Source organism: Athene cunicularia (genome assembly GCF_003259725.1).
Source record: "Athene cunicularia isolate RWA chromosome 20 unlocalized genomic scaffold, athCun1 chr20_part1, whole genome shotgun sequence".
Taxonomy (NCBI): domain Eukaryota; kingdom Metazoa; phylum Chordata; class Aves; order Strigiformes; family Strigidae; genus Athene; species Athene cunicularia.
In genome coordinates this window covers 11,401,640-11,473,728 of record NW_020799125.1, presented here as the reverse complement: position 1 = coordinate 11,473,728, position 72,089 = coordinate 11,401,640, and the positions used below count along the sequence as shown (strand labels likewise).

At 43.8% G+C, this 72,089-nt stretch overlaps 1 protein-coding gene across 1 annotated transcript; it reads right to left on the bottom strand.

The window, feature by feature from the left end:
* Positions 1-35,065: 35,065 nt before the first annotated feature.
* ARHGAP40 (Rho GTPase activating protein 40) lies at positions 35,066-64,325 on the bottom strand. The gene is made up of 15 exons (XM_026862251.1): positions 64,053-64,325; positions 54,616-54,818; positions 50,114-50,334; positions 46,915-46,990; positions 46,171-46,322; positions 45,393-45,558; positions 44,952-45,043; positions 44,743-44,820; positions 44,325-44,484; positions 43,473-43,555; positions 42,119-42,325; positions 41,723-41,863; positions 39,958-40,118; positions 38,888-38,943; positions 35,066-37,670 (listed from the first exon to the last, which is right to left on the bottom strand). The coding sequence occupies exons 1-15, from the start codon at positions 64,319-64,321 to the stop codon at positions 37,564-37,566; spliced, it is 2,172 nt and encodes a 723-aa protein (XP_026718052.1). The 5' UTR covers positions 64,322-64,325; the 3' UTR covers positions 35,066-37,563.
* Between the last annotated feature and the right edge of the window lie 7,764 nt (positions 64,326-72,089).

Sequence of the window (72,089 nt, the reverse complement as noted above, 5' to 3'; positions counted from 1 at the left end):
TCAATTAGTTTGCGTTTTTTTTTTGCCAGAGGCCAAAAATAAAAGCCATGTAAAGGATTCAGTCAAAAATCTGAGCCAAGAAAAACACCATGGGAAGCTGTGTTGTGAGGAAAACCAAAGGGCAAAGTGAGGTACGTTATTGCTTGTACCAAAGGGAAAGACAGCTCAGCCCACAGCAATACTTGCAGTGCCGCTGTGTCTGCTGCCGGAGAGGATGAGTTTGATGGTTTGACTCGCAAACTCTCACCCTGTGCTGGTGTTTGCGAGTCCTCCGCATGCCCACTGCTAGGTACTGAGATACTGGTGCTGGGGGGTGAGGGCTGGATGCTGCACTTGACTCGGCTTCCTTTGCTCTGCAGTGTGGGCAGAGTCCTGCTCTGAAAAACTAAAGCAAAGAAAAAAAAAGGAAAAAGCCTCTTTTTGTAGAAAGGCTCCAAAGACATTGTTCTCTCTCATCCCCCACACACCAGGGTGAGCACCACAATGCACAGCACTGGGAAAACACTCCACAGCCCAAGGAGGGGAGAGCACTGGGCTTCCTGCAGCCACAGCGGGACTCAGCGCCGGGCAGAACCAGCCTCCCTGGGACTAACGGTGTGACTGAGGGTAAATGCAAGGAAACACGGTTACCTACGTCTACTGCAAGCAGTAGAGAACCTGCTTATATCTTACACGGCTCAAAGAGATCAGCCAATCTGAGGGTCTTCATTGGCTGTTGCATCCTGTCTGCCAAGTGTCTAATCCTGATACAACGGAGCAGCAGATCACCCCGTGCTGCAGACAGCTCCTCTGTGCCGACTCCAGATCCAGGCACGGCGACAGCACATTGTCATTCCTGTCTAAATGGAGCATTTCTATACAGTTTATCAAATACCCTGACCTGGAAGGCTTTCCTGTCAGCGCTTCAGGTTAGGAAATCTGGGATGGGGTAGTATTCATTGTCCTAACGAGCAGGCGAGCAGTGAGCCACGCTGGGGAGCAGCTCCCTGCCCAGGGACACCAAAGGAGTCCAGCCAGCCCTGGGGGGGTCTCAGCACCAACCTCATGCAGGGAAGACCAGGCCATTGCAGAGCAACTTTTATTCTTTCATCTAGTGCGACGTACAGAAAGAAAACAGATATTGGGACATGACTGAAATTATCCCTTGCCAGAAGACAATAAGAAGGGAACAAGCATTGAGCTGAAAATCCCAGCTGTAGCAGAGGATGTATTTTTGTGACTTGCAGCTCACATTTGACCCACAGCAAATACTTCAGCAAAACAGAAATTCCCCTGTTACTGCTGCCGAAACCCTTACGGGAGGTTCACTCCAGGCTCCCTGGAGAGCTGCTCTGCACCAGGGAGAGGCCGACACGGGCCCGGGAGCAGGCGAGGTGCAGCCAGGCTGGTGCAGGCTGGGTGCTCCTCACCCAGGGGTCTGCTCGGCTGCTGCCAGGAGACCCCGGGTGTCTGATTAATGGGGGTTACAGGGACAAATTTTATGTCTTTCCATGAATTTAGCTTAAGCCTTTGAATTAAGAGGAAAAGGCAAATGGGATTTAAAAAATAGTTACAAATAATAGTGGTTGGCAACTTTCCCCTGTGTAAAAAAATACCATGTATACATATATATTAAAAAATATGCATACAGCAACATATATGTTCTCATCATGGCATGTATCTCCTAGCACCTGCAAAACTGAGCAAAACCTCTCCTATTACCATTGAGAAAGCTGAGAAACCAAGAACTCACCCCCAGGGGATGATGAATCCAGCTCCCTGGCCCCTGCCCCTTGCTCGCGCTGCCCAGAGGTGTTTTTACAGCCACCACCCCAGCAGTGCTCGGTCTTGTCACCGGGACGGCTGCATCGTGCTCCTGGCACTGCCGCATGGGTGGAAGCACCATTATTCTGCCTTTCAGACACGATAAATGGAGGCATGAAGAGACAGGTACAATGGGTACGTACACATCAAACTCCCACATCATCCCCTGCAGAAAACTGCAGTTAAGCACTTCATTAACAATATACACTTTGGCCTAAATTACTACTGGAACCAGAGAATTATTTTCTTGATGTCAGACCTCACACTAATAATGTCTGAATCCCAAGCCTGTGCCTTTGTCACGGGCGCATCCACTTTTTGCTTTAACCATTGGCTCTGATGCCTTTTAAAATGCCCTGCTCTTCCAGCCTGAAAAACCTTATTTTTTAAAAAATAATATTTGGTTTGGATTTTTTTGCATTTTCTCTTTATTGCATAGCCCCTATTTCATCTTTAAAAGCTCATCACAGCAAACAGCTCACCAAAGCAGTGTCTGCACAGTACCCTGGAGTACTTTCCATGCACTGAGGCAGCATTTCTGCTCACCCTCTCCACCCCTGCTAGCAATCAGAGGGCGGCAGCATGGGGCAGCTGCCTGAGGCTCAGAGATGCTCCTGGTGCCAGCAACGCCACTTCCACCCCTCCGCTGCACACGCCGGGAGCCCAGCCCAGTGTGGCGCATCTGTTGGGGACTCAAGTGTTGGGGAATCTTGCTGTGCTGATCTGCTGTTCCCCCGCACTGCTTTCTTCTTGGGGTAGCTCCTAACAGAAAAAGGGGGACACGCTGCTTCCAGAAGCGCATCATTGAGTCCCATGAAAAGGTCCATGAATGCACCAGCCTGGCTCACTGTGTGGCTCAGGAGCTTTCCAGAACCTGCTGGGACCACAACCTTGTGGATGTCCATGTGACTGGCAAACCCATTTAGGACGGACTATGGCTGCCTGGCTTCTTTACACTGATAGAGGCTCGAAGCAGCAGGCTCCTAGCCTCTCAGTGACCACAGAGCTTGAATGCTGAGTGGGGCCCAGTCACTCAAAGAGTGTATTCTACAGGACCATAGGGTCCATCGTCCTGAACTGATTTGAATGCTGCTGATGCTCAGGTGACCAGACTGGCGCGCGTCCTTGCCACAGGCCCTGGAGGACGAAACAATTATCCAGGCACTTTGAGTCTCCAGTTCTGCTGGAAACCCTGAAGGGAAGAAGGGGTAAAAATGTATTGACTGCTCCATCTCTCTGGCATCTTAAATGACGTCTCCATCATAAAACAGAATGAAGGGCAGAGATCCCAAAGCACCGAAGCCCCCAGACTGTAAGTTCTAAAACCAGTGCTTTGACTCACCGGCATGTGCTGTTGTGGTCAAACCATGTCAAACCACCTGAGAACCACGTCTGGTTGTGGGCTAACACTGAAACCCTGCTGTGTAAACGCCTAAATTAAAGCTGCATCTGATTTGATCTGAACTGTTAATTGTCCTGGCAATGGATGCCCACCAAGACTCCAGGTACCACTCCTACTCTGCACAGGGATCCAAGGGTCTTCAGCAAATACAGAAACCAATGTTTTAGCCACCTTTATAACTTTTCATCCATTTGTACCTCTCCTTAGACCTCTGTAAATGCATACCAAAATATTCATTTCACAGGGGAGCCTTAAGCATGCTCAAAGCCTTTAAACTTTGAAGAGAAGATAGCAGCCCGTAAACTCAAAGTATTACTATTAAACAGACAGTTCTCATAATAAACCTTTTGGCTTCATAACACTATCTTCTTTTAATGGAAAAGTACTTCTTAAGCAATTTAGTTAATTTGGTTTATGACAAAAAGAAATTTGGAGAGTGTATAAGATCAGGAAAAGAACAGCAGGGAAGGCAGCTTTGTGATTACCTCCCCCTGCACACATGTAAACTGTGGCTGAGATAAATTAATACTGAGACTTAAAGTTACTATTTCTCCACAGAGCATGTCAGAAAACTGAGTAAAAGAAGAGTGCAAGCCTGGGAAAGGAGCGAGTTGTGAAGTCAGACAACAGGACCGTGATTCAGGAACACTTTCCAATAATAAAACACCTAATCTTAGTATTAACTTATCAAATAAACATGTTTTGGTGATTGCAGTGGCTAGAAGATCCTCAGGACTTGTTCCTCAAGACTTGTAAAAGTCATTGAACTTACCAAGCTGAGCACAGCACCCACCCAGTCTTTCCAGGAGGAGCTGACATCCTTCTTGCTGTGTCAGAGGATTTTGGCTGACAAAGCTGGAGGTTTAGTTTTGCCAAAAACTCCTTTACGTGGTACAAACCCCTAATGGGGAGGGATGAACCTGAGATCCCAGACTCTACCAGCTTGTGCAGGAAAGTAGAGATTAAACTTTCTTGTTCCCATTTCAGTCACTGAAGCTTTGTCGCTGTAGATAAATTGCTTGAGCCTGGTTTGGCACATGACAGAAGTGCCTGGAGGCAAAGTTAAACTAGAGGGTCTCACTCTCTATGGTCTCTCTAGTTTTAACTTTTTCTACAAACCAGGATGTTCTGGTCATCTGACACCAAACTTCCCTCTGATACTCCCTCTGACACCTCGCCGGCTGCCATCCCAATAGAGCACTCCGCAGGGATCCCTTCCGCACCCCATGGCCCTGCCTTCCCATGGCTCTGCCTGGCCCAGCTGCTAGCCATGCTGGAGGCTTGTGCACATCCCAGTTCATCCTCCCCACTTCCACTGTCACTTCTTTTCTTCCCCAGGTGTCATCACTCATGATGTCCCCCCCTCATAACCCATGCGAGGTGACCTGAGTGATGCTGCTAAACTAGAGGGGCTGAAGGTAACGTTGACTTGCTCTCACTAATGAGTAATTACTGAGGGGTATGAAGCTGTCAGATCTGATAAATTAACATTAAAATATTCCTTATCTCCTTCCATTTTTCCACTTTCACTCAGAACAAGGCTTTGCTCACTGAGTCCCAGGCAGGGAAGGCTGAGAGTGACCTTACAAGTCCCCGTCTCACAGACAAACTTCTCGAAGTAGCACCTCTTCTTGCTTTGAGTCAAAACTAGTATCTGTTCAGATCTTCACCCATGGGTTCTCAGTTGTGTTTGTACCCATCAGTCAAATCTTTCTGAGGAAATTCAACCTTTAAAATTATTTTCCCATTAATCTTCACCATAGAAAGCCACCTGAAAGAGCAGTGAAACAGTCACCTTTGAAACCAGCTCTCAGAGCAACCAAACAGCTGCCTATGTGGCTCTGGGACAATGTGAGGGGTAGGGCAGCCAAAAACTGACCATTACGGAAAGAAGCTTCTTGAAAGCACAGTTCCAAAGCAGAGAGGAGTTCACCCCATGTCCTGCGGAGCTCAGGTGGTGGCTCACAAGGAGACAAAGGTGACTGCAGAACCATCACTAGAGCTGAAAGCAGGGAAATAAGTCAATAATTGTGTAATCAGTAGCATCTTACTTTTTTTAAATGAACCTGTAGGATGAGGATTTCCCTCCAGCGCCCTCCCTCTCCTCTTTTCCCAGAGATCATCTTTCACTTTGTCATGCAATTCCCAGCTGGCCAGCTGCAGCCTGTCTTGCTCCCTTTTCCATTACACACTTGACTGAGCTGAGGCCGAAAGGGCCCCTGGATTCCAGTGAGAAGGTAATTAATTGACTTTCTGCTCTCGTTGCTATGCGGCAAAGGTGGAGGCCGCAGCAGCTACAGTTCATTTTTAATTCTGGAAGATTAGTCACAAATGGCATCATTATGGAGATGATCAGCTGCCCACAATAAAGACACTGGCTCAACTAAGGGGTGCTCTCAGGACAAGAAGGGCTGTGATGAAGAGACCAGGAGCCGTGAGTAACGCACACCTCATTAACCCATCAGCCAGGTATTAGTATTTGTGGGTCTTCTCCTGGGTAGTCTTTCTCCTTTTAATCTTACACCTGTCCTAACCTCCAGGTCAGGCAGAAATCACAGCCACAGAGCCACCACTGCTTTGGTGGCTGGTGCCGCTCCCCAGCCACTCACTCCAGGTAGAAGCAAAAAAGGAATAATCACTTTTCAGAGCTGTAGGTAGAATAAGTGGCTGATTCCGCACCATACCCAGCTCAGGGGAGCGCCTTTTGCCGGTGTGACAGCAGTGCCATGCCCTTGGATGCACAGCCATCGCCAAGATCAGCTTCTTAGTGTGCTGGAACAATGAATTATACCAAAATTTGCTAGAAGATCATTTTTCAGCTCAACATACTAAAAACTAACTTGTAGCCTAGACAGGACCACTCACACCCAGAAAATTACACATATGCTGAAAATATGTTGGAATTTCAACTCTAGAGTCACAATGACAATGATCTCCTCTCCTCGGCAGCAATGAGTAACTGCAAAAATAAACCCATTTTGCTACTGGAAGAAAGACTATTAACCCAGGGGGATGCTTCCATGCTAAGCTTTATAATGTTTATAGCAAATCTGAGTAAGTGCAATTGTTTTCTTGATTGTGCAAAAGAGCTTCTTATTCTTCAAGAGTTATGTACTTGCCTGATGATTTTCAACTAAGCTGCTCTCCCCTATCTGCTAAGTCACTGTTTAAGCACTTCCTCAATAATTTTGTTCCAGATTTAAAGCAATTTGATAAGGAAAAGCTGCCCCTGGGGGCAGGGGTTTCAGGGGCACTTGTGTATCATGTGGCTGCCTAAACCCACTCCTGATGGTGTCTGGAACCTGTGCTGGCACCCTCCCCTCCCGCCGCCAACACCAGCTGGGGAAAGGTGGGGCTTCTTTGGACAGACCTTACTCTCAAAATCCAAGTGGGTCATTTGGGCACATTCATCCAGATAAGGGCTTCTCACTGCGCTGGAATTTGGGGAATTCATCATGGTTCCCCTGAGTAATCAGCTGCTTCTCTACAGCCCTCTCTTGCTTTCAATGATTTCTCACTTCCCCGCAGCGTGATGCCTCCAAGCCCCGCAGGGCCTGGAGCGCTATTTGCCTGAGAAGGTCAGCAGCAGAACAAATATTTGCCCTTCCTGTGTCTCATTCAGGGCTTTATAAGAATTAAAGTTTTATTTTATGATCAAAATCTGTATCTCTCTTTTTTTTTTTTTTTTTTTTTTTTTTTTTTTTTTTCCTCCTGGTTCCTTGTAACTCTGTCTCTGTTCCCTTTGACTTCCAGTTAGCACCAATGCCATTTTGCCAGCACACGCGCACACACACACATAAAACCTTGCCAGGTTCTAAATCTATGTCTTAGTAATAGCACAGAAAAGTGTTGTTTTAACCTAGTATTTCTGGGTGTCAGCATCAGCCTAAGATTTGAGCCCTATACACAGCTTTTATGGCCTGAAATAGAAACAAACCTGCTTAAGCAGCAGCATTTCCGTAGGTGCCCCATGGTGCATGAGTACAAGCCAAGACAAAGGCAACATTATGAACAAGGGGTGTTGGGTCAGACGGAAGCAGTCATCATGCTGTGGGCAGACGATTATAGTAAGTGGGTTACTACAGCAGAGTAAGTTACCACGCATCACCCAAATCTCAGCAGTCAGCTGTGTAGATATCCCCAGCCTCTTCCAGTTGTGCAACAAAACTTGTTGGCTTCAAACACCACCGCTGGAGTCTTGATGGTTCAAAAGCACCTGCAGGTGGGCTTTTTCCCACTTGTGTCCCTTGCCTGCCACACTGAGCTCTGATTTTTCCACTCACTGGTGTCCTGAGACAGACTGACCTGCAGATGAGGGCTGATTTCAGGTCAGCTGCCACAGCACTGCATGAGGAGGGCGCAGGGGCTCGCTGTGAAATGTGCCGAAGAAGGATGGAGGGAGGGTTTACCAGGCACAAGGTGAAGTCTGCCACTGGAAACAAGGCAGATGTTTGCTTCTCTTTGTTACCTCTCTTGTTTCTGCTCAGGGCTATCATCAAATTTACAACGCCTGTAAAAGCGCAAGGCTCGCTCCCCTGCCAGCATGCTCAGGAGAGCCACCTCATTTCGCCGAGGTGGCAACTGCTCTCCCACATGGACTGGAGCACAGACATCACAGACAGGGAGCGGTGGAGGGGTCTCAGCTGCAGCAACACCAGGAGTAAAAGCACATTGTTAAAGGTGTCAGTTTACAGCATACAGCTGGGTCGAGGTAGAGATTCATTTTCACCTTTCTGAAATCATTGCAAAGCTTAAAATTAATCTCTTTCACTATTCTTTGAGAATTGTGAACTGCCACCTTCATCCTTACGTGGTGCTTACTCTGAAACTTAATGAAGGTGACCTGCACACCCATGTTACTTGTGAACAGCTGTTTTTCTGTGATCTTCACAAACCATGTGGCTGTGTAATCAGTGGTACAGCAGCATGAAAGTGTGCAGACAGTAGCAGCATCCCAGGAAGACACTTTCAGATGTTCCCAACCCCTCTTTCCATCACTGTGTGCAAGGAATTTCTCTTTGCATCATCAATAGAATTATTATACTTACCTGCATAATAGCTGTGCTTCCCCCTTCTCCTCCCCAGCTATCGGAGACTAGGATACAGCTCTGAGGTGCTCTGTAGAGTGATGCTGAAGAAAAGTCAAAGCTAAAAAGTGCATTACTATTTGAACATTTAACATCTCACACAGAATTCATCAGCTTTGAATTTACAACCCACTGTACGTTTCCTATGCTCGAACAGGCATGCTGTGAGTTGTGGTTGGCATCCAGCTGCACAACCGGAGCACTTTCCTATGCCCACGCTGAGACTGGGGAGCTGCTGTATTATACTCTAATGTGTAGTTTACATCAGAAAAAAAACCCTGCCTGAGGTTGTAAATAGGCATTTCTGAATGGGCACACACCCTTTGGCAGGGCACTGTGTTATGAAAGAAGTTTACTGCCTGAGCCATAATAAAATTGTCTTTTAAAATGTGAAGGTGCAAAAATGTACAGGTGTGCCCTGTATGTAGACATAACTGCTGTATATATATGAAGACAGTGGCTACAGTAGGTCATCTTTTTTCTCATGAAATCACAGCATGGTGTGATTTGGTTGCCTTATACCCTCAGATTCTCTCTAGGGCATTTTTCTGTAGGTTATTGAGCAGATACTGGAGGTACAGTCACTCATCAACATCCCTCCATACTTATTACAGTTGTCCCTTTGCTCAGGGAATTACATCGCTCTTTGGGGGCCAGTAAAAGAGGAGCAGCCAGCTCCAAGTCACGCCTTTGAGAATGGCTGAGCTGAGGAGATTCAGAGCAATGGACCCAGAACATTTGGTTGTGCTGCTGATAGGCTGCGTGGGTATTGTTGTGACAAACCGCCAAGTGCTCAGTGTACACAGACCGAGGGGCTGTGATGATGTAGATAGGAGGCCCAAAGCTGCAGGAAGCAATGGGGAATTATTCCTTGCCTTATCTCCTTCGTTCAGTGTACGTCACCATTTCTTCCTTTCCGCGACCTGGCAGGTCCCAGAAGGACGCATCTGCCAGTGCTGCTCACCTGATAAGGGATGCTCCATCACGTACATTTGTACAGTTTCTTTCGCTACATACTTTGCATTGCCACAACTGTTACGCTGTATTCTTTAGATATAAGGAGATACGGAAGAAAGCACATGCAACTAACGCTGATCAGAATGCATATACTGGCTGGTGGTGTCACAGCATTCACAGTGAGGATCAGACCTGGAGGCTTGATACTTGCATGTTATGGTGCAACATGCAAATTTATGCTGAATGCCATGATATTTGGTGGGAAGAAAGATGACAATTACCCCAGAAAAAACCTGTCTGCACAAAAAGGTGTGGTGTGCCTTTCCCTCCCTGTCTCTCCCATGCCCGTATTTTAAGACCGGAGGTGAGACAGTGTAGGCATTTTGAGATGCTCCATACAGAGCAGCCCATCCCTAAGGACACCATTTTCCCTGCCCTGCCAGCAACACACCCCCAGCCTGAGCTGGAGCCTCCAGTTTCCTCCTGCAATTGCATTATACTGTAAATAAAAAGCAAAACACTTTAAGGTGCTGTAACCTCCTCTCCTGCACATTCCTGTGGCCAATGTGATCTCCATCACCACTGACTCAGACACTGAAACCAAAAAAGCAAGCTAAGAAAAGGAAGGTCAAATATGGACATATAGAGACCTTATCCTATACACATATGTGCATGGGAATATTTACCTACTTACACAAGGATATTTACTTGTCTAAGGTTGTCAAACTATCCCCTGCAACAAGAGATCTGCTGTCACCCATGGGGGAACGCTCCTAGCTAGTGCAAGTTGTGACTGTACCCAGCGGAGATGTCTGTCTGACACCAGTATTTCTAAGAGTGCCTGTTGTGCAGTTAGCTACAGAATATCCATGGAAAAAAGAGGGTCAGCCTGCGACATGCATCTCTTCATCTGGAAGGGAGAGACTAGCTCATTTAATGGCCAATGTCTGATTCACAAGTGTGTCTCTTCTTGGGTGAAGGCCCCAGTTAGCAAACATTGTATGTACTGAAGTCAACGTCTGCAACATCAGGCAATAGCCCTCAGATTTTGTGCTTCCCTTGTAAAAGGAACCCAGGGTGAAACACGACAATATTATGAAAAGTTAGAAGTCCAGGTCTCATTTAAGAGCTAATGACTGGAGAAACTCACACTATGTAGCAGCGGGATATTTTCTGCCTTTCAAAACCCTCCTCTCTGTTGGAAATAGGCTAAAAGCAACTTCTAGACTTTAAATTAAGAAAGGAAAAGCTCTGGACAAATAAGATGTACCTGTTTATTCTATTCATAGATAAGAAAAAGTCCATACTCATTCACTTGAAAAAAAACACGGCACCACAACACCCTACAACTTTTTCTGTGTTTCAGCATGCCTACTCAAGAAAATGCCAGCACTAAACCTTTTTCTATTCACAAGTTTTGGGGAAGAATTATTGTTTGTTAAATATTTTGATCTGTGCCGTTAAACCACTGTGCTCTCAGTATTTTTCTCCACGCACCCTACTCTGGTCCCCTTGCAGGAGGTGGGAGAATTTCTATTGTTTTCAGGGGAAGGCAGATCAGGCCCATCGGCAATTTCAGACCTTGGCTCTTTTTTGCATTTCAGGCTTGTGTGTTTAAGAATTGGTTTATTTTCTAGCCTGCTAATGTTTTCAATTACGTGAAGCCCAATTCAATATCTCTACCTGATTGGGAGGCAGCAGGAGTTGGCTTTTTGTGTTCTCTGACCTAGAGCTGACTCCATTTGCTGCCTATCTGACTAACTAGTGAAGCAGAAAATGCACACAATACAGCACAATTAATGACAGAGTCTGAAAAACACACCAGATCCCAGCGGAGAGGAAGAAATTAGGCTCTTGCACAGTGAAGGAGTTTGTTGATGATGTTTTTCTATTTATAACATTTTAAAGGGCAGGGAGGATGAGCTAGGCTTAGTGGAAAATCCTAGCTATTTTTTTTCCCTAAAATTAGCTTAATTTTTTAAAAATTGAAGATGATAATATTAAAATTCACACCAGCTGTGTGGCCCTGCAGAGTGCCAAGAGAGGGAGAGAGTTTCTCTGGCCTTTAACAATCTGTCTCTCTTGGCAAACATGGCAAAGCATTTAAATCTACATAAAAAGAAAAATACTCGTAAAAAATAATTAAGTGATATAACTTGCTCCTCCACTATGCTGATGCACTACCATTAAACAGGATTTTATGCCAAAGATACATATGAAATACATCATAGTTTGGCCCTTTACTTTTTTTTTTCCCCATCCAAACTAAACCAGAATTAAAAAGTCACATCTATTTTTGCCCTAAACACTGTGTTTGTTGTGCCATATTGGAGTCAGCCAACTGTTTACCATTATATACCCTAGAAAAATGGCAAACCTGGTGCTGCATTTGTTCTGCTGAGTTACACAAGCGCAACCAACCCTCGGCCAGATACAAGAAGAGACATAGGCAACAGCTACCTCCCATCACCACCGCTTCAGCTACCACTCGGACTGTAAACACCTCAGTTGGTAGGAAAACACTAACACTGTGTGAGCAATCGCTAATTCCTTTAAGTTTGCTAATCGGGTGGGTCTTTTTAACCTCCTAGTCTTTAGCTCTTGCACACAAGGTGCCTTTGGACACTGTGAAAGAACCAGTACAAGCACCACAAGCTCGTTAATGTGATGATAATAGAGAGAACAGGACCCAAGGTATCAAAATGAGGTGTAACAAAGGGAAAGAGCAGCCATACAGAGCTGTCTCAGACACCATCTTTGTAAATCAGGAATGTACTGATGTATTTACACCACCCTTCTTTCCAAGATACTTTCTAAGGAGCAAATTCTGCAGATGTCAGTGGGACACAGATAGGCCTTACTAATGCTTTTTAAACCCTAGCTGCCACATTTAAATATTCAATCACTATCTTTACTTAATTTTACCTCCCCACCCTGGAAAGCTGCCACACACCCTGTCCTCTCCCACGGCAAGGGCTTCCTCAGCAGGGTTGTTCCCCTGCTCCGCTGCCCTCACCCACCACCTGAGCACAGCACAGGGTACCTAGAGGTGAGGCAGCTAGCACAGGATACTGTGGGTTGCAATAGCATCTAATCTCTACTCCTGTTGGCTCCGATGTAACAGCAGGATCGAGGTGAGGAAGCTCAAAACCTCTCTGCAGCACCTTCAGCAGTTATCCAAGGGGCACAGATTACAGCATTCATGTTACTTTTTAAAATAGAAATGCTTTTTAAAAAACTGCATCACATCTAAGTTATATGGAGTCACGATCTCACACAGCATTAAGATTATTAAACAGTAGCTGTGCTGCCTCCTGAATAAACACACTAACATGCTGCCTGTTGGCTTTCACAAGGAAGAGCAAACAAAGTCCAGAATAATCTTCTCTCTAAAGGCAGAGAAGTACACACAGACCACATCCACGGAAGCTGGTGACCACTGCGAAAAGGAACATGCAGGAGACCAAAAGCATTAGACTTGAATTTATTCCTACAACCTTAATTTAGTGTATTTGAGCAGATGCAAAATTCAGCCCTCCACACAACACACTGCTTTATGAATCCTGTTTCGCATCACACGTGGAAAGGGTAGCACACCGTGAGAGAATAAATAGCAACATTTTCCTTTATTTTCACTGTTCATTCTGCAGCCACAAGCTTCATTCACTGCAGACACTATTCTGAATGTATGACTGTTTGTTTCCCACAGGCCATTTTTTATGGCCAATAGAGCAACCACATTTTTCAAGCACTAATAAATATATCTGCACAACAATTTGGTAGGACACAGGAGCATTATTCCCATCTTTCCCATGAAGTACAGTGCTTAGTTGTATAGTCAGCTCGAAACACACAGGATCTCATTTTTTCCCATGGAGTTTAATATTCTTCAGCAACTGGTGTCTTCCAAATCCAAATCCTATTGGCTTTAATTGCAGACAGGAGGAGTTGAACTATTGAAAAATCAGGTCTCAGGGTATCATGTGGTGAAATATTAATGTAGCTCTGCATGTGTTCTTTAATGAGTAATTTTTGAAAAATAAATATTCTTTATCTTGATAATGCTTATTTTAATGCTGTTATCTTTCATTCATCCTCTCTGGGGAACAGACAGTTTAAGCACTCAGCACCAGGCCAGGCCAGGGCTGTGATGGGCAGGAATGTGCCATTTGTCCCCTTCAAACTTCACATCACTTGCGTATTTTGGCAGTGAATTTCTAATTCTCTTCTCTTTACAAGAAGTTTGCTGTTTGGGTTTTTTTTTATTGGTTTTGGTTTGATTTGTTGCTTTTTGTTGTGGTGGGGTTTTTTTGTTTGTTTGTTTTTAAACTGCTGATTTAGTAATTGATTATTTATTTTAATATAAAAAACCTGAAAATATTTCAGAAATTTCAGTTCCCCTACTGCTCTTCTACACTTTCCAGCTGTTTATTAGGGAGACATCTCACTGGATCCAAGTGGTAGTACAGTGCCTCGAGAGCCTGCAAATGGATTCTAAATTGATGTTTAAAAGCCTTCTTTTTTCTAAATGGGAGAGGCTAATGAGTTTTAATTCCTTAGAAGGTCAGCTACTTCAATAAAAAGGGATTTTTCTATTACTAGCAAGTCATTTGCTTCGAAGACTGGTTTACTTATTTATGTATGTCCTGACCAAAAAGCATTTGATTAAGGCTATGTTTTGTCATTCAAGAAGTTATAGGGACTACTGCTGGAGCAAGTTTTACTTTGTAAACATTCAAGAGAAAGAACTGGTAAAATGAAATAAATATATTGGCTAAAGGCCAAAATTTGAGCATTCCTACCTTTCATATGCTCAGAACACTAAAAAAATGACAGCATGCCTTAGGAATGACAAGAACAGCAGCATCTAGGTCTTGCTCCTACACTAAAACCAAGAATAAAATTTCAGATTTCAATACACAACTTGGCTCTTTACCTGAGCATTATCATGTCTGCCCATGGCTTGCAAATCTCACATTAAAAACCAGCTCAATCAGGATGCTACTGCAGATTTTTCTGATGGGTAGGTAAGGGCCACCAGAGAAAGCAATCTCGGGGGTACAGGGAACACAGCCCTCTTCTAATTCTCCCCGAACATTTAGAAGTTGGACAGTCCCATTCTTTATAGCTTAAAAATATGAAGCCAGAAAAATCAATGTTCGTCACCAACACTTAGCTAGTCAAAGTGATTCCTGATGCACATGAGAGGCCAGTAACTGCTGCTACTTCTGTAGAGATCTTGCAGCCATTGCAAATTACTTGTTCTGCCTCAGAATAAAAAGGTGGTGATATTGCTTGGAGGAATTATGAGGCTTTGTTCAGCCATACTCCAGCCAGAGGAGAATAAGTTATTTCACTGGTTTCCTCTCCCCCAGTCTGGAGAGGATTGTTCTCTGCTAACCTCTGCCCCATTCTTTATAGAAAAGGATCCCCAAGGTGAGAGTTTTCCCAGTTATAAATATAGAAAAGACAACACTTCTGCCTCTTGCTACCTTCCTTGGGAGAGAACCTGGAACATCACCTAAATGGGGAGGAGAGGAAAAACCTGCTGTCCCCCTTAAGGAACAACATACACTGGAATACGGCTTGGCGGTCTGGACAGCTTTCAGCTACTGATGGAGTACAGCAGAGCCACGAAGAGCACGGTTAAACCCTTCATAACATATCAGCAGAAGCAGAAAAAAAAGGATAGACCCAAGGGAAGGATGATAACCTGTGCTGGAGCCCATGAACCCCAGGACTGTCCCCCACTAGAACTCCTTCTTGACAAATGTGGTCCACGCAAAGCATCAAAGCTCCCTCCCTGGCAAGAAGGGGATGAGACAAGAAGTTTTGCTTTATGGTTTCTGTGCCCAAAGGGCAACACTCCTGCAACAGCTGAGCCCAGGTAGAGGCAACAGCGAAGCTGGGAGAGGCCAACCTGGGAGGGACGATGTGACACACCTCTCCCACTGCACGACTGCTGCACCCAGTGTCTCACTGCCATGGTGCTGCCTGGTGAGGACCCTCTGTGCTGGGACAAGAGGGGCTGATGGGTGCCACCCCCTTCCTTGCATAACTGAGGAGCTGCAGGGGAGAAAAACCAAAACTAGAAGCCTCAGGAGTGAGATTTATTGCTTGGTTAATAACATCCTTCCCTTCCCAGTGACCCCAGTGAAGAAAGGCAGGGCTGAGTGGCTTTATCTTTATTCAGTGCCGTGGTCCTTCTGGGACCCTTGAGCGTGATTGCATCATTTTCAGTGTCAGACTTGATAAGACGCTGATTGTGTTTCTGCGTATTTCCGCGGCGGACGACTCCCCCGGCAGCCTGGATGGTTAATGGGAACTGACTGGCTCTCCTTGCTCACCAGTGCTGTCCCCTTTGGCTTCCTGCTGTAGCACATTAACACAACAAATTAACATTGTAATTGCCTTTTAACTATTTATCACTGTGGAAAAGGGAAAGGAAAAAAAAAAGAAAGAAAAAAGGAAGATCACAAGCAAGGACCCAAGAGATAGCTTAGGAAGTCAGGTGTCTGTCTGCACCTCCCTTTATTTCTATTTATAGCCAGCCATTAAGTTATGCTAATAAACAGTCAACTGCAGGGTATGGCAAATCCCTTGCTCAGACACAGAAAAAGCACTGAGTTAAATATATTCAGCTTACCCAACTCACAGCACCCATGTGACTGCTACCAAAACCACGGGGATCTAATAGTAGCTTCAGCAGCTTTCACTTAGATCTATTCACGCAGCAGAGCCATTGCTAGAGTAGGCACATTTGGCATATATATATATATATATATATATATATATATATATGAAATCAAGCAAAGGATAAATAAAACAAGCAAAATCAAACATAATACCCACTTTCAATGACTCAGACTTAATCAATTACTTTGGCAAAGAACAATTCACTGCAGTTCATAAACTGATTCATCTGGGAGAAAACAGCCCTTTTATCCAAATAGTGGCATAATGCATCTGCCATCAATTTCTCCAGAGCAATTGCGTCAAGAATAGCATTTATTGTAACTCTCCCTCGCATACAATTGGTTGTTGTGCCATTTTCATGTATATGCAGCAGTTTCTAAAGGGGATTGCATCAGATCCTCACATAGCCTATATATTTAATCAGATTATCCAATTAAATAATACAGCCTTAAATGAAAAGTCTGCTATTCCCTTGAGCAGTTCTGGGAAAGCTTTCATTACTTGTGCTTGTGCTTAAAATGTACTAGCAGCACTGTCTTCCGCAGCTATTTTTAGGTATCCAGACATTTGTAAAGCAACCATCACTAATTTCTACATGCCAATACCTTGTTTTCCTCATAAAATTGTAGCAGTCAGAAACGTCACATTAATCTATAAAGTCCCAGAGCAATAAAAATAATGACTATGGCTTTATCTTCTCTGATTCTGAGCAAACACAGAATGAAAAACTGATTGCTGTTGATGGGGTTTTTGTAGAGAAAGGAGGGGTATCCCACCGGGGTGATGTGACTGTTGTCTCCCACAGGGCTGAGGCTTGTGCTAACCTGCACCCTTCGCAATCTGCCAGCACGTACCTGGCAGAGGAGCGGCTGCGGAGACTGGGTAACCTCTGGGATTCCCTACGACTTCCCCAGCAGCCACCAGGATGAGATGCTGTGTGATGGATTCAGTTCTTGGGGTGACTCATCACAATTCATCCCTGGCTGCCCCATCCCGGCCCTGGGATCCCAGCTCTGACTGGGCGGTCCTTCCCTGGGGGCAGACGCTCCAGATTCGAGTCTTTCTACAGCCTTCAGAACAAGGATATTCAGAAAGGGAAAGGCCTCTTATCAACCCTGGGCAGAAAGTGCTGGAGTTTGCAGATCCCCAGGAGGATTTCCCACCTGGAAGGTCATCGCAGAGCTCTGCTGCAGAGATAACTTCGAGCAGTAAACCCTGTGAGGACAGTAACACCTCTGGTTATTTTTGCTTCCCGGTCCCCATCTTGGTAAGACACGTTGCCTTGCTATCGATTTACAGTTCAATCCAATGTCTCCAAATCATGTGTTTTAGCAACAATTAAATAGGTCATTGGGAGGAAGTCTGGAGGTGTTAGAGCACGGTGGTCTCCAGAGCGGTGCAGGAAGCAATGCAGTGGTCCAGCACCATGGCTAAGTGAACACAAACACCAAGTGTTATAACACAGTGTTTTCCCAAGGGCAAAATTGGGGAAAAGTGACAAATTCAATCTAGACTGAGCACACTGAGCAGACAGGTTGACCAGACTCTGCTAACTACTGCAGCACCCAGCTCCCTCCGAAAACCAGTCGCAAGGTCCAGGGATGCCAGTGCTGCAGCTCCGCCCGCGTGCCCCAGCGGGACCCTGCCAGGAAGCTCTGGTGGCCAGTGCTTGGTGCTCAGGGGTGTCTGCCAGCCTGGCTCTCCCAAAGCGCCCAAGCTTGGGCAGATTTGGAAGTGTTGGTCAGAGCTCCAAAACGTGTTCTGTGTTCAGGCACCAGCTGCACCACAGCTGTATGAACAGAATCAGTTCTCTGTGTATGCCACTACCAAGTCAAACAAATTATTCCCTAGCCACATTTCTCAGTCCTTGACACTGAAAAAATAACTAAAAAAAAAAAGAAATTGGTTAATTAAAGTATCTGTTGTATTTCTTTTCTCCTCCCTAACACCACACTCCCTAGTAAAGCAGGTGAGGGGCATTCACCCCTGCACCAGCTCTTGGACATTCCCCAACTTCCCAACCCTCTCCTTCCTCCACAGGGCAACTGGGTGGAAAGGGGGATATTTTGCAGTCATTAAAATTTCATTTTATTTTTAACCAGACATGCTGCCATTTCAAAAGCTCCCTGGTGAGAAGGGGATTGGCAGTCTGCGGAAGAGAGAGCAGAGGAGGCGGGGGCCAGGCGGGATGCGGGAGGCGTTTAGCACAGCAGTTGTAGGAGCAGCGGAGATGCTGTCGGCGCAGGGAGGGGTTGGCTTCTTGCCAGCATGCTCTGCGCTCTGCAAAATAGCAAAGCTAATAACCTCAATTACAGCCCAGCCTCTCTGGGGGTAGCTGATGATGCCTTTGTTTATCTGAATCCCAATGTGAAAGCAAAGATTGTTTTCTGCCCACAGGGGCATATGTTGTACAGACACCGGAGAAAGAAGTAGTCCACGTAAGGGAAAAAAGTCAACTATACTTACTGCCAAAGTTCTCCTTAGATGCTGACAGCTTTAATATGCCCTAACTTCTGGCTTCTTTAGGCTCCCAAATATTTTAATTTGGCAACCAGAAGTCAGTAAGTTACCTGAAAGGTGACTATCGATGTTTCAGCCTCAGCTGATACAGGGGTGGGCTTTCACCCCCATCCACTGTGGTTGTACCATGGCCTGCACTGGGGCACTTATTCCAAAAATTAGTCTTACGGCTTTTCAGAGAAGCTTGGAGCTCTTCTGTAACAGTATATGGGGACTGACAACCAAAATATTTTTTTTATTAGTATATTAGCTAGGGATGCCTAGAAGGAATAGGCAGAAAGAAAACAGCCATGTCTGTTGAGCTACAGCTCTGTTAAGACATAACTCAAAGAATATTTCAGACTTACGCAACATTTTTTGACTTTTTGCAATTTTTCTTCCTGGTTACAAATCTAATTTACATTCAGAAAATCTGCAAGGATCAGGTAGAGAAACTACTACCTTCATCATGAGACAAGGAACCAAGGAGTATGGCAGCATGTCTGCAGGGTCAAGAAAGAATACAATATGTTGTAGAGGTGAGGTCTGCCTATATCATCATGAAGAAAAATTAACTAGAATAGATTTCACAGAAGATGACTGTCACTATAAAATCCTTTTTTCATATTTAAGCACTGTTCCTGCTGATAAAATGAGCAACGCTTTTGTTTACGCATGGTTTCTCTCCGTGTGTCACTGGACACAGTGCCCTGCAGGCTCAGCGATTCACTTGGGTCTGCCAGATGGCCCATATGGATGGTCCTATGTTGCATTTTGAATGCAGTTTTCTGCACTGCAACTTCATTTTCTTTTTTCTATGAAAAGCCATATAAAGGCTTATCAGGACCAGCAAAGTCTGCGATGTTGCTAAGTTACAGGTTCCCCCTCCGTCTGTCAGCACACCCAAGCAGACCTGTCACCTAGGTACTTGCAGCAATATGCCTTTGGGTTGCATTTGAATAAATTTCAATGCGTGTGAACTTACATAATGGAAGTTAAGTCTTCTCCATTCCCTTATGAAGCAGAGGCAGTCAGCCAGCACTCACAGCCATGTCACAAGTCAGCCCTGTGTACTGCACACACACACAGAAACACAAGTCTTGTTCATCTGCAGTGGCATAGATCTGTAAAGCCATCTAATAAGGTTCCCACTCACCAGATACTACATTCAGAGAAACAAACCGCTTCTTCCTGGTATAAGTCAGTAGAAGTACAATGCCACCCATTCTTTGGCAGCCCGAGTTTGGACAGGTTATGGATAACGTGTTACCAGGGTGTGTTAGATCAGGTTTACACAGATTGACTAAAATCCTCACGGCAAACAAGGATAGCGAGGTTATGCTGTCAATATGTTTCATCTATGAAAAACCAAAATCTAACAAGCAATGTAACAGCTCAGGTTAGATACTCCTGCCTCAGGCTAAGTCAGATCTTTCCCTGGCTAAGAAAGCCTTACAATTTAACCTTTGCTTGATCACACACATGACTGGCTCTTAAAAAATTACAGCAGAAGAATTGTGAAAGAAGGAGGGGGGAGTTACTGTACCTTTGACCTTGTTGCCTCACATTAAGTAACAAGACGTGGAAGGGTAGAGGCTGGGGTCTAGCACAGCCAGGCTAAACCTCACCACGGGCACACACTGGATTTCATTAGCCACAAAGGCATGTTGGAAAATTCATAGGAAGCTGTCATACAAGACTCATAAAACAAAGCCGATGTCATTGCCTTGTCCTCACTATGGAGCTGAGCATCACCCAACCGCAGGTCTCCAGCCACACTGGACCAGTGCTGCATTGCTCACCAGTGGCTGGAGCCTGTACGGCCCAACACCACAGGCTGCACCTTCTTACTTCAAATCATTCTTTCTACTCTAAAGACAGTAAAAATCACACAGAACTTAGAGCTGGAGGCTTACCCTGCACGTTACCTGATTTTTCAGTAAAATCACAGAAACACCAAACACGTGACTAGGTTCATCAGCCAAACTCCCTCGAGGCCACCAGTCCCCAGGACCCCCAGTCCTCCTCTGCCCCCTACTCCTGCAGAAACACTTGCTATTCCTGCCACGTTTTGGCACAGTGATGACAACTGTGATACTAATGTACCAGGCAAAAGCAGCAGGAGCAGCAACAGAAATAGGAGTGGTGGCAGAAATACTGAAAGAAAAGCTGGGTTTTGTCTGTATGTTTTCTTAACTAAATAATCCAAGGAACATCAAGGTCAACAGAGGTTTGAAAGGGTGCACTTAGCACAGGTTGGATACTCCAGTCCAAAATACCTGTGTGGGTGGCCTGTCCTCCTGCAGAAGATGTAGTTCTCACTACAGCATCTTTACCTTGTCCTTTGTTGAGGACCAATAGTTTGTCACCAGACCCTTGGCATCTGCAGAGGTGCTGGCTGAGCTCTGCAGGACACCCACACCCCAGAACCAGGTCATCAAACAAATGCTTGGTGCTAACATGGAGAGTGACCCAGAGGTGACACCAAGCATCCAACAACCAGCCCAGCGTGGGGCTCCAAGGGAACAAGATTTGTATCACGTCCCCTAAAGTGGTGACAAAGCCAGGGTGGGAGTAGTGCTACAGCACCCAGTGCCACGGTACAAATGCAGGTGTTACTGGTGCCAGAGGGAGATCTGCCCTTAATGTTTGAAGACTGAGTAACTGTGTGCCCTGTAACTCCAAATTTAAGTAGCTCTGTGTTTAAAAATAAGGGTCAGCTAAATGTCAGTGTAACAGTTCAATGAACATAATAAATTGTGCTTCAGTTTTTAAGCTTAGGGAAACTGCAGGCAGTAAAGGATGCCCCCCTCCCCCTCAATAATAAGGAAAGAAAGATGAGGACAGTGCAGATACTGGGAGATCTGTGGGCTCGAGGTTGATTAGCAGCTGAAAATGTCCTTTCTGTGTCAGAAGATAAGCCAGGAGCAGAACACTGCAAGCAGTTGATAGCCACGATTCCCAGATCAAGGTTTGGGGGGGGGGCTGAGGATGCAGAGCAGGAAAGATTTCCAGGAGAAAACTACTTGTGATGCTGAATGGTTCTGAAGTTTGTGAAAAATGCCTTGAGCCTACTAAATAAAAACATGTCACTGAAATCTTCTTCTCATCCCACAAAACAATTTTGTTTTAACAGAAAGCAGTCAAGGCCAGATGCATTTCAAATGTTATTTAGCAAACTGAATTACAGCTCCTCAGCATCACTTACAACCCTAACTACTTAAAAACATGCAAGTTTATTTGTGAAAACATAATAAATCTTGCACCACCTCCCCACACATTACACTCATCAATAAAGAGACACATACTTCATTAGAACAACCACCACAAAAAGTTTTTAAATCAAGTAGTCACTCATTAACTGTCTGGAGGTTTACATGGAAGCAGAGGTTACTAAAAACCTACATGTATTTGATGGTTTTAGCTTTCTTAAAAAAAAGCTTTAGTGTGAAGTTTTAAAGTAAAACTAAGCAGTTTATTTGTAGACCCACACCACTGTACAGGGGTGCAGAGTACATGCTGACAGTTTCCAGATGACTGTGGAGAGGTCCCTATCACTTTTTATGTTTCTTCCCAAGGATGCTGTACACGTTATTGTATTTTATTACAGTCTAGAAAGTTTAACTAAATCTGATGCCCCTATACATACACACATACTCCTGCAAAAGATCTTATAATCTGCACAAACCAAAATACACCAAAAGAATATTATTCTCCTATTCTACACATGGTATCAGAGATGTTGAGAGGACCAGAGGTGTGTTCAAAGTTGTAATAATGTTTATAATAGAACAAAACAAAGTCCAAGCCTAGCAACTCGTCAGGCTTATCCCATTCACCCAGCAGACAGCTCTCCTCCCCTTGCTCTGCTCACTGCTGCTGGGGTCTGAGCCATGCCAGGTTTAAGTTTCCTCCCCTTCTTTTGACTTGGTATTTCTGAGCTTTCCAAGAAAAGTAACAACTCAGATAATTCAAGTCCTAGCCCCGCAGGGTGCTTTGGAGCAAAAGCACCAGCTCAGCGCCACAGACCCAGGAGTGATGGGTAACTCAGGGAGGGGTTTGATGGGCACCAGGGATGTAACTGCTCTCCTGCGTCACACAAGCTCCTCTCCGGTCCACCACTGCCAAAGGGACAAAGAAGGAGCCCCACCAGCTCCATGGTCATGCAAAGTGCTACAAGCTCTTAGTCGTCAAGGAAAATAAAGAGAGAGAGAGTTTCCAAGCCTCAAGCAGGACCAGTCTCCTCCAGCCAGCTGGGCAGCAGGGGGGCTCTGCATTTCAGGCAGAGCATCAAGCTGGTTTCTGTGTAATAGCCCTATAATTTAGATATCAAGCCCAGGCCAATGAGGGCTCAGCAGCCACAATCACCATGTTTTTAGCCATCCAGCCTAGCACAGAAACCCTTCTGTAATCCCCTTTTCCTAGCACATTATCTTTAATCATAGGCATAATAGAGATTCAATTTGAGCCCTCAGCTGCATTTTCTCCCTTATTATTCACAGTGCTGTATTTTCCTCAGCAATAAACAATTTTCCCCCATTCCATTTTGCATTGATCTGCCTCAAAGTTCAAAGAGAGTCTTTTAAGGTTTTTATAGCCCTGTGTGGAAGCTCCTGGTCAGTAATGATGATAGAAACTCACGGCTTTTACCCAGAAAATTGAATAACACAAAGCAACTGCCAGGAGAGCACCCACTTTCTTTGTTCTCCTTCAGATAACATCCCTGGAAATCTGACAATTATTTGCAGCCATTTGCCAACACCATTTTCATCCAAGAGTCCAAATCCCACCATCAAGGGTTGCTCCAGCACGTGCAGTGGCTGTTCAGTCTGATGCTCTCCCAGAGTGGAGTGTACACCCAAATGCTTTGTCACCAGAGCTCTGTGCTTCGCCTCTTTCCTCTGGTACCTTCTCCGGTACTTTCTGAACAAGCAACATCTTTAAGCAATATCAGTAGTCTCAACTGTTTAAAAAGAAAGTTGCCAGGACATGAAATTAATCCAGGCTGTGTAAATACACAGTTTCCCCTTAATTGACTCTTTAAATGCACCTGTGTCAATGCAGGCACCCCAGTGATGTATCAGCTTGCAAGACCGAAAGGTCTATTCCCCCCTAGAGGCATCTGGGCTAACATTTCATAAATTACAATCATGTTTTCCTTTTCTGTTAATATTTTCATTCCAAAGGTCATACCACACACACACACTCTCAAAAAACAGGGGAAGGTGATGGAAGCTGCTTGATTCCCAGACTTGAGGATGACAGTCACCCCATTAATGATGCAAATCTACAGTCTTACTACAAAGATATATCTATCTACAGCCAGTGCACTCACCTAGGGAAAGCTCTGTTCTTTAGATCTGCATGCCTATGAATATCCAGGCTATGGGAGCAGGTGTGAGCCGCTTCTCTACACGTATATTTGGCTACCAAAGATATGAGATTATCTTTTCTGAAGCTGGGTGCTCAAGTTGGGCACCGTCATCCTATACTAAGGCAACCAACCTTCAGTCACCAGCCTGAGACAAGGAGCAGCTATGGCCAGTCTTGCTCAGGAGGGTCACACAGATGATGTCTTTTCCTCCCTGGGGAGCAGAAAAGACCAGGCTACACAGCAGTTCTGGATTGGTACCAAAAGAGGGACCCCAAAGGTGACCAGGGGGCTGAGCCTGCCCTATTGCCCCAGTGTGAACTGGGGTCTCTGACGAGGGATGCTTGATCCCAGGAAAACAGCCATTGCCTGAGCTGCATCTGGGTGAAGGGAACGTTGTTTATACACACAGATCTGAGAGGCTCTGAGAAATGGTTAATTCACTTTCTGAAATATCTAAGGAACGTAACATTTTCTCTTAAATTTTCTCTTTCATGCTAGCCTGAGGTTTGCACGCTCCATCCTAGAGGGTGTCAGAAGCTTAATACTAATTAAATAGCAGATCTAAGGTTATTTCTCATAATCACAGCTGTGATCTGAATTATTGCTTGATGATATCCCACTTTCGCCTGCTTGCTGCTTTTGATTGATTATTTGCATTTGCTGGTTTATAACATGCATGTATTGCTTCAAACAGAAGCATCTTTTTTGATTCTAACTGTATTACATTCTTTGGTCAGATGATGGATTGGACTTTCGAGCATACCATAAACACCAGCCCGTTCTTGCCAGCATGATATGTATCTATATTCCATATTCACTCTTCAGCGTATCCTGTATTCAATCATCCTTATATTCATTTCTCCTGATATTATTATTATTATTAGCCTTGGGGAACTTGTTTTATAGGCTATTTAGTTTGAATTAAGCATTTATGTCAGTCATTTCTTGTTTCTAAAAAACCCACACATGATAAATTATAGGATTTATGCTCAGATTCAGCTTTGGACTAGTTTCCATCTTTGCCTATATCTAAGTATTGTTACTATTAGTAAAAGAGCTGCTGGATCCTTTGTCAAAACCTTCCATTCACACATTTCCACAGGCTTTTTGGTAGATTCATTAATCACAATAGAAAATTGCTTTTTCTTTCTACCAACTTTTTTGTTTATTCAAATATGGTCTCAAGACAAGAAGGTCGTCTGCCATTTCTTCCCCTGTAGGGCTCACTGCCACTTCCTAGAAATAAATTCAAGGATTGATCGACATACTGATTATATTTCAACCATGTTTCATCTTCATTTTAAGTTGCTTTGAGATATATATTATACATTGAGACATTGAAATTTTAATTATTTTTTAATTAAACACACTTGGTCATCTAGGAATGAGTGAACATGTAGAGACCTGGGATAAGTGTCTGACCATTCTTTCATTCAGCTTTAACGAGATGAAATTTATATTGTAAACAGATATGCAAGTAGAGCCAAATGACCACATGTGCAAGTTATAATGAAATATTCAGACATATAACTAGATTTCCCCCACATTCCTCCTGATGCAGCTTTATTCACTTTCCACAAGTTTTGTGGCAAGGCACACCTCACATGACACGATGCTCAAATGGTTCCCCATCATCCCTGTTCTTTTGCCTCCCACAAATGACTCATAGAAATGTCTCTGGGGATTTTTTTGGTAACTGGCATCCTCTGTGATGGAGGGGAGCATGCTATTGCCTGCTCTTTTGCACCCCTTTGGAGTGAGTCACCATTTCCTATTTTTTGGCCTGAAGCCCACAGATCCCTCTAGCACTACTGAGAATAGCCATGTTGCAGATGGACAGCACAAGGGACATCACTCCTCTGCTCCTTCCCTGGTTACTACACAAACTCAGTGACTTCTATTTACCATGATTCATACAAAAGTTTTTCAGGGTGCTATCCATGGCTTTTTCTTCAAGTTTCCAACTCATACCAAAAATCACAGCAATGCACTTAACAACCCATCCACTTTCTGGGGGCATCTGCTGTAACATGACAGCCCTTTGACTCAAGCAGTGCAAGGCAGCACAGTTGTGTCACATACCATCGGACAAAGCTGTACATTAGTCAGCCACAGATCTTCAGGAATAGAAGTGAGCAGCCTAATGCACAGAAGCGGATTATGAAACTATTCTGTCACATCTGCACTGGAAGATTAAAAGCTGTCAAATGATTATCATCATGGAAATAGGTTCTCTAGCAAGGTGAAGATTGGAAGCAGCTGGGATGCCACCACCAGAGTTGAACACTGTTAAAACTGGCAGACTATCTCCTTTCTGTATCATTTTTATATACACTTCCAGATACCTAACCAGAGATTAAGGCAAGGAAGCCTTAATTTTTCAGACAGAAGTCTTCCTCAGCCTTCAGGATGCAGTATGCAGGATATTTGGGAAGGAAAATCAGACAGAAAAGTCATATCCCTCCAAATCTAGATAGAAAACAAAGCACCTGTGAGACAAAACATGAACAGAAAAGAAAAACGTAAGCACCCACAGCCGGAGGCTATGCCTGAAGATATTACAATTTAGATGACAATTCTTGCTCTCTACCACTCTATAAGTGGCGTATCTAAGCAAAATGAATCCACACATACTGGCAGAATGCCTTTAAATCAAAGAAATAAAAAAAGAATCCAAGAAGCAGTCAGCCAAGCAGGCTCCCTGTCACCTGATGTAAGAGCGGGCATCCCTCCACGGCATACTGCGATGCGACCCTCGGACTGCGCTGGGGACTCAGTGCCCCTGCAGCCAAACTCATCAAGCGATGACTCAGAAATGGCTCTGAGAGCAGAGACATCCTTGCGGATAGGACTGCGGGAGGATGAGGCATAACACATCCTTTCCCTTTAATCCTTGCCTGGACTCAATAGCAGGCTACAGGACTCAATTTATTATGGCAGGTTTAAAAAACCAAAATCCTTTAACCACCAGAGAAGCAATATTTGTCCCTGTGTATTGCATTTGCATCCTGCTGCAGGTACTCACCCATGCATATGCCCTCACCGGAGATGGTGCAGGCAGAACAGGATGAACCATGTGCACGGAGCAGGAGTGGTGGAGGGGATGCGAGTTCGAGAGAGATCATATTTCTGTCTCATTAGCCTGCCAGCTGTAGCACTCCAATGGTAGAGATACTGCCAGGAGTCCCGATTCACTGGGTCATAGAGATCATGGGCTTTAAGACAGAAGGGAGGAAGAAAGCAAGGGTGAAGATATTTTTATGCCTGACCTTTCTTAGAAGGTCAGAAGTTAGGGGTTTGTTTCTTTAAAGATCCAGGTCTTGATCTCAGAAGGAGCCTTGCTGAAATGCTACAGCACTGAGAAACAGCATTTGTAGGTACCCAGGCTTCTAGGGTAATGACACACCAAGTGTCACAGGCAGCTCACTGTCCAGTACAGAAACACCCATAACATTATTTGACATAACTCAGATTAAAGTAATGAACAGGTAGTGATGGACCTAACTAGAGTTCCTCCTTAGCTCTTAAGGACTCGTATTTTGCTCGTACCATTATCCACACAACCACTGGAGACACTGTCACCCACAGCTCCACTGTCCACCCGACCACCACTGGAGCCCTTGCTTCAAATAAGAAACCCTGAATCTAAGTTAATCAACACGCAAAAGACCCCAGGACTTTGGTGCAGCTCTTTCTGCAGAGCTGGAGAGGGGAAGGTTGGTGTGGGAAGCCTGCTCAGAAACAGTACATCTACCCAGGTCCTGCAGCCTGCACTTGTTGAGCTTTATTTAAAGTACACAGATACCTAAAACATCTCATGAATTCCTGGGGATTCAGTGTGAGCTTCTAATAAGTGAGCACTCAGGAACATTATGAAAAAGTTAGGAGTCTTAAATAAACATTCATGACGGGCACTGGGATTTATAAATTTATTGTTCAAGCAAAATAAAAGCAGAGCCAGCTCACCTCTCTGGCCAGCCACAGAGAAACCTCCCAGCTGGCTTCATAATGAATGGCAGGGACAACCTACCTGCTTGATTATTCCCAGAAGTTATCCAAAGGTGTGTCTTAAATATTAGTGAGTTAGGTAACACTTTAATCAAGTTCAGTAATCTGATTGGCAAGGAACAGTCCACAGCACTTCACACTCCCCAGAGAAAAGAAGGGGGTATCCCACCACAGAGTAATCTGAAAGTAATCTTCACCAACAGAAGCTGATTTCCCAGTCCCTGTATATTAATGAAAACCTGGCTATTCTAACTGTTTGAAGCTTATTTACATTTTAAAGCTGCTACCCTGAACATGGTAGATGCCAAAGAAAAGACCTTCCTGAGCTGGAGAGTCCAAAGTTTCCGTAAGTGGAGCAGGACACAAAGCAAAGCAATTCAGCTTGGTTCTTCAGCATGCTCCGTGCTTCAAAGGGAGATAATAAACCCTAAAACCACCAACATCTCTGCCTGAATATCCACAGAGGGAAGCAGGAGATAGGTGAATGTTGTTACACATTACAGTTGACCTGCTCAGTGTCCCACGTGGTTTGTAAAAGGTGTTTTCAACAAAGAGCATTAACCCATTTTGTTTCCTACATGATACTGATTTCCAATATTTGTAACAAGTCCTTTGAAACACACTGTGATGTGTGTATTTATTGCTTGAATAGATCTGAGGTCTCAGGTGCAAAAGACTGCCTGGGGCTACTCGCCTCTCTCCACCATGAACTTGATTAAAGGAAAAATCCAGACCAATATGTAGAAGAAAAATTTTACTGTTACAAGAGACAAAACTGGATGAGAGGGGAGCAGAATTTTCTCCCTTTTGTCATATACACCTCCAAATTTTCACTTGATGCCAATAGTTCAGCAGGGAAATATTGATTATAAGAGATTCAGTTTCTCAAATGAGCCTTTAATTTGGCGGACCCAAGAGCTACATTATTATCTGCACCCCCGACTGAACATGCCCGTGTTCTTTTCTTTGAAATGAGCTCTCTTCCATGCAAAATCTGCCATGCTGCCTTATTTATTATTGACCCGTCACAGTTTGGAAACATAGCTTAAAATAAATGAGCCTGAATGCCATGGCTGTAGAGTTATTAAACTGCCTGGCATTGAGGAAATTGCTTTTCATAAACATCCTGAGCTCCTATGCCGTTTTCTTAAAGTGTTTAATACAGTGAGAGTCCAAGTTATTCTGAATCAGTCTGCAAACTGAATTGCTAATGAGAAGGGAAGATGTATTATTGTTCAATATTGAAAGACTGAAGTTAGAGGTTAGAGCAAAGAAAGGAGTTTCACAATGTACAAATAATATTCTTTCTATTTGCTGTCACTTGATGCACTAGGTAATCAGTGAAAGAAAATGCCTCCGCTTTCTCAGCAGGTGAGCCCACAGAGAGGATGCTCATTTCAGGTCTCCTCCATCACAAACCCCAGAATCTCACTGCCAATACCAGCACCCTTCTGCTGGTATTTGCACACCATGGCAATACAGGTATTAACAGGGTAACAAAAAATAAAACAGTGATTTCCATATTACTGTACAGAGCCACAGAATCACAATAAGTATTCTGCAGTTGTTAATTCCCTGTTGAAAACCTTCCCTTGGCAGCCCTCAGGCATGCCCTTATGCCCTTTCTGTGCTAGTGCTGTCCTAGGCACCCAGAGAGCAGTGTACAAGGGTGGGTGCTCCAGTCCGTGCCAGTTTGTTTGGAAGGCCAGATACGTTGTCCAGACGAATGGCACACGGCTGGGGCGCTTCCCTGTCCCCAGTCACCAGCTCTGGACAGATTCACTAGGGATGCCCACATGATGTCTCAGCAGCCCAATTCCTCTTTCAGTGCAGGCTGCCTCTACCCCACTGCTGTTATTACACAATATACACCAAAGCTGAAGTTTGAAAAAGTTTGTTCCTTCTGTGGGAAATGGCTGGAGCTGCAGCAGGACAGGGAGATGATGGGACGCCCTGTTTTACCTGCACACTTGGCAATTCCACTCCTCAGTGCTGGGACTTGATTCTTGCGCCACGTAATCACGCTACTCTTCAACACGATCCTGGACAGTCTCCCTTTACTGCAATCTCACTATCTAGAATTCCAGACAAGAAGCAGGTTGGCCAGTCTGTTTCATAGCTATCCATACATCCACTGTTCCTTAAACCTTCACAGGTATTGTAGGCTTGAAAGGGCTCTGAAGCCTGACCACGTCTCCAGCCTGACATGGAAGTGCAGTAGCAGGACGACCCCCTTCTGTACTTTACTCTCTAAACAGGGCTCAGAGAGAAGACGGAACACCCTTCTCACCTGTAATAACCAACATGACACCAAGGAGGGCTCCCTTTACATCAGGTCTGAAGGGAGCAATGAAATTTCCAGTCCTCATCCCATTTTGAGCCCCAACAAGACAAAAGGATGAAAAACAGCAGCTGAAAACACAAACAGAGCCTAGATTGTCCCAGGTTCATTTAACTCGTGAGTTTGCACCTACACGATGCTAAATCGAGGCCAACACCGTCTGCCATCTCTATACGAGATGTAAAACCTAAGTGAATCCTTTGTCAGTAATGAATTCCTGTTTGCAATGCCTCTAAATTGAAGAAAATTAGTATTTCTTTTTCCTCTTGGAAAAGCAGCGCGGTACCCCAATCGGGGTTGCTACGCAACCACCTCCTGCACATGGCTGATAACACTCACGGCATTATTTCCCCGCCTGACTGCACCGTCAGAACAAAGCCCAGCTAATGAAGCTTTCAAATGCTCTTGGCTCTGCCTTTGACGGTTCAACACGGGTTTTCCCTGCATGCATGTGACAGTTACAGCAACAACTCGCCATCCCCTCCAGCCAGGGATGTCTCCGGAGCTGGGTGGAGGAAAGGGCCAATGGAGAGCGATGGACAGGGTTGGAGAAGAGCAGCAAAACACCCGACAGATGAAACCAGCCTCCAAGATGGAGGGCAGCCACACACGCCATGAAACAAGGTGACAATGGTGAAACCATCTGAAACATCGAGCCGCTGGCATTACACACCAAGCCAGACATCCTCCAGTACCCATTTATCCACCAGATGTAATACCCTTATCACAGCACAGCTGCTGCCTGCCTGCGGGTATGGGTACAGCAAGGATAAACCTTCCCACTGGTGTATGCAAAAAGGGACAGGACAAAGACAACTGTCCAGGTTAAGCAGTTCCAGTCCCTTGAAGTACTTACAGAATACTTTTTTAACAATCTACAGGAATAAATTTGACTGTGATTTTCTGACACAGCGTGTGTAAGCTAACCCCTCTTCTGCTAGCTGAGTAGGTGTAGCAAGAACCACCATCACTGGCAAGGAGTGCCAGCTTCTGCTGTAGATGTCCTCCTGTAAAAGCAACCAGCTGACACTAGAACAGTCCCATTTTGTAACTGAGACAGTCTCTCCCTCCATCACTGCCAGATCTGCCCTTCATAGAGTCAATCACAGGGACAGCCCCTTTCTCAGAGAAGGCACTTAGTTACCTTCCCCATTTCCATACTGATAGGCAGAGCTAGTTTCTTCTTCTATAGCAGATCTACCCTTTACCAGTTAATTTCACAGGAGAACAGAATACACTGAAATGGAGAGCACCTCCTTTGCCCTCCAGTGTCTTACCTACTTAACGGGATCATTTCAGACACATGTGCGGATGCCACACAGCCCTGAAGTGACAGGGCAGTGAGGATGCAGTGACAACGTGCAGAGTGGGCTTGCCAGAGTGCACAGACATACATACCTCAAAAGCTTCAACAGGGACAAATCCCTGTAGCTGAATGCTTTCTAGACAGCATGTGGCTCCAGGAACTAAGTCAGGGCATCAATTTAAAGCCCAGTGACTATTCTGCACCCTGTGCTATTTCAACACACTCGGGACATGCTAAGTGAGGCTGAGAGATGCTGGAGTAAGGTGGGTGCCTGTCCAGAAATCCAGGGCAAAACTGCAGCTACAGAAGTTATTTGAATTCCCTTCCTGTGTGAGCAACTGCTAGCAGGTATCAATTACCTGGAAGAACCGGGGACAGGTTCTTCCCACACCCGAGCTGGGCGGATTGGCTGTAAGGGCACAGACCCTCCGACAGCAACGTGGCACCAAGAGCAGCAGATGGGGGAGTCGGAGCAGGCAACATCTGCTGACCAGAAGACAACCTGAGGAATTAACCTTGCTCTCAAAGAGGTTAAGTTCTGCAAACAACCAGGCAAGAGTCACAAGAGAGCACAGAACCCAGGGAATCCAACCCACCCCTGCTCCAGGTTTAAGTTGTAAAAAACCCACCCACCTGGCTATTCACCCGCCGTGACTCTGGCCTTGCTGGGCTGAGCTGAAGAAAGCACAGCGTGAGTGCTTTTCCTTGGAGACAAAATTATCTAACAAGATACAATTATGTGACAATACCATTAAAAGCAGTGTGTGGGGAAAGAAAAAAAAAAAAGCAGCTTTAAGCCTGTGTATCCTGAGGTCTGCAAAACCCCTTTCTCTACCTCTGTACTAAATAGGTCTCATTTAGCCCATTTGTTCTGTCCCAGCTAGGCAAAGTAAAAGTAGGGTTGATCGATTTGTTAATTACAGTAATTTTATCTTAAATACAGACAGCTGAGTGTTCATCAAGTCACAAATTCGCCTGTTAGTAAGAGACCTCCCCCCTGCTAAATAATTAGGGATAATAAGTGGCTCATAATAAATGCAACCCACAACAACGCACTCCAAGAGCGCAGCGCAGAATCAGGAGGGCTATTAGGGAAGCCCCAGGTCTATTTCTCCTTTTGAAGAAAACAACGCAATATCTTTAATTGTGTCTCTTGAAACCCTGAGCCAGCTCTGCTGGTTTGTTATAAGTAAAAGGCAATTATTCCACTTTAACTGCCTCTTGTGTCCAGAGAAGGCTTACTACTGAGACATCAGCACAGATAAAAGCAACTTTTTCTGAATGCACTGACTAGGCACATACAAAAAGCTGAGAAAAGAGGTAACACAGGTTGGTACAACCGTGATCCTCAGGCCTTTTAAAACTGTGGGTAAGGCTCAAAAGATTCAGTTTCAACACAAGTCACCAGCAGTCCATGCACAGCTTGGAGCAACACGAAGTACATTCAGTACTGAAAGCTCACGTCACCCTCTCAGCACAGAAAGGGCAGGCCAGGGAAAGCTGAAAGTAAGGGAAACCAGACTTTGTTTTTCAGCCTGCAAAGGACAGGAAACCACTGCAGCAGGTTTCTATTGCAGCCTGCCAAGAACAAGGTTTGGGATGAGTGAGGACAGCAGAGCTCGCGTGCTTCTGCATCTCTTCGAAACCCTGCAAAACAAAGAAACCACACAAGCTGCACAGGTACACCTAAACCCTCCCTTTCTGTTGGTTTTCTGCCTTTATCCCCTAATTAGTTACTCATTCAACTTCACCAGCCCAGGAAGTAGGGGCAGCCAAGAGGGTCAGATAGGTGAAAGCATCACCACTTCAAGTTCCCTTCCAAGGACTAAGGAAAAACGGGATTTCCTCCCCTCATCCACATTCATTAGGCCAGCCCGCATGTAGAGCTAATAACAGAACACAGTGTGGGGAAAAAAGTTTCAACTCCTTGAGCTCAGTGAATCCTGCCAGGTCCAGGTTGGGGGGAGAAGCACCTCAGCAGGTGAGGGCCCCCACTGTCCCCTGGACAAGGAACCAGGCAGGGACAGCCAGTGCAGAGCCTCTTCGAGAAAGAAAATGTTGTCACGACACCGTAATAAAAAAAAAAAAAAAAAAAAAAAAAGCACACTCAAGCCTGAGTTTGTAGGGAGTAGAGAAGACTAGGAAGGACTATAGGAACTGATCCTGCCATGGCCATTTCCTAGCTGGTAAGTCAGTGCAGCTGCAAATTTTCTTTTCTAATAGCTTTAAGTGTTTAACTACAGCCTCTTATTTTTTTCCCCCAAGGAAAAAGACATATTCAACCCTTGTGTGCAATCAAGACCAGAGAGGATTTGGAGAGGACTTTAAAGTTCCATTCTCTCAGCATACAAAAACGCAGATGTCTTGTCTTGTTTACAACACCGGGGAGTGCACTAGGGGAAAAGATTTAATCAAATGCAACCACATTTTGTTTACAACAGTATTTGCTGTCATTTACTTACTTTGCTCTAAGAAATGCATTTAGTTGTTTTCCTATGGCGTTTCCCTCCAAGAGTTGAAGCTTTGTGTGTTCCCATGAAGACCTTGTATTTCTGCAAATAGTTTTTCCTGAAGCAAATTGCTCATTTTTTAACGTGTGGTATTCCAGTTCTACTTCATGCACAAATATGTTTAACCAGCATTTGCAAGATTCTTTTATGCTATGTCCTGTTATCTCAGCACACCCAACTCCAGGTTGCATACAGAATAAATACTGGGTTTTTGTTCTGAGCAGGGGAGATAGCTGTGAATGATCAATCAAAAAAAGCCCTTGGGGATGGGAGAGATTAGCACTTTGATACTACTGAAGATGAATGGGTGAAATGAGTTTGATAAACTGGTGTTTTCCTCTGATAATTGCTCTGAAAGCTTTCTAAAACTGCTTGGATCTTCCTCCCTTTCCTTTTGTTTCTGGATAGGATAGCAAGTCCTGCTTTTCTATCAGCAATACTGGACAGGCTGCTGCTGTTACTGTTTTTAAACAAGTAGCAGTGGATTTATGCCACATTTCATCACTGACTATTGAACACTATTAATATTATAATGTATTATAATGTATTATAATTAATATTATAATGTAACCAGAGATTCAGACTGGATTCCTATTCTTGGATAACTTGGCTGGTTCTCCCAGCATATATGTCACTGAGCACAGCTCAGCTGAGAAGGGCCTGAGGGGGTGGGAAGGGGACTTCTCATGGGATATGGACATCCCTCCTCAAGCTTAACCTTTAACAGCACTGTTCTTCCTTCAGAAGTCACTAATTCTTGGTGCTCACAAACAGACCTTCAGCCCCCTGCCAACCTTTCTCTGGGCTTTCTGTACTCAAACACTGACCTCCTCTTCCTCCTCCTGGATCTTTCACAGGATCCTCTGAGGAGGAACTTGTGAAGCTGTAACATGAAACTCCTGTCAAGCTCACTTAGACCCCAGGTGCATCCCTCTTCAAGGATCAGGCAAATCCTGCAGGCATTCACAGACATGGTGCTATTTACCTTGTTAACTTATTTTCAGCCACTAATAAAACTGGAGCCAAGAGATAGTTACTATATTTTTATTGTTTTATTGAATAAATGAATTTTAAATACAGAATTAAAAATTTGTAAAAAAAGTTATTAAAAGCCAGTATTCAAAAGTAAGTTGCACATCAGTGACTGAAAAATTCATACTTACTTTCTGGTACAGATAGAAAAGAAAAATAAAAAAGAATATTCATCATCTGGAAAGAGATGTTTTGGTGTCTTTTTTAAAAATTTCCTTTCATATTTGAGAACTGATATTTATGTCTCATGAGAATCTCCCACCAACTTTGTTTTTCACAGCACTGATTCACATTGATTGTTGTTCAAAAAAACCCACTCATTTGTTTGCTACAGTAGTGATGTAGTGTTTGCCCCTTGTACGTATGGAAGGCAGTATTTTTAATAAAGCATCCAGCATATGAGGAGTGGAAAAAAATGCAGCATTATATGATTTGCAGGGATGCAATTTAGCTTACACAGCATCTTTGAGCAGGAAGAGTCATCTCTCCTACAGATACCTTTATGTGTTAGGCATCTGTCAGGATATCATATCTCTGGCATTTGCTCTTTGCTAAGCTCCGTCACTACAACATTTCCAGAAGTGATGAATAAATAGGTACCATTGATTTTTTTAATGCCCAATTTTAAAGCAGCCTGATCTTTCAAGAGACACAAATCATGCATCCTCAAAGACAAGAATCAGGGCTTTTTAGGCACAATTTAAGCCCTATAAAACAGAGGTACTTCAAGAAGTCTTGACATTAGGGTTCTGGGTCAGGGTTGGGAGGTGGGTTTTTTGCAAGTTTCTATTACAGGTTCTTAAAAAGACAGCTATGATCCCTCCAGTCAGTGCATCTGCATCACTTCAACCGACATCAGAAGACACTCTCTAATATATGCATCATTTCAAGACACCAGCACCACACACAGTATTCACAACAAGTTAGTAGGAATATGGATTATGGCTCACCTGTTCCTCAAGGATCTTAACCACCAAGAGAATTTAACCACACAGGCAGCCAAACCACAGAATGAAGTGCCCTTACAACAGAAAGGAGGACTTTTAGATAATGAATAGGGATAGCTACACACCAGACCAGGGAAAAAAAAAGCAGAGGAGGGAAAGTTCAGACTGTAATGGAAACAAATTCATTTAACAGAAGAAATAATACTGGAGATTGTCACTAGTGCAGCTAGGATTTAGCAAATTAAATACTTTGAGTATACACTTGCAGGGCAGCCCTGCTTCTGCCACATGAATAAATATCCAACAGTGTTTTTAAACAGTATATAAAAAAAGATGTCAGGATTTTCAGAAATGATGCGTGTTCCATCCCCTGTAACTGCATAGTAGGTTCCCTCATGTGAGGTATTTCAGCATCACCACAAAGTAAAAAAGTACTTCTGCACTCCTCTTCTACAAGGGCAGTCTCATTTGAGCCGAGGTCGTATGACGATTAGGCAGCGATGTGAGGCGCAAGCGCTCTGCTCTACCCTCGTCTCTCCAGACCACAGCAATCACACGGTGCTGTGTGGGATGAAAGCGTGCAGTCAGAGCAGTAAAGGCTCGGTTCAGTACCGCTGTGTGACCGGACACAGGCACGGAACTCTTATTTCAGCCACTGCACATCTTGGGGGATTTTTGCTTTGTTGTTTTAAACAGACATGTTCACACAGAGCCTTCCAAAAGTCAGTTTAGTTCATGTGGCCAGGTCAGATTAGTAACCTCAAATTAACTTCAGAATATTTCCTTGGTTATCTGTTGTCCAATATATGTCCTGTATACAGGTTGTCCAGAAAATAAATGCATGCTATACCCTCATCAATGGCAACTCGTTCATTTGTTTCTGCATTGCCAGCAGAGCTGTACGGGACAGGCATCTCTCTGATCACACTGTACATTTGAAAGGCTGCTCTTCATCCCATACTTTTTTCCAAGGAAAGTTATTTTCTTGTGTTGCATATATGTATTTAACTGCAGACATTAAATACAGGACATTGGCCTCAAATCCCATCTGGCCCTTTTGGAAGCATCCTTTTTAATTCTTCAAAGAACGTAACAGTATCTCATCAGTGAAACCCGGGATCACAACTTCTGATGATGTGCAACACCCAACAGTGGATCTTCCCAAAGGGATGTCATTAGTACCACTGCAGCATTTGACTCCTCCAAAATGTGCATGTGATCAAAAGAAAGAGCAAATCCAGAAGAAACAGATGTCTTCTACCATCTTCAAGAAAATGTTTCTTCTCTTACATTCTGTCTTTGCTGCACAGTCACTGCAGCTTTGTTTGCAGGGTTTGTTTTAGGGGTTACTTTGTCTAAGAATCATCATACCCCCTACAAATTCTGCTACATAGTGATAATTGCTGCTTGTATCAACACCCCTGTTAGCATGTAGGCTGGTGAGTGCTCACAGCCAGCTGTCATGGCAGTTGTATGTAAAGCTGTTTCTCCGTCGAAGACACAAGCACTGTCCAGTCTGTGACTATCCTAGAACACCTCTATAGCTTTTCCATGCCTTCCAAAAACTTCAAATCAAATCCTTTATTTTGTTCATGCTTTCCTTAGAACATCCGAGGATGAGAGGGGTTTTGCTTAATTATCCACTCAGCATGGGGATTGATGTGGTACAAGTCTAAGAGGTAAGTGTCTGGGTCCAGGCAATGTTCACCTATCAAAATAAGAGATTGAGAGAAAAAGTGTTTCTTATATACTTAGACCTATAGTTGCTAGGTTTTGGGGTGGGTTTTTTCCACCCTAAAAACTGGTATCTGTTCACATTCATTTCAATATCAAAACCATTCAGAAGTGTTTCCACAAATCCGGAAAAGTTCTGGTGAATGAATGAGTGTTTCTTAAAACTAACTGAGCTCAGGCTTTGATCTTTGTGGAAAGGTACTCTAACACATAACTTTAGCACTTGCAAACCATCATGAAATATGCTAGGGATCAAATCCAGAGACTGATTTTTTTTCCAGTAATCAAGCTTTTCTTCTACAGATGCTAAGAGATATACTAAGAGGCAGCCAAAGCACTCCAGTAACCAACAGTCTCCAGAAGCAGCTGCAGCAGGGCATACGAATTTCTTTCTATTTTCAGAGACTCCTAATCTGCTGCTGTAATCATATTAAAGTCTCCTCTCCATCTGATGACATTACCCTATTGACAAGTGGAAATCAGTGACTAATGAACATCTCAAACCATAACTACATGGTTTGCGAAACTTCCCCCCAAGTTAGTATGGGTACTTTTTGTCAGAGAGTTGATGAAGGCAGACAGAATTCACACCTGGAGCAGGCAGTCATTAGTACAGATGCCATGGGCCAGCCTACCACACTTAGAGCCCAGATAAGAAGCACACAATTAAAAAAAAATAGTGTCATAGGATGGAGCTTCCTTTACTTAGATGAATGTATTTTATGGTTTTAAGTTCTGCACTTAATTGCAGACATGAACCTTTATCATTGAGGGGAGAGGGAGTTTAACATGGTACGTTTAACACAATGGAAGCTTGGCTTGTTTATAAGATGGACAAAGTTTTGCCTGTTTCTGTTCTCAAGACCTCTGGAGTTTCCGCTTTTCTTGGCAGGAAGCTTCTGAATAAGATCCATTAGAGTTAAGTATTTGTAGAAGTCCAGGCTTCAACCTTCTCACATACTTGCACTATAAAGGCTTTGTAGTGTTGCCCGGAAGACACATGAACCATCAACCCAAGAGCTTTGACAGGTGCTGTTTGCTGTGGGTGAGGTTAACCCACACTTGTTTATCTGTCTTCTAACTTTTGGAACCCCCTCCAAATCTCATTCTTTTTACAACTCCCTCCTAAGACAAGTTAGGCATAAAAAATGGTTATCAGACTCCTTATTTTCAGTTACCATCCGGACTTACCAATATTGCCTCCCACTTCATAGAGGAGCAGGTTTGTGCACTCCATTGAGTTGTTGCTGCAGAAAGAAAAACACTGAAGTTAATAAAGCTCTGTGAAAGTCAGGTTAGGTAGTTTAGTAATATTTGTTCAAAAAAAATGCTTATGTTTCAGAGGCCAGCAATGGTCAAGGAAGATACAGGCCGTATTACAGAGACCTTGCTGATCTTTCCTGAACGGTGCAGCTGTTGAAAAGGACACCCGAAATTGGAAAAAAGAAAACAAGGCAGGTATTTCTCAGAGGTGGAAAGAAGCACACTATATGCAAGCACTAACTTTTCAACAGGAAGACAACAGGCATAAATACCAAAGTTCCACGGCAGCATTCCTCCACAACTGATGGCCTGTTCATGAGAAGCTCATCTGCAGGAAGACTTTGGCAGCTGTAGTAGCTTGTTAGTGAGATACCAGCTGACCCATATTCAGCCAACTTCCCATCCACCCTCCTTGTCTAGACATCTGCTGCCCAGGGACACAGTCAGGAGAGGCTGAACATTTACCTATTAAATACGGTCTGCAGGTATGGTGACAGAGGGGGCCAGGAATTCTTCTGTTCATTTTTTAGGTTATTTCATCAATTCACCACTGGAGCATAGGAGGGAGTTGCAGAGCTTATTTTAGGAAATCCCTACATTAAGATATGCATGTCTGAAATGCTACTCTAGGCGAATAGTTTGCACAGGTGATGTTTTTCTCCAGGAGTGCTAGAGAGAGTTTGTTTTGCAGGGTCAATGTTATTCCACTTTCCCTTCCCTTCAGCAAGGCTGCTAAAGTTCACTTGTCACCCAGCAGCCTGGAGGGGACTACTGACCTCCTGAGAGCCTGAGCACAGTGATGAAATCATTCACTTGAACTAACATTTGCTTGCCCCATCCAACACACTATGGCCAAAGCATAGAATAGAGGAGCAGAGAACAATCTCCTAATCGCTCACTGTGCTGCCACATCAGCTCTGCCAGGAGACAGAAAACAGCAACTAGACCACCTACTACTTTTTTTTCTTTTTCCTTAAAGCAGAGAAAAAGCCATTTACCACTTGAGGAGGTTGACAGTGTTAACAATATTCCAGCCATTCTGGCACAGGTTCTTCTGAAACTGCCTCAAGACATCAGCAACTCTGGTTGCATTGTTCAAATGCACCTCTAGAGAATCCTTCAGGAGAAGCGAAGCGTGGACTTTCACAATCTTGGAAGGCTGAACAAGACAGGCAAAAAAGAATAAAGTGCTTAAAGAAAGACGTTATCAGCTAAAACATCGTTTCAAAATAGATAGGAGAGTGTGAAGAATGAAACCTATCTAGCCAGCTGTTCACAGAATTTAGGTTTGTTTCTCATCCCACACACACTACAGACTGGAAGCTCACAGAAAGCATCGAGGTGAGCATTAGAAGCCAATCATCAGTGTTTCCGTCCTGTGGCTGGAGAGAAAAGCACCCCTCTCCATCAGGGTGCACTGGTGCTCTCTGCTGTTCAAATACAGCACCTCCACTAGAAGCGACACAAGCTTTGATGAAAATAGGGTTTGTCAGAATTCTAACAAACTGTTTTGCACAGGTCTGATAGACTTCTCTGGAATTCATTTAAATTACTGAAAAAGGAGTTTAGACGGTTGAATTGCAGACTACTGAATTTCAGAAAGTTAAGTTTCAAAAACATTCCAGTGCTATTTTCTCAATACTGTTTTTATCAACTCCCTTGTGAATTCACTTATTAGAACTTTTGCAGAGAACATTGAACTGTGCTGCCAGGGTCTGATCTGCTGCAAGTTAATTTTGCAATCCCAAATCCTCTGCAAAAACAGCACAGAACACCAAGACAGTGCTAATGGTACTTCCTAAGCATCAAGTCACCTGTTTGACTGCCTAAACAGTAGTTGCCCTCTCTGAAATAATAGCACCTTCAACGGTGCCATCACACCTTAAGAAGCTAAATTTTAGGCAGATGTCATCACAGTATCCCAAAGGTGGGAGATGTACTGGCTTGTGAGAACACAAATGCTTCTTCAGGTATGCAGATTTAAGCTTTTAATGCACTGTTGCTACCTCAGACTTCATCTAGCTCATGTCCTTAGAGCATCCCAGTTGCAGCGCCACTGCTACCCAGTACTTAAAATCCATCACTGAATGATGTAATTCAGCTTCTACAGATCTACATTTATTCAAAAAAAAAAAAAAAAAAAAAAAAAAAAAAAGGCAAAATGATTCCAAAGATCTTTTCACAACTTTGATTCTCAAGTAGATCTGGTAGGAACATCTGTTTAAAAATCTCAGCCTGCAGCAACACAAGAATGAGTAGAGCCATTTCATTTATCTGGGAACTTCTCTCTTTTTAAGTGGCAAGAACCTCATCCTCAAACCCTCCTGTACAGATCAGCAGCATTATGGAGCAAAAAGAAAACTGGATGCAAAATGTACATTCATGCTCCTGTAATAGCCTAAATTTTTGCTTCAAGTTCATGAAAATAAGTCTGCCTTTATTACAGCGGACACACCAGTCTAAACACAAGACACCGAAAGCCATAGGAATTCTGTTCTTCATGTGAGGTAAAGACCAGCATTTCTGCTCCTGGTCTCTTCCCCCCTTGCCTGCAACCATGCAGCATCTTAAACAAATTATTTGTTATTGGGATCAGTTCTTGCCACAACCTGGCCAAAAGGGTCTGGGAAACTTTCTTGATGTTCTGCAGATTTTTCTCCATCTTTCTCTTTAAAGAGCATCACTCCTTAGAGTTATCCAAGTTCTCATGAAACCATTTCACAATATTATGAAAGAGCTTGTTTTTTTCAAGCCCTAACTCACCTCTGCCTGGTTCTTTTCCACCTTGTCTTTATCAGCATGAATCTTCCGCAACAAATTTTTAATTCGCTTGTCACAGAACTGGTACCTTTTGCTATTGCTCTCATTCAGCTTCCTCACTTGAGCCACCAGAAAAGAGGAGACCTGGGCAGGGGAGAAGGAATTAAATCAAGCAGAGATGAGGATGCCATTTAAGAACCTAAGCATCACTCCACGAAGCTCCTTAAATAGACCAAATATTTACATACCTTCAAAACAGGTAATCCTGAAATCAGCCAGAGGTTTTGCCTACAGACATTTAACTCCTCTGAAATTCCCAAGACTATCTCTCCCCCTATTCCAATTCTAACCAGAACAAGACACTGCCACACCACACCGCAAAGCACCTGCACAACTTACTGTCCAGAGCAAATCCTGGTAATGGATCATCATCCGCACAACATCAGCTGCCCCCTCTGCCAGCTGTTTCTCCTTTCCTTCGGGGATCTTGTTTGGCAGCCCCTTGTGCATGAAGAGGTTCGGGGCCATGACTGTGGAAACGTTCCAGAGGTTCATTTTGTTGTTGTTTTCCTTGGCGACCACTTTGCTGAGAAACTCAAGTAGAGCCTAAAGAAAAAGGAGGAGACTTAAGACATCTATTACCAACAATGCTTAGAAACTACTGTGGCAATTGCTGATGAGATCATTTAATTAACATTTTTTCTTCATATCCATGAGCAAATCTTATTTCTCCAGTCAGGAAGTTCAGTGACCAATTTCTAATACTAGGATAGCAACAAATAACCATACCAGGCAGAGAGATAGTTTGTCCAGCATTCATGAACCAGGAGACACAATCTGTGTGGGAAGCAGATGAGCTCTTACTCCTTGGCAGGTGGCATTTTATAAAATCCAGTCATAAAAGTTACAGAATCCAAAGACTATTCCCTCTTTACCCAGTGACCCCTCTAGCTTTTCCCAGATGTGGAAAAATAAATACTTTTGGGTTATCTCTTCTGCCTCACACCTCCACCAAAGCCATGATGCACAACAGAACATCTTTGGCTGGATTATGTACTCCAGCACTTTAAATGAAGTTTTCAGAGTGCTAAGTCAGCCTTGCCTTTATCACCTGGAAGCTGAACTACTCAGAAGAAGGAAAAAAAAAAAAAAAAAGCAGCAGCAACCACCACAGTTCTCAAAGCACAGAAAGGCAGAGGTTGTGCACTGCCTGCAAAGCTGATCTCAGCAGCATTTATTCTTTCAAAATGTAGTAGGTGAAAGGATTTGACATTAATTCTGATGAGAAAAGGGTAGGAAGTTATAAGCTTAGTAGCTTTTTTTATCTTTTTAAAATTGAAATTATCTTTCATAGATGATGACAATACCACAAACCTTGAATCAAAAGACTTGAATTTCTTTCCCTGTACCTTCGCATGCCCACAGACAATGTGAGACCTACACACCTTTCACTCCGTAGTGAAGCGTTTTAACATGCTGAAGAAAAACATGTTTCTAAACAAGATGATCCAAGACCACATGGACTCCTACTGCTCTTATAATAAATTTGTACCCAAAAGGCAGACTGTGCTTACAGTCTACGTTCACTGCACAGTTCTGTCTGCTCTCCTCATCATGGCTTTTCATTCCCCAGTCAGTGATATAAAACTAAATATCACGATGTATGTTATTTACAAAAGCTGATAAAGTTTCCTCGAATAAAAACCTGGAATGAGATCGTGTTTTTCTGGTTGAATCCAGAACAGGCAGTTACCTTTAGAGTGTTTCTGTTAGGCTCTGGCAGGATCAGGATCAGGAGGTTTAGAGCTTGCAACCTTTGCTTCAGGTCTGGAATATCTAGAGAAGGAGAGCAACAACAAAACAGAAGATTCAGGTTTCTGACCGTTCTTTATGAGCATGGGAATCCCCCAAGGAATAAGGCTATTACTTATTATAGCGTTTGTCATCTAGGATTTGAGACCTTGTTTTACAGAAGTAAATCAAGCTCATACTGCCCTTAATAAGCAAACTATGTATGTTCGAGAAGACTGGCTGATTTGCTTCGGAGTACCCAGTCTATCAGCAAGTCATTGAAGTTGCCTTTGAAGGGCAACAGAAGACCCCATTATTCTCCATTTCTTGAATAAAAAAAAGTTGTGGACTTAAACAGTTAGCTGAACACATTCAAACCATCTGTTGAGGCACAAACCTCAAAACAAGGTGCTTGCAGAGCACTGCATTGCCTGCAGTGTAGCCAAGACCATGCTCCCCGGCCCAGCTGCCACCACTCAGCCCGCATGTCATTATTTATCAGGTTGTCCTAATTCATGGTAACAACGCTGCAGCCTCAAATGACACAATAAAATTTAAGACCCTGGGACGGTGTTCCTACACAAAGATGTATGCAACCAAGCACCAGTGACTATGACACTCAGGCTGATATATGACAGTACATATAGCACCCAGCACACAGAGTCTGACCACAGCTCATATTGTTCTCTGAATTCCCATGGAATCCACAGGCTCCCAACACACCTGACAGGAGAGTCCAAGACCAGCAGAGGTTTGAAAAAAAACCCAAGCACAACCAGAAAACTAATGCTAAACAGCCAAAGCAAGGACTCACTTTGTACAGCAGCAAAAGCAGGGAGGTACTCTGCTGTCAGCAGTGGGGCTGGCAGCTCTCTTATGAATCTTTTCAGCAGCCCAGACACATCGTTCTGATGGACTTCATCCCAGCGGAAAAGGCCAGTATAGAAGTCTTTTTCTAGCTTCTGTTCCAGACTCTATTAAAAAAATGAATTTATTACATGCTTTAATAAGCACATACAAGGGAAATTCTGCAGCTGAACACTAGAAGGGCAACCCATCAAGTTAAAAGAGTGCAGACCCTCACAGCAGACACTCCCAGATTTCCCAGCAATGGACATTTCTAGTTGTACTGGGAAGACAGTCAAGACAATTCAGGTTTATTAGACACTTGCTTCAGTAACATGCTCCCTGATCGTCTCTGACACATTCGAACACTACTAAAGAGCTCATACCTTGATTCTGGTCTGGGACCCAGAAACTCTCAAAATGCCCTCTGTTTCAAGTCCTCTCTTTTCCAGGCAGGACAGCAGCTATTAAAGAGGGGAAAAAAAGAAAGCTCTTAGGCATAGAGGATGAGAAGTCAGACCTTCCTTATCACAGGCCTCAAAGGCTTTCTGACTCAAAGGATCAGAGGTTTGCATGAAACCAGAAGAGAACTTACTGACTGCAGTAAGAGAGGGACCTTGGTGTTGGGGAGCAGTTTTTGGTCATTTTCCAACAGAGTGTTGAGTGGAACTCCAAAGAGTCTTTTCTCTACAACAGAAACAACATGTTATAATCCGTATCACCACTAATACAGGTGTAAAGGGTATATCCCCCACTGCAGACTAAGATGGCACATTTTGTAAGGATAAATACTGGAGAAAAAAAGAGAGGAACAGTTAAACAGAACCAGTGCATTTGACAGTCAGACAAAGGTGGTGCTAGGTCTTGATGTCATGATTCAGTGATTTCCAGAAGAAATTCTGATCAAGGAAAACACACCTGTCACAAGGTTTCTTATCGAAGACCCTCTCTGTTCTAACATTTCAAACACTAACCTATGAGAACATTAGTTTTAAAAAAAATTCACCAAAAAAAGTTAAGATGACATACAACTAACCTGCTGTTTTCAGTTTTGCTGCTTTGTTTCTCTTCAGCTCAAAGCCCAAAATATCACAGAGCGCTGTTAGTTCAATAAGTGCCAGTGTGGGGATCTTCTTCATGTCTTGAGCAGATAAATCTCCAATCCTGGTCACTCCTAGTCTGCCCTTAGGGATCTTAAATTTCTAAGGGAAAACACACCCACCCAAAAGGTTCAGTGCAAGTTATCACTACTAAACCCTCTACTTATTTTTATCATTCTTTACCATAACCAGCAATGTATTCATTCTGCTGTTTTCAACACCAAATACCCAAAACTACTCCTACTCAGCTCACAGTTGAATAAATTTATTTTCCCTTGTCAGTACTGCTCTTTAATCATAGTGGATATCCCAATTTATCTACATTAAAAACAGCCTGACACCCACTCTAATCTACTTGAACCTCGGAAGCAGTCCAGTATATTTGCAGAAAAGAAAACTGTTAGAATTACAAGTAAGAAAGTCCAGTTATTCTTTTCAGTGGAAACAACACAGATCTGTATCAGAATAGCAAGTTTCACACATAAGCCCTACTTCTTTTGACCCTCCACAACACAATGTTAGCCTTGGCCAACACTGCAAGGATAACAGCACTACCTGTCCAAAAATACCTACTTAGTATAGACCCACTGCAACACTATCCACAGAGGACATTTCCAAGAACCGATCAAACATTTGAACCAAGTGTCTTGTTTCCTCATCAACAAGATGAGGTTAATAAGTTCTAACAGGAAAAATAAATCCTTCAGTTCTTACAGTTAGGGCACTTCCATCATTTAACTTCCTAGATTCAGACAGGAATGATCCCTTGAGCAGGACAGCTGCTTGCTCTGAGTAGGCAACATCCATGTTGAACATCTCCTCTTTTCCAGGATTTCGAACTGTGAAGGAGTAATCCTGAGTTTCTGCTACAGAGGAAAATTTGTCTTAAATTTCAGAAAGCCAGAAGGATGAAGCCTCAAAAACAAGTGTGCTAAAAAAGCAGTGTGAGACAAATTTGGGTACAACCTTTTCAAAAATTCCTTCATTAACATTTGAAAATGGTGTTCTCACAGCATAGTCACAAGACTAATCAGTAGGGTAAGATTAAAGCCATAACAATCCCACTACAATCATCAGATCACAGGTACAACAGGAGCATGGCCTTAAATCAAAGGACATATCTATGGCTAACTTCTCTTTACCCAATTGCGTATGGTGTTTATAGGATTTCATCATACGAATTTTGCTAGACTGACTTTATTTGCGTCTTCTAGATGTTTTCTTAAAGAGTTACGATTATCAGTTTGAGTGGCAATTCCTAACAACACTTGAGCCTGGAAAAGTTTACTAAATCCACAACTGTGAATAACCATGTATTTAAAAAAGCCCCCCCCAAAAAAACCCAAAACCACAAATAAGGCCAACGTTTCAGAGCCCAGATTACTTCTCTTACAGTTCCAGCCCTACTTCAGATCCTATTTCCTGTTCAGTCCTACTCTGCATGTAAAAACTCCTTACTTCTTTGTACATTTGAAGTCCGTAGATTGTGCCACAACTGATCCGGGCTGGACTCCTCTTTTTTTGCTGCTGTCTCCTGAAAAATAAACCAAAATATGTTTACCTACACAAAACAGAAGTTATTATAAGACAACCCAATTCTGGCAGAAAACACACACCCCTGACATTGTCTGCTCGTCTATGAAAATGCTCCTCAAGCTCAGAGCTACAAGACTGTTCTAAAATTAAGAATCATAATTAGAGGATTTGGTAGGCAGGTGGAAATTAGATTATTATCTCACAGATGGTATTTGTGATAAATTTCCACGTCATTGGGCCAGTTCTTCCTTTCACACAATCATTAGCCAATCTCCCCCCTTTCGAAGCTGCGTGGGATCTACCCATTGCCTGTGATCACGAGATCTTTCATGAGAAAGAACATACCAAGTAGACATCAGCACCTAGAACCTTCCTTTCATGGGCTTCACAGTGAGAGAAGCGAATCTTTAAAAGTATAAGGAGGCATTTAGCAGACAATTCTGTTAATAAAAATCTTACTTTTGCTAGAACTAGTTACAATATAGGAAAGCTTATTATTCTATTATCAAAAGTTAGCAAATTTCCAAGAACATGCCTTTGACATGGAGTTGTGGACTGTGGACTGGAAGTTAAAAGGAACCTGTGCAAAGTCAGTGTAAACAGACAAAACAGTTCATCTGCACAGAAGCTGTATTATATCTTTAGAGTGAGTGCACAGCTGATGGGCTTGCTACGAAAGCAGAACTGATTTTTTCAGCACCTGTATCTAAATCACAGGTCATGCAGTGAATAATGCCAAAGCACCTTCAGATCCAGCTGCTGTGTGAACAGGCCATACTGAACAGTAATGCAAGGGAAATACGTGGAAAGGTTCTGATAGAAACGCCAACAACTTTGATGCCTGAGAGTAGGTCATGACAGAGGTGGACAGGAGGCAAACTGCAAATCCATCTTGAAACACTGATAGAAATAAAAATCCAAGCGACTGACAAACCATTGCCTGCATTCTTACTGCCTGAACTGCTTCCACTCAACTCACAGCTGAACTGAATTAGCTTTAAGCTCAGTTTGCTGAACATAGATTTTCCACAGGTAGAGCCCATCCAAAAGTTCTGCTCCCAGAGAGCAGTCAGTAGTGGAAAGTATCCAAAACCTGACTGAGCAGTAAAGGCACAGATATTGTAGCTGGGTTCCAAATCAGGAATTTATGAGCCTTGGGGAAAAAAAACCTTCGCCTTTCCACATTTTTGTTTCCTTGCTTACAAAGTGAAGGTTTCAAATATCCTTTTGTGCAATAAAGGATTTTTGCTACACGCCTTGAACAAGTGTTATAGCAACATCAGGCATGCTGTGGCATATGGTTCCTGCATATGTCCTTCAGAGCCCCAAAACTGGGCTTGGACCTGGGACAACACAGCAAACCAGTATGGAAAATTAACCACAAAGCCTGCTTCCCTCTGGGATTGCTCCAGAAATTACTCAAGGGTAAAGGACTACTACTGCTCAGTGCCTATATCCAGTGTCATAGCCTAACAGCTCAAAAATTTACCATTTTACATAGAAATCCATCCTTATTTGCCTAAACTGAGCATCTACCACTTCTCATGAAATAAGAGAGCCAACACCACCCCTTGGTGGTGTAAAAGACAAGCAAGATATAGAGATTAAGCTGATGGCCACTCAGCAAAGAAGGAATAAACAGTCAAACAGCCTCATGTAAAATACATTTTCTTACTATCTTTAATTAAAAAGAGGGGAAAATAAAACACCGCTGTTTTTTGTTTCAGTGACCTCAGTAAAAACTGTAGATCTCAGAGACAACTGCAAAGCTTAAAAAAAGTTTAAAAAAATTGAGCCAAAGAAAATATTAATAATTCCAGCAGAGGTATTGGAAAAAGAGCTCAGTGATCTTGCCCGAAGTAATAAGACAAAATATTTCATGTCTAATCAAACTAAGGCTACTTTAAAAGACAATATTAGCATCTTTGTACATGACTTCATTACACAAAAATGTCATTTTAAAACATCAGATTGGATCTCAGTTGCCTATCAAATGCAAATATTAGCAACCTAGTGAGTGGACACATAAGATTTTAAGAGCTCAAAAATCTCTGTTCTTATACAATAGAAAGTAAAATTATCTTAAGAGCTATAACAGGCTTCTATGCAACCTGCAAGTTTAAGAACTTGCTGAGTTTCAACTGAGGCACCTAAAACAACCCTGCAGTATTACTGCTTCCAGAAATGTCTTCGTTTTGTCACCCATTCAAGGAGGAATGCAAATAATGCTCTGCAAAAGAGAAAAAAACCCATGACACTGTCTGTCCCAGTGCAATCCACAGTAAGGAAGCAATCTGCACCTCATCACTGGGCAGTTACAAAAACAAAACCACAGAAGTTTCCAGTGATGTTGCAGACTGCTAGTGTCATTCCCTTAAGGCATTCAAGGGATTATTTGTGTATAATTCATCTCATTATAGTAAAAGAAGCCTCAAAAAGGCTCAGGCTGAGGAAAAGGAGTAATCAGTTCCAGAAGAGAACAAGGGTCCCATGCTACTGAAAAAGGTAGATCTTGGTCAAGCTCAATATCGTCTGACAACACAATTGACCAAGTAGAAAAAGTCACAAGGAGCTCTGGCTGCGAAACATTCCAGCAGCCTCTAGAAAATATAAGGATACCGTACCTTGCAGCCACAACCAAAAGAGGAACAGCACGAAAGCAGCTGAAAATCTAGTGGTTATGTATTCTCCAGTAAAGAAGGGAAAAAAAAAAAAAAGGCAGTGGCCAGTCTTTCTCCATAATTACCAGCTGTACAAGGCTCAGTTCTGATAAAATGAATATACAAGGTTTTCTCTTTTTTTGGTTAATAATGATTTAACATGTCACTGGAATAAAGGAAACACAAGAGGGCTCCAAATGATACCAGCGCTCCACCAGGCTGCAGTGCCGCAGGCACTACACAAGCATCTTCCAGCAGTCTCTGGGAAGCTTACAGATCTGCAGGTATTGCAGCAGCTTCTCAATGCTGCAAGCTGGATGCAGAATTCCAACTATCTCGGCTCCATTTGAGCTCAAGAGAAGAAGTCATCTCTTTGGAAATGAGAGTAGCCCTAGACCCAGAAAGCCAAGTCTGCTACCACAACACAAAGTCTTTCAGGAGATCCCACTAAATCAACTTACCTCAGAACTGACCACCCCAAAAATGTCTCGGACATCACGCACAGGATGCTTGTTCTTCCTCCTCCGAGACCGGGAGTAGGTATCCAACCGCCGCTGCACAGCAGCAGCCTGGGTCCTGGTCAGGGTGGAGAGCAGCACGATGTTGTCCTTCTCCGAGGCACCGTCCCCGAGGAGGTCAGACAGACCCGCGTCCTGAAGCCACTCAGCCTCAGCTTCCCCCTCTGCGAGGCAAGGGATGAGGAGAGCGAGTGAGAAGAGCAGGGCTAACATCAATATGAGTGCTTGTAACACTTCAGAGACAGAAAAGCAGACACCTGAGCCATCCCCCTTCTGGGTCATCACCGGGGGGAAGCCACTGCTCTTCTCAAAACCTTAGTCCGATTCCCAGGTACCCAGCTGAATATCAGGGCGAAAGTGGAGGAGACAAAGCACTTCAGGCAGCTGTAACTGCCCACATACTCTTTCCTCCTCACCCTAGGTGAGGAAAAAGAAGAAAAAAATAAGGAGGCACGGACCCTGCCAGAAACACAGGCTCCCTCAGAACAGGTGTGACTCTGCACGGTATTCAGCCCAAGGATTGCAACAAGAACCGAACCCAGTGGGGGCTTTCACGGGACATGGGAGGAAAGTCAGATGCACTTGCTTAAATCTGTCTTTACATGGACTGCCTGTGCAAAGGGGAGCTCTGGCAGCAGTCAAGAGCACACAGCAAACTGAAGGAATGGCAGTGCCTCCCTGGAGCACACCCGACCCTCCAACAGCTTTAAGAATGGACAAAAGATCTGTGAAAAGCCACAACATACAACACTGCACATTTGGCTTTTGAAATCTTCCCAATTATATGGCTAATTCTTTTAATTTTTATTTATCTATATCCATGCCTATGTATCAACAACTTTTTATTTCTTAAATATCCAGACACTGATCTGGTAGATTCAAAAGTATTTTGTTTAATATACTTGCAGAACTATGTGTATGCATCATCCCTACTCTTTATTTTTTGAAGTGAATTGGTATCCATACAGCCATTCAATAAAAGCAAAAATGTTATTCTTACTCTGCGCATTCGCTTTATGTCTGTGCCTATTCAAAATCACTAAAATTAAAGATCATTCCAGTTCCAGAATGAAGTGTGAGAAGCCTGGAGACAGCACAGCAGCATTACTCAGACAAGCTCAATTCCACTTCATTCTTCACTATATATAAAGTTGCACTTCAAACACAGAAGACAATTTTTTCCTTATAGGATGCACCCTTTGTGCAAGTGAGAAAGTGCCCTGATCCAAGGATAAAAGAAGCAATTTAACAGGTAGCTTCAACTTTAATACAGTGAACACCACAAAGCCTTTATCTTTTCAATACTATTTACCACATTCATTCACTGCAGGCAGCTCCAGCACAGCTCTACGAAAAGTTATACTAGGAAAAAGAAAAATCACAGCTGAACTGAGTGAAACCGAACAGTTCATTCCCCTCTTCTTTTCCTGTTTAAACTGTTATCTCTGCAGTTATTGCTCAGGCAAAGTTTTATTATTGCTGCATCAATAATAAAAAAGCCATGCAGCTCTTCTTGAGAGATTAAGTAATTTAATTTTTCTGGGGAAGCTTCTGTGTTCACGTAACTTGCAAAAACATATTGGGACTCCATCAAAACTCTTTTCAGCCTTTGGAGCATACTCTTTGTGTTCTTAGGTGCTGTAATGAAACAGAACTTTTTTCAGCATCACACCACAACAAATGGAGCTGGACTTGAAGTCAAGTATTTCCTTTAATGAATCATCTAGCATACTGGCTAGCTTTCCTGCATGGTCTTAAGTTCTGGTCTTTTCCCATGTCTAGTTCTACTGAAGCTTACAGGTAAGAACATCCCTCCAGTACTGCTCACAGTCTCATGGTCCCATGACAACTCCTCACTGTATAGCTATTTGTCCTACATCCGTCCTTTGACAACAGCACAGCATGCAGAAAAACCTGGTTTATTTTGTCTTTGGGAACTAAAGGAAGTTAAGTGTATTGCTTGCAAATCTTGAAAATACCCAATTCCAGTCATAACAGGAAACTAATCTAATACACAATACTAAACAGCAGGCCCTAAATCGGACATCCGTGTGAGCCTACTGCCCCATCTGATGCCAAAGCACCATATCTTAATTTCTCTACTTAATATTTTTGGCCCAGTTATTTTTGCCAGTAATGCAAAAGGAAAACAGTAAAATGGGTTATTTACAGGGAGAAAAGGCAAATCAGAGAGAAACAGGTCAGAGCTGAGAGGCCCACAGAAGCTGAGCTGCAGGTTTAAGCCTGGGGAGCTGCTAAGATTTGTCTTGTGAGTTCCAGAAAAGCAGTATTTCAGGGGGGCACAACTAGGAATAAATCTGCAAAACTAAAGAACATCAGTTTCAAAACCTTACTTGAAACATAAGCTAGGCAAAACCAGAATTCATAATAAAGATTTAGTTTCTAAAAAGTTAAAGGACAGCTACAGCATCCTACCATCTCACACTAAACATTAAGCGGAACTTCCTATATAGGTTTCGAAGGCAGAGAAGAACCACTCTTTGAAGACACTTCTCAGATGTGATTACATGCTACAAGGATGCTATCAGGTATTTCCGTGGCACTACCGCACAGAGTGCATAACATACAGTCCGCTGTACTGTCAGACCTTGGAGAGAGCTGGATAAACAGCAGGCAGCATGGAAAGGACAACGCTGCTTGTATTTCAAGAAAAAGCTGCTTTCTGCTCCCTTTAACTGTTAGTGAAGCCACAAGTATCATCAGCACCTTTCAGCTGACCCAGTTCTGCAGCTACATGCTGGCCTCCCATAACACCAGGTCACAAGCAGTGTCCCATTACACCACCCTTACACAGGGCCTGCACAGGAGACAGGACGCCAACCGGGTCAGCATTTTTGCAATGTCTTATCTACTCGTAGCCTTCACGCTGTCCCTGTACTGCAATTACAATCAGCTATTTGACAGGTTGAGCTAGGCTGTCTCCAGGAGCCCTGAAGCCTCCGTGCTGCATTGCCACCTCACGGTGCTCCGACCATCAGGTGCAGAGACATGAAAGCCAAGAGACACCAGCCAAATCCTGCACCCACACCACGTGAAGCTTCCTCTCACCACTAACGCTTCCAGCACAATGCTGATTTGACTAAACTCCTTCACAGAAGGCACCAGGAGGCCAAGCGTGCCACACCTCCCTCCCCAGTCTGCTGGGAAGGCTTCAGTACTCAGAGCTTTATTTCAAGTTTGTCTGGTTTCAGTGGCCAATTAAGTAGTCAGCTCTTGCCTGCTATATTAATATACAGCATTAAAAGACACTTTTCCTTGTGTCCTTCCTTACACACAGTAATCAAACTGCCTCTGGCATATCAGTCTTTCGGATACCCCAGACAGCCTTTCATCTCATGGCATGGCCTCTTTTCCAGAGTCTCCTTCCTGGCACGCTCATTTTCTGAGTCACTTTTACATCTCTTCCAGTTCTAAAAAAAACAACTTATGACCTTCATGTTTACTGTGTCATGCCTACTGTGGCAGACACGGATGCTGATCTTCCCACCCTGCTCTCCCGAGCCCCCTCTAGACAGCAGGACAGCTATTTACCCTTCCCAAGCACTGCACCACACTGGGACTTTCACTCAAACATTTCCCCATTACACACATGGATCCTTCTCAGTATCAGGCCAGCACAGCAGCTGTAGGCTGTACAGGCTGCAAACCCGACCATTCAAGAGGATGTACTGCCAGCTAAATCACACGCTTCAAAATGGGCCCCAAAAACATGTGATCCCAATCTGTGGGATCGATGGGTGCTTATCACAGTTCATCATCCTTCCACCAGCCCAGGATGTAGCTCCCATGTCAAAAGGGCAATCAGTCCAGGTTCCAGTTACTCCAAAATACTGGATAACATCAGTGCTACAGAAAGCCCATTAGAAACACCCCATGCATATGAAGCAGTCTTCAAAAGAAAGAGAGGGGAAAAAAGTATATAAGAAAAACCTTGTGTGGATGAACTCACATCATTCCGAATGTTTATTATGGTTTCTTGAAGAGTGAATCAGGAGAAAAATCTGCCTTCCACAAAAGCAGCTCTCATAAAAGCCACTATGATGAAGTCCCATAACCACGTACACAAACAAGCCTTCCAAAACACCATCAGCTATCACAGCATGTTTACCATACAGCCACCTGCACAGGGAGAGAGGGCCCCCACACTTAGTGGGGGCTGTTTGAAAAAATATGGAGCCCTGAACTTACTGCTGCTTGACCTTTAAAGTCAGCTTTGTTTCAGAAGCTGAAGCCAAGCCAGGACAGCACTCCCCTTCTGCAGGGTATTATCTACCACCCAGTGAAAAAAATTTATATATCTGAGTTGACCAGTAATATTCCAACCATATTGCAACATGCTTCTAAATCATTCAGGTGCATAAGCAAATTTTCTCTCTAAGATGTTAATCTCCCTCCCCTCACTCCCAACATTTTTGACAACTTACCCTCCTGTGTTTTGACATCTGCAAGGCTGCATTCCTCTTGTTCGCCTTCAGTGCTCTGTTTAATGTTCTCTACTTCCAGCCAAAAACTGTCCATTGACAAGTTGTCCAAAGACTCTACCCTGGAATTCGTGCCCTCTGACACCGGGGATGGCAAAGGACTCTTTGGAGGAAGCTGGCTCATTCTGCAAGGGCAATTTCTGGTACTGAGAGGGGAAGAGATAAGGAGAGAGAGATTAAACTGTATGTATTCAGAGATGGCATGCATCGGTCTTCATTGATTAATGACTGCAATAAAAGCCAAACAGAGGTAAGTGCTAGACTTCCTTTGGTTAGTGCTTAGTAATAACAGACAAAGTTGCAATCAAATCCCCTGGAGTAGGGGAAAAACTGCTGTCCAAACACGCAAGAGGATCAACACAAGTTTTCCAATGCTGTCCTTCCAGTGACCTATGAGACACCACCTACCACTCCCACACTTGCTTCCAAGACTCCCCTGCAAACTTGAACAGATACCCTCCACATTCACAGAACGCAAAAGTGTTTCAAGTTTGGCACATGTGCTCTGACTCTGGCACACGCCGCAAGTCCGACAACTCCCAGCCACAGCGACTGAACCCAGCAGGCTTGTCCTCTGCATGCACAAGCTGGCACAGCTCCATCTCCTGCACTTCAGCTCACGCAATAAGCAACTCCAATGTTTGAGGCCCCCTTTTCCTGCCCAGACCAGGCTTTTCAGCTGCGAATCAGAACAAGTGTCCCAGGAAACCCAAACATACAGAATTTTCTTGTTTCCCTGTTTTTCCCTGAAATTTCCCTGTTGATTAATTCATGGGCAGCCAAAGTTCCAGACTGGCCTTGCTCAGCTTTCAACCTCTCTGCAGAAAGTTGTGAGGGTGTCATCAGTTCGTAAAATAACGCCTCTTTTAAAATTAGTTTTAATTCACTTCAAAAGTGCAAGCCATTTAAACTCTGCTGTATATCTTTTACAAAGACTTAAAAAAAAAAAAAAAAAAAAAGGGGGGGGATAAATGGAACCTACTTGTGAAAACACCTCAATGGTTCAACTTACAAATACAAAAATTAAAGAGACTGCATATGAATACGAAAATTAAAGAGACTGCATACTACACTAACTCAGGATGGTTTGAAGACACCTGGGAAGACCTACCACCACCAAACACAAAAAAAAAAAAAAAAAAAAAAAAAAAAGTAGATCAAATCTTGTGCCTTGAAAACCACAACAACAAACCAACCACCAAATGTAATTTAGCCTCCCAGCTCTGGAAAGGCTTAGTTATAGATGGCAAAATACCTGGAAAGTTTTAGTTCCTTTCATTCCAGAAAGCCATTATTAGCAGTTTTGGCATTAACTTCTGTTCTAAGAAGCATTTCAAGTCATAAAAGACTTAATTTGAAGACCTACCAAGAGGCCTATGTTGCAGAGTATTCTGCACTTGGATTTACACATGCGCATGCATATTATGCTCATACCTTTCTAACATGCACACAGGCAGCCCTTCTCTTCTAAAGGTCAGGACTAAAGCAATAACCATCATTCCAGGAACATCTGGAGCCAGCAATAGCATTGAGAACAAAAATAAGAAGGATTTTGTTTGTTTGTTTTACAGGAACACAAAAGTGAAAGATTGAAAAGAGCTATTAAACCACCCAGCCCACCCCTGACAAGGGCAAAGGTGATCTGCTTGTTTAGTACCCATCCCCACCTTTCCTACCTCTGGATATCCAAATAACAAGCCTCCAGTTGAGATACCACTGAAAGCCTGGCAGAGCACTTAAATAGTCAATCTAAGTATTTTAAAACTTTCTTTTACCTTGATAGTTCATGCCCATCTCTCTCAGTTCTACTACAGCTACCATCCCAAATCATTATTTCCCCTTTCAACTTTTTACTTATATCTTCACCCACTGGGAGTTAAAAATTTAGATCACATCCCTCACATTAACTCTTCTTTAGTAGTCCTCTCCATTTTCTCACATTTGCTGACAGCCTTCTCGTAAGAGGATTAAACAAAGCCACCTAGCCAGCATCAAAAATACTGTTTAATACCTTGCCATGACATCTCACTAGTCTACTACAGGCCAGTCAACAGAAATAATCATTTGCAACATGAAACTAGAAGGAGGATTTTAGATTACCTTGAGGGACTTGGTTTTGGCCATATCAGTGCCAGAAACACCGGCAGCCAAACTTGCACTAAAGAGCAGTCCCCCAGCGCACAACACCACACAGGCTTACAAGATCTCCTAATTGCTCTACTAGAGGCATTCAGCAAGCACACAACTACTCTTCTGGCCCTAAGTTACTGCCCTGTACTACTGTGAGATCTAGGCTATAAGGACCAAGGCAGCTCTGAAATGTACCTTTCCTTTGTATTCATCTTGATTTATGAAATACACCTTTCCTTCATGTTCAGCTTGGTTTAGAGCTGGCTCATATAACATCCCAGAAACCTCCATGGACTCACACCAAAACAGAATTTAGGTTTACAGATCCAGCAGAACCTACCCTAGACCCGAGCAGCAGCTTGCACCCAGCACACATGCTCTGCAGCAAGCCTGTGTCACACATAGCTGTGACAATCTCTTCCCCACACCTGCCACAGGCCTGCCTGGAAAAAACCCAAAATTTTAAGCCAACATAAATACAGTCTTCAAAGGGGTGACTCTTGACTTAGATGTTCTGCATGATTTACCCAGATAACAGATCCTGAATGCAAGTTTCAGTCCAGGAGATACTACGACCGAGTGGAGTAATACTTACCTAAGGCATTAGGGCATATTCCTGGTACACACCTGAGAACCATCACAACATCCTTACAGTTCAGGTTTCAGGCTATAGCCTTGCCAGCAGCTATTTTTGATCCAGCAGCACCTTCAGTTCCTATCAAGAGTACTGGTGCAAGGATATAGTTTTGCCAGACAATGGCCAACTGCTAAACCCCTACTACACTCTTAACTTGTGCTTTCATACCACCCACAGTTATTTTCCTTCTTTTCACAGCTGGAAATACAGACGATCTAGTAGGGCTTGCATAAAAAGCTCCACCACCAGTCACATTATTTGTCTAATCTAGGAGTGTCATACTAGCACTGTTTGTGTGTCAAACAGTGGAAAAGCCATCCTAATTTTTCTCTCAACAACCCCATGGACTGATGCACTAACTATTTCACCAAGGTGCAGGATGCCAATGTCACAGAGCAGTTCTACACAGCAGCAGCAGGATCCAAAGCCCAGCTCTACAAATCCTAAACTAGTGCTGCTGTTACTGTCTCACAGGACACCACCAAAGCAAATTCAGGCCTTTAAATTTAGAAAAGGTTTTGTTTTCTGGTCTAAATATTTTTTTTCTTGAACACAGTGCATTACAAATCCAACTACTCAGGTGGAAGGTTAATTTTAGATTCAGTTCACCTAAAAGACTGTTCTTCCTCACTGCATTCCCAAGTCAGCAGAGGGCAATCAGTGACGTATAAACATAGCAACAGTTTAGATTGAAAGTGTAGATTGTTGGCTTAAAATGTTAATCACTCAGTTGTAACTGGGCAAAGATTAGGTAGAATAATCAAGTTCACCCAGGCTGTCAATGTAACAAAAAACTTTAGATTATAAAGTTTTAAAAATTAACGCAACAAAAAGCAAACTTGCATAAAGACCTAGTTAAGGGCAACCATAAAGGAATGGCCATCCTAACGCAACCTTCTCCTCTTGTTTAAGAGCAGAGCCAGTTTTAAAGGGGCTCGAGATTCATTCAGCTGACTTGCCTAACACCTTCAGTCTAACCCTGACTTAACAGTATTAATGACACAGTTATGAGAAATTAGACTGCCATATAGAGTTCCTTTTTTTATTACCTTTTCTATAAATCCCCTCCATGTAAAGCATTGGCAGCCCTTAGCAAGATCAGCACACCTGCAAAATCTGACTCCGAGTGATGGTGGCTCACCAAACCTGGGCTAGAATATGCAGTCTCGAGAGTAGGTTTTGACCTGTTCCTAGATACTGTCAACACACAGCAAATAAACTGTAAACACTCATGCAACTCTTGGCCCTCTTGAATATCAAAATAAAATAAACACTGTTGCTATGCATTTGATCATGCCATGCTTGAATCACTCCTGTTAGAGAGCTTCTCAGAGGATCTGTAGCTGCCTAGACTACTTCACTGCTTGCTCAACATCCTTCCCTCCTTGAAATACCTCCCTAACAGATGAATAAAGAGGTTCCTTCTCAAGCATTTCAAACAGAACAGGAGGCAACAAGTGTAAGCCAAGAAAATGGAATTCCTTTAATACTGTTTCCAGAAAAAACTATGAGAAAAACTATGAGAAAAAGGCAACAAGAACAGAAGAACTAAGTTACACAAGGCAGTCCTCCCACACAACAAGCACCTAGATTTAGACATTTCCAAAGGTCTGGAGCAAGTACAAAGGCACACATGAAACAAAGAAACAGATGGAAGGAGTCTGAACTAACCTCAAGAGCAAGTTAGGAGCACACCAAGTATCATAGCAATTCAGATCATTATCATGAAACACAAGTGCTTTTGAAAGAAAGACAAAGTACGTGAGAAATTATTCTATCAACTGGTTACAGTATTTTGACAGATAAAGACACTAAGTCAGAGAACAGAAATGTATTAATGTCACAACACACACACATCTTACCAGCTCTCAATTTACTTCAAGGTCAAAAAACAAATGATGGGTACAAAAGCACAAGAATAAAAGAAATTAACAACAACAACAAAAAAAAAATAATGCAGGAAAAAGTCCCTCTTCAGATTGCTTCAAAGTTCCTGCCCTAAGCAAACAGTTCATACAGGTTAAACCAATGAAGCACTGTGTTGTTAATTCTGAAGAGAAAGATTCACCTAAAGATCAGCCCACCACAGGCTTTCTTGTTTAAAATCACGTAGTAGGATAAAGGCATCCAGAAACAACATATAGGAATATTTGAAAAACTGGACAAAATCCTGAAGCAGTAATCTATCTATCTATCTATCTATCTATCTATCTATCTATCTATCTATCTATCTATCTATCTATCACAGATATAGATATTTTGCTTACTGAAAGTATTGGAAGTTTAAACCTCAATTTTTCAAAGATATCAATGTTATTATAAGGTCCCTGTATGGAAGAAGTCAATCTATTTATTATCAAAATCTTAGATGAAATATGCATAAACAGCTATTTCATTCAGACACACAGAACCACACAAAACTCTATTCCCAACACTAATAGCAAATTTATCCAGGACATGCCTTGTGGACAAAAGCTCCACAACTTTTCTACCAAAGTTCTAAATCAAAAGAAAGCTCTACTGCAAACCTTTGAAGCCTGGTTTTGTTAGATTTACAATTCCCCAAATATTATACTACAAACACCACAGACTACCAATTCCTCCCTTCTCCCCACAACAAGAAAAGCACTACTGAAGTTTACTCTTAGGAGAAAATGAAAAGCATACGGCTCGTTCAAATTCCTTGGACCAGACCATAAAGCAAAGACAGACTAATTATCAAATTCCTGTGGCAGCAATGAACAATAACTTACCCAATATACTCTTACCATGCTTTACTTTCCCTGGCTTAACGAAATCGAAGCAACTAAAGAGCCAGAATTAAAGCAATCTTAGAAGCAGGCTGCCACTGCTGACATACGTCTTTGCGTCTCTCTGACCATAGGGGATTTGCTCATAGACCTAGTAGTTTTACTGAAAGCATCCCCTACGAGAAGTTACAGTGCCTTTAGTCCAGGCTATTTTATACAGCACTGCTGCCAACCACCACTCATGTTCGCATTAAGGCACTTTATCGAGGACTTCGCACCCGTGGAACAGCACACTTGAAGGTCTGTATCTATAACACCAGCAAGAATAGCGAAGATGTCACTACTACAATTTCCTAATAAGATTACAGCTTGTTTTCAGTAACACAGCAATCAGTTCATCAAGATCTTCCATTATGCAAGCAGCTTGGGGAGCAGCGTCATTTAAGGTTGTTTTGAAGAAGCCTGTTCTGCAAGTGATAAAGAGGACGTGCCAGAGAGCTCTGCATGTGTGCAGTAATTCATACCAGCTCCAGCTTTCCCCCACTCCAACAACAACAAGGCACTCCCCAACTCCTGTCCTGGCATCCCTACTGACACCAGAAAGACAAAACAGCGAACCTTTGCCCAGTGCTACGGGGAATGAAAGATGAATCCTGACACTTTTGTGTAACGTACTGCACCTCCATCACTTTCTGTGCTGGACCCAGAGATGACCTCCACCACAGGACTGGGAGTTTTAAATAACTGATACTGTCAGGTCATTTTTAAATAAACTTAAGGAACTTGTATTTGCATGTTAGAATTTACCTGACAATAAGTATTTCTATCAATGTATTTAAGGGCAAAGAAACTCCATCCCAACATCTGTCTCAGGCCTTCACCAGGAGCAGGCTTGTCTCCACTCTGTCTAGTAAGGGTCTAAATAAGCAAGCTAAGGAATAGTCAAATTTGCCTGTAATTACAGATATGCCTGGAGGTGTCTCAGACCGAAACCCAGAGCAGAACAAACACCAGATTGATGAGCCCATGTAGATACAGCCAAATTAAAAATATTCAAAGCCACATTTAGTTTAGTCTATTAGCTGGGTGTCTGTCCCATCGCACTAGGGTTTGTTTTGGCCTCCAAAGACATAAGCCATGTTCTCTGTATGTGTTTTTTGTTTCACTGCAAGGTCACTGCATACAAGCCCGTTGTTCACTTGCCCCGTGCGAGCATGGTAACCCAAACAGGAAAGGGCTTTCATTGACACAGAAATCCGGCTGCAAGAAAGGGGTACCTGGCCAAAACAAAGCTTTAGGAGTACTGCAACCTTCAATGAAATTGTGAATTGGTAAGCCCGATCTCCTGGATGATTCTACAAGAATCATCAGTTAGAAGGTGGCCCTCTCATCCCTATTTCTATCCTCACACACTCCACTGAATCCACGTGTGTTTAAACATGCAAGCAGCTTTGTCCACTCAGCAGCCACAAAGATCCAGTCTGCCGTTCAAGTTCCACCATCCAGCACAACGCCAGGATGCCAAAACCCACAGACCAGTTCGCACGGGGTTGCCATCCCCCCAGACCAGCAGCACTGGCTACAGACAGGAGCTCCCGCACACTTGCTCTCCCCGGCACCCCCTCCTCGGCAGGGGAGCTGCCCTGGGCTTGCTCCAGCCGCCGCGAGGCTGAGCCTGTGCTCGGCATCCCCACGAAGCAGCTGGCACAGACCAACAGCCCTGTAGCGACTTGGCTGTCACAGCCCTGTAGCACTCGATGCCAGGGATTTTGCCGAGGCCAGAATGAGTCAATACCTCCCAGTTACTAAACGCATCCTCAAAACATGCTACCGTTATGTCAGATAAGACACCCTTACTTTACTTCCATCGCTGCTGTGACTTTAGGCAAGATGTTAAACCCCTGCACACCTCAGCTGCCCAGCTTAGGGTCAAAGGGGGTGTGGAACCACATGGCTTTCAGATGAAAGGCTGCTAGTATGTTTGAATCCTTTACAAAAAGGCTGTGAATTTTTGTGTGATCACTCATTAATGCCAAGGCTTCTTACAAAAGCAGGGATTCACACAAACTAAATATTTGCCCTACAAGTTCTTTAGTGATGAATTTAGAGTAAATCAGGATTATAGAACTCATTCTCATTTCTTGTTGTAGCCCATTCTAGCACCCATACCTACACCACAGCTGAGAACGAGCAATTCTAAGTGATTGCTCAGATGTATGGGAACAGGCAAGAGACTGTTAAGAGGTCACAAGAGTAACCTGCTGACCAGCACAAAGTAAGGAGTGGTTGAGAGATGTGGTGGAATCAAGCTATGCTTCATGCATGAGAGGTTTAGGGATGCAGGAAGATGGGAAGCACAGTCATAAGCTCCTTGCTTGGGCTTCTCAGGTAAGAATTATTACACATAAGACAAAGTGCTTACATTGCCATGAGAAGCCTGGCCTTGGTTGAGATTTATAAATAATTCTATAATTAATAACTGGAGTGCTGCCTGGGAGCCCAGGGCCACTGAGCCCAGGGCCACAAGCCACCTCAGGTACCACAAGCTTTACAGCTCTGAGAGGAGGAGCACGAGGGAGAGCGAGCCAGCAATGGCTTTTCCTCAGCACTGCTTTGGAGGCACATCACTGCTGCCAGGTAAGCCCAAGTGTCTTAATGGGAAACCAACAAGCATGCCACAGTCACTGCTGCAAAAATAAACAGTCATTATAGTCAATTAATTAGAAGACCAGGATGGCTGGTGTATCATTGCCTTATTGTATAGGCATGTTGTAGGTTAGCCCTGGCAGAGAGGCTTAGTTACACATACAGGACATGCTTCACCTGCCAGTGCAGCCTGAATGAACAGATACCAACTGCCACTTGCTATGAATTAAGTGTTGTGGTCAAAGTTAGTGAGCAAATTCAGGGTTCCTGCCATAGCACTTCTTCAGACCTGACCACAGAGGTATTCTGGCACCGGTACAGACACTGGAACTCAACTAACTTGTCTAGCGAAAACCAGAAGTTGTTACTAAATATTTTGATTTTTATCAAAGAATACTCAAGGTGCTAATCTAGTTCTCTTACACATAGGTAATTTTAAAATAATTTAATATATTACTCCTCTGTCACTCCCACTAAGATTTTTTTTTTTTAATCTCAAATTTTGCCTGTGATCTTTTAAAGATTTCCTTTCTTGCTTCTACATACAAGGTCAAAGCAGACTAGGAAAAATAAATCAGAAACATGAAAATGTGAGCTATGATTAGAAATAAAATCACTTGAATACATTCACACAAAACCAACAGGTTAAGATTACTGCAGCAGGGAGTTCTGAAACTTGGTGCAGCTTCTAAGCTGATGCAAATACATGTTAGATGAAGTTGTAAGTCATTTAATGTCATTTAGGCACAACACAGTACAGTGTTTCTCAAGTAGATCAATTTTGTTGTATCCTTTAGTATGTGGGCTTTGCACAGTATAAATCTGAAGTTCTTACCCTTATACGATTTTACAAATCACTGAACAGCCCTCAAAGCTCACAGGCTGCCAGGGCAGCGTTACTTCTGAGTCACAAGGAAACACGCAGTCTGCATCTCACCCTGCCAGTCACGCACGCACCCCCAGATCCCACTCCCACTGCTCGCTGCACTCCTTCCAATTACAGAGTTAATACCAAAAAAACCCAAACCAAGGGGGTGGGGTGTTAAAAGGTTTCCTTTCAGGACCAAGGCAGTCAAAGCACAGTTTTAAAGAGCATGTTATAGCCTGCTCACCTCTCGAAATTTACCCTGTTTCCACCTGTCCTGCCCCAGGTACTGCCCTGCCCTCGGGGTGGAGGGGGGCAGCGATCACCCCGTACCCACCGCCACGCTCCGTACCTGCCGAGCCGGGCACAGCGCGCTGGCCAGACTGGTGCCAGCACCCCTCGGGCGCTGGGGATCCCACTGCTGGCCACCCCCGAGCCACGTGTGCCACGCTTGTCCATGTCCAGCTGCGGAGGAGCGCGGCCGTCAGTCCACCCGCGCCCCTCCGCTGTCGAGTCGAGGAGCGGCTGCCGAGCCTCGTGGTTGATAAGGAAGAGCCACTCCTCATCACCCGCAAGGTGCCAACCGGGCGGCCGGGAGCATCCTCCCCTCCCTCCCCACATCCCCCCGCCCGCGGAAGCGAGCAGAAGTGACAGCAAATCCACCTGCGCCTTCCCGGGAGCGGTGCCCGGGGCTGAGCCGCCCACGGCTGGGACGCGGGCTGAAGGACACGGCCCACAGCCAGCACCCAGCGCCCACGGTAAGCAGAAAATAGCAAGGAGTTATTTCGAAGCCTGGACTGAAGCTAAGGCTCGCTAAACATTAACTCAAGCCTCAGCCACGTGAAGAAGTAACTCCCAAAGGGAGCACTGGAAAGGAGGAGTCAAACGGTGTATTTGCTCCTCGAAACTGTACTTCTCTGAAGTAAGAGGACATCAAGAGGAGCACAAAAGATCTCCTGGGGGACTCAGGGGAGGCAGCAAAAAACCTGAATGCTTATTAAAAAAAGCAAACTCAGCATTTCCTCCCGTAGCTGAGCAGTGAGTAAATCCCAGCTGGGTGTCAGACGCTGGTGTTGAAAGAGCAGCGTAAACCCGTAACACCCACAGAGAATATTTTGCAAGATCCAGATCCTTTAAAATCTCAACAAGAAGCAACACACAAGCAAGCTAAGGGTTAAAGCAATCCGATTCCCCAGGACCATCGTAACAGGTTTTGTTCGTTCTTTGTTATTCCCTCCACTAAACCTTTCACAGCGTTTCTGTAACTTCCCTCTCCTCTTAACATTTACTCTCCTAATCCTGAAGTTAAAGGGACAAACCAGTCATTTATTTAAAGTTTCCTTAACAAAGACACGTAAAGCTTCTCCAGCACAGGTAATAACCCTGCTCTTCTTTTCCAATATTCCCAGTAAAACTGGATCTATGGCTCAGCCTGCTCCGCCTGCAAACGGCTTAAAGGGCAGCACCAGCTATTTTAGAGACAATCCCTCATAAAAGCATGCAAAGAGGCCATCTCAGTTTTGTTCCCTCCCCATGAAGGCAGCTATTTTTCCAGCCACTTTCACCCCACCTTGCGAACATGCAGCCGATCTGCTGCAGAAGGAACGCTGCCCGACTGCCCAAACGTCAGCCCCCGGGCAGGTGGAGGGAGGGTATTTGGTCTGGGATGCTTAAAACTCCCCAAGCTAAGTTTGCAAAAACACATCATGGGAATTCCCCCCCACACCCCCAACTTTCTCTCCTTACTCCCAGTTCTTGCAAAAGTTTATTCCTCTCCCCAAAATTTTAGACGCTGGGAAGCAAACCAAGAGGACAGCCCCCCAGCGAGGAGGAACCTCCCGGCCGGCCGAAGGTGGGTCTTTCTCCAGGTGACTGAATGTGCCTGTGGGAAAGCTCCTGTGTATGGTGGGAGCTAGAGCTGGCTTCTCTTGGCTCACTCCTCTTCCCAGGAAACCCACAGGCTTTGCATATACATCGTGTGTAATCTTTCTTACTTAGCTTATTCACTACAAGTGGTCCTTATGAGAATCATAAGGGATCGATTTCAAAACTCAGGTTATCCATATAGCTCCCTCCTCCACCAGCTCCAAACCAAGATAAACCACAGAATGTACCAGTGTGTGAAATCCACAGTTAGAACCAAAGCCCATCCATGAGCCACAGCTTTTACAACAGCACTGAACTATACACAGGCAGCGTATTAGCACAGAATGGTTTTGGTTGCAAAGGACCTTACAGATCACCCAGTTCTACCCCCCCTGCCATGGGCAGGGACACTTTCCACCAGCCCAGGTTGCCCAAAGCCCCGTCCAACCTGGCCTTGAACACTGCCAGGGAGGGGGCAGCCACAGCTTCTCTGGGCAACCTGTGCCAGGGCCTCACCACCCTCATGGTAAAGAATTTCTTCTTTATATCTAATTATATGCATTCATCCAATAATAAAGACCTTAGCGACGTGCAAAAAGCAAATCAAAACAATTCTGATGCTTTCATTCAGGTACACAGACAACGGTTGCTGCAAAGCTACATCAGACACACAAACCGCCCAGGGTTTGAGACATAGGAGGGAAGAGCAAGGAGGGATGACAACAAAAACATCTATGAGAAGAGATATGGCTGCTCTAAGCTTTTCTGTGTTTACAAACTCAGGAAAGCATTAATTCTCCCCAGGGAGCACCCAGCCTTTCCAATAAGCTTGCCACCGAGCACACCTTGCCCCGAAACAAGCCGTTGGGTTTCAGGGCATTACTTCTCCTCTGTGCAACAGCACATCTGAGCTGCCATTACTGCAAATAGCTGGGCACAACAGGCCACAACTACGTTTCTTTTACCCCTCAGCTATGTTCCTTCTTATGACATTTCTTTTAATAACTTCAGCCAGCTGCTTGTCCTCTTTGACCAGTAGATTTTCAGACAGGCTGACAGTCAAGTCACTCATACGAGTGAGCTTTATCATTGCAGGTTTCCAATGCAGCAATAACAATTCAGCCGGGCACGTTGCACACTGAGGTGAATTTAAAGTATTCAGAATGAAAACAGGATTCTTTAACAGTACATTCAGCTTTGATTACTCATATAAAGCAGCACACCAGCATTACTGAAAGTTTAAGATCTCTGTGGATAATAATAGCTGCACTATCATCTACAGCCTTTCATGTATTCACTCCTGTCTGGACTTTGGTTATTCATGCAATTCGAGAGGAATAATCAGCAAGTTCATTTCCTAGCTTGTGAGAAAAGAGATGGAGGAATAGGATACGAGGCCAGCTGAGTCTACATTTTCAGATGGAGTGAACCAGGATAACTATCTTCAAGCTCTCCAGCATGTTTCATGCTCCAGGACAATCTTCCTGGCATCATTAGAGATGGACCAAGCTCACAAGGACGAGATCATCTGGATCACAGGAGCTGAATCTTACTCAAATATGGAGACAAAGGAACATACCAATGCTCTCAGCAGCCAATTAGTTCAAATGAATCACTGGTACAGACCCAGCACTGTTATCATCACAGCTTCAGTGCATGAGTTATTTCTGAAGATATCTACACATCCTGCCAAGCTGACATGACTTGGCTCGCTCAGTAAACCTGATTTTTTTCAGGACCAAAAAGGAGAGGCAAAAACATCCAACACACTTTTGGATAATTGGGAAGTTCAGCTGGGCAAAACATGTGCAGGCTGGAGACCTGAAGACAACAGGAATCCTCTGCCAGACCACAGGGACCCCACAGCTGGGAGACCTGCCTCTGAACGCTGCCTGACAGGGCTCTGCATCAGTGCCTTCAGGTCAGCTTGAACACAATGTTCATGAGCTGCATCGCAAGATCTAATGCAGCATTACATTTTTCAAGCATCCCCTGAGTAATCTGTTACCATAAAAATCAAATGCAAGTGAAAGACACTGCAATGTAAAGTAGAGTGGAAAAACCTGAACAGAGATGAAATCTCTAACATGCGATTCTTTTTTCTCCTGCAGGTTTATTCTTACAGACTGTAACATTAGGAAAGCCTGAAAATTTATCCCCGCTCCACCCCATCACATACCAAGAAAATCCTCAAGTAGCGTTACCTATCCATCACGTGGATCCATTAAGAGGAAGAGATTATTACAGTTTCTGGAGTCACTGAGGCGGTGAGATTATCCAAGTCCCAGCTTGTTCCCAGTCTGCCAGGGAGGCAGCACCCAGGCTGTGGCCTGGGGCCAAGAACTAAGTTGCAATCATGTCTGGGTAACAGGCACCAGCTCCAGCAGCCGCCCCACAATGCCGGCTGGCTCTGCTCTGTCCTGAGCTGGGACATCGAACAAGCATCTCTCAGCTCAACAGCTGTGAAGAAACAGCCACAGCAACACTCAGACCCTGCAAAGTGCTTCCGCCCCTGACTTTACTTCACAAGACAAAACCTAATTTGTCATCCTACTGGGAGAGATACTGGCATGCCACGGGAGCTGGGGTATCAACCCAGTGCAAGTGGAGAGGTAAAGCATCCCCTTCCCCAACTGCCCAACATCACCCCTTGGCTCTCTCTGCTCCACCCACACTTAGGGTGGCTCAGACCCTGCAGTGAACTGTCAGACCTCGATTACTGTAAAACCCAACCTGACTGCAGCCACAATCTCTGTGTCAGAGCACATAATCTGCTTTACTGCACCCAGGAGTTGTAACAAACAAAGGATTAAGTCTTCAGGCAGTGGACAAACAGCAACAACAGATGCTTCCTAAACTGAGATTGTTTGTATGCAGATGGTTATTAATCTCACATTTCAGAAAAAAAAAAAACAAACATTGGGCAAAGGAGGAGCCACTCATATCTGGCGGGATGTGATGCTGTAGTGGAGTGGGACTAGACAGCTGCCAGTCAAAGACAGAGGCACTTCATCACATTATCATCAGAAGCAGCAGCTCTGAGCAGAGATCACCAGACACGGGCCAGTGGCTGGGTACATGGCTGCTTCCCTCTGCCCACCCTGTTCAATGCTGTCACGGCTTGGGGGAGGGAAGGAGGAGGGGGGAAAAAAAAAATAAAATCATACACTCTTTAGACACAGATGTAGATTTAGATAAGTGAACTGCAAAGTTACTTAAACCTAATTGCTACTGTAAATGTAGTTTAAAACACCCAAAACATTTCCACTGCTCAAGGAAGAGATTTAACAATAGGAGGAAGCACTAAGATATAGCAGCTATTCTTAATACTCAAAAACACTTATTCTGATGAATAACCAAGACTTACTAATTTAAATTGAATATGTTTCTGCCTCCTGGGCATTTTCAGACTGTATAAAATTAGAAGTCTTAGTGGGTTTCTAAGGATGACCTTGTTTACCTCCCTATTCAAACACGTGCCTGAGATCTACCGGGTGCTGTGCCTTGCAAAGCCCTATCTTCCTTGCTGGACACTAAAGGCAGGAAGAAGTGACAGGCACCAGATTAATAACCACCGAGCTGCTTGTTCACTTCCTTCAAACACAGGGACCTTTTACCACTGCAACCGGCTGACCATGTGCTATACATCACTTCTAAGGTGTGATAGAAGAGAGGCAGATGGGGTGAAGGATCAGCAGTCAGTTCCCTCTTCGGCTGCAATGAGTAACCACCACCTCATGCCAGTCCAGCTACGTCAGCTGAGCTCACACGGGACTGGAGCCCACGCTGCAGAGCTTGCCCTCAGCACCACCTTCACGGAGCACTTTGCATCTCCTTTAATTTTCATAGAGAAAGAATATGCAAAAGCTCAAATTCCCAAGCTCTCATCCCAGCCCATTTCACAATCCCCATTTTGACTTTTGCAAGTTGGATTTTCTGTTGCCTTCAGGGAAATGGATGGGGCAACAGAGCTACAGATAGGAAGAGTGTCAGAAATGGATTATTTTACTCTGCTGCCCCAGGTCTCAGCCCAAAGATGTGATGGATTAGGTTGTCATCTTGTTTATTTCCTGCGCCATAATAACACGCAGCAGGATAGGCTCCATGGGCTGAACTCACCATGAGTCAGTGTGTTCTCGGGCATCCCATAGGAGTTACTGCCCAAAGAACGCCAAACATCCACTCCTGAAAGAAGAGAACTCATGCACATGGCATGGCCCCACCATCAGTGCAAAGCAAATGGTTCACAGCTACCACAGTTATGAGACAGCTAAACAATAGCTACTGATAGCTTGACTCAGATAAGCTAGAGTTTTAGCAAGGATGGTAAGACAAGAGGAGGAGAAAAGCAGGAGTGACCTGATCAACTAAGCTATTTATTAGAAGTGAAACACCTGAAGACCAGAGCATGGACTAAAACCAAATGCAGTCTTCAAAGCAATGTCTCAGGGTTTTTTTTGATAGATTTTAGCATCTCACAGTTTTAAAAATGTCCTCAGAAATTTTTATATTGGGTCAGACTAGCTGAAACTACTTCGGAGATTAGGCTGGAACGCCCTCTGCGTTACTGAAGCATCTCTTGTTGAATGATTACAATAAAAACTAAATCCACTTATTAAAAATTCAAGATCCAGAGAAAAATATTACCAAATAGGTCCCCACACACTGTCCCTACACACGTAGATATAGGGCATTTACTTGGGAATGAAATGCCACCATGCAATCTGTGGGTAGGGCATCCATCAGCCTCTGAGCAGGGGAACAGAACAATACCCCACTCCCAAAGGGAGTAGCATTTTTACAGATCCCAATTGCTCAATCAATTATTTCCAAAATAAAAAGAAAATTTAATACAGAAGTCACAGAAGTTCTTATTTAGCAGTCAGGCAACAGTAAGTGCCAATTATTCCACTCATAAGCAACAGTTACGCTTGTACTCAAAAGTGCCAACATTTATCTTAAGAGGCTTCTGTTCTATTTTGTCATCTAGTAACAGGTCCATCAGGAGGAATCCAAATACCTCTGTGTGTGGACAGATTACAAGTGGCCCATAATTTATATTTACGGGCATTGTCCTCATTTGTCCTCTAGAAGAGAATGAGAACAGAAACAGAACTGGGTTGCTGCTTTAAAGGCTCAGAAGGTTTTTGTTTTGGTTTTTTTTTTTCACAAAAAAAGTCAGCTGTCACTATTTTTGCGATGCTGGCAACCTGCTCTGAAGTCACCACACACAGCTTGTTTGTACTAGTTTCGTCTATAAATGATACAACAGCTGGAACAAAACTGCTTGAGATGCTGAACCTGATTGCACAATACAGCGCACAGCTCTTACAGAGCTATTAGTAGCCAAGAGTTTTAACTCATTAGGAGAGGACTTGTTTTTCCAAATTATTCATGACGAAGTTTAATTACACAAGTCTTCATGAAAACCAGAATCGGAAGATTGCAGGCATCATTGAGGATTTAGAGGACAGTAAGGGGATGAAAGAGCTTGCTATAGACATTTCCAAACAGCTTTGTAGTGGGGGAATTTAAGGGAAGAACAACACATGGCAGGGGAGGTTAGCAGTGCAAGATCATCTCAAAGGTCGGTCAGACACTAGAGTAGTGCCCATAAATCCTCACATGCTGTTTACTCTTGTATAAAACCCCACTGCCCTAACTGCAGGGCCAAAGAGGAGATCACACAAAGTATCAGGTATCAACTTCAAGTGATGTTGAAAGGCAGATTTTTATTCTTCAGTTTAGACCCAGTGTGCAAGTTTAGAGTAACACGGTGCTGTTGCAAAGGCAAAAAGAAGACAGCACACAGATCATCCACTGAATAAGCACAGTGAATCCAACAAGCAAAACAATTCAGGTCAGAGTCGCAGGTGAGTTGAAAACTAAAAAGAGTACGTAAAAGTCCACTTAAAGACATATACACAAGCAGATGAACTACAGCAACAATGTTTTTACCTCACAGCTCTGCAAGTCTGATGAACTCTCAAAACCAAACTGACATTCAGGACTATACATTTTAACCAGGCTGGTCTAAACAAATGGACGTTTTCTGACACAGGCATCACTTGACTGTGGCTGCTGACTTGGCCCCTGCTCAGGTTTTGGCCCAACACACAGCTCATGCTGATAGAGCTCAGCCTGGTCTAGGCTGGGAGCAGCATCACTGGGGTAAAGCAAGAGCTACACATATGCCAGATACTGAAGAGAGGAAAAGGTAAGACCTCCTGTCCTTGCAGCTGTGCAAAAGCAACTGTTGGCAGTTTCTGGTAAGACTGAAACTCTTCAGAATTAACTGGAACAACCCACAGGAATGGTAGAAACCAAATTTCCATGATGGAAGGTGTAAGTACATCCATCACCTTGCCCAAGAAGCTTTCAAGCTGACACATGTGCAGTGCTGAGGCTCCCAGGTTTCCCCTGTGGTACTGGGACACCTGCACCATGAGAGAGGAGGAAGGATGAGCATTCTCACCATCACCTGGGAAAAGGGCTTCCTCATAAACGTGTGAGTTGGCGAATT

Coding starts and splice junctions, on each gene's coding strand:
- ARHGAP40 (XM_026862251.1), bottom strand. CDS start 64,321: ATGTGGGGAGGGAGGGGAGGATGCTCCCGGCCGCCCGGTTGGCACCTT. Junction 44,485..44,742: donor GGTCCCAGACCAGAATCAAG/GTATGAGCTCTT, acceptor TTTTTTTAATAG/AGTCTGGAACAGAAGCTAGA. Junction 42,326..43,472: donor CTAACAGAAACACTCTAAAG/GTAACTGCCTGT, acceptor CTTTTTCTTTAG/GCTCTACTTGAGTTTCTCAG.